The 72,089-nt window shown below is 37.5% G+C and overlaps 1 long non-coding RNA gene and 1 pseudogene across 4 annotated transcripts; one reads left to right on the top strand and one right to left on the bottom strand.

The window, feature by feature from the left end:
• The first annotated feature begins 21,549 nt into the window (after positions 1-21,549).
• LOC101677573 lies at positions 21,550-61,989 on the top strand. 4 transcript variants are annotated; one of them, XR_001176776.2, is made up of 5 exons: positions 21,550-22,251; positions 37,445-37,632; positions 38,543-38,655; positions 60,220-60,282; positions 61,946-61,989. It is a non-coding gene; the product is annotated as an uncharacterized LOC101677573 (long non-coding RNA). The 4 variants fall into 4 exon arrangements; XR_006606947.1 differs by having other exon boundaries at positions 38,543-38,644; positions 61,946-61,986; XR_006606945.1 differs by lacking the exons at positions 60,220-60,282; positions 61,946-61,989 and adding an exon at positions 43,580-45,456 and having other exon boundaries at positions 38,543-38,644.
• Positions 49,217-49,316, bottom strand: LOC123392239 (annotated as a pseudogene).
• Positions 61,990-72,089: the final 10,100 nt, after the last annotated feature.

The raw sequence follows: 72,089 nt of genomic DNA, 5'->3' as shown, positions 1-72,089 counted from the left end.
TTTTTCAAATATTTAACTTCACTTTTAATCTGGTATCAAGACTATTTGTAATAACTACTTTCTTCAAGTATGCTTCAAATTCTGCAACATAAACCTATAAGAAGCTGGCAACACAGTCCCTGGGAAACAGAATAACTATACTTGCTCAGGCCAATGGAATACTACACTCATGGTATGAAATGTTGATACTATACCTGGAGAAAATTTAAAATTAGTCATGCTGTAATATCTTCAAGAATAGGCGTAAGTTATGGGGTTTAAACACTGTGACAATTTTATTTAACATAATAATTTTTTATTACTCTATTAAGAAACTGAAAGTTTTGGGGAGCTTTGGTGGCTCAGTTGCTTAATACAGACAGATAAACAAACACCCAAAACATCAAGGTTTGTGTAATTAGGACCTATCCAGTATTTCCTATTTCTTTCCAATCAGAACCCTCTATCACTCCAGTTAAAAAGTCTCTTTTAAGAGACATGACAACCCAATACAGTATGTGGTCCTTTCTGAAATAATCAGGAATTTCAAGAGAAACTAAATATTATTACAGTAAGGGATTATTATTCATTTTATTATGTAAGTATTGGTGGCTATACATTTAGGAAAAAGATTCCTATAAGTTAGAGAAGCATAGAAAGTATTTATAAGTGGACAAAAACTGATCAGGCATGTGCTGTGGCCACCAGGTAAATAGCAAGTGGAATAAAATTCCTTATCATGCTTTTAATAAATTGTTTTCGGTTCTTTATTCTCCTAAACTATATATTCCCACCTGCTCTCTGAATCTTCACTGGAGCTGCTGCTGGAGGCTAAAATATTCACTAATCCCCTATTTATTCCTACTTTGAGGACAACTTAAGTGTATTTTCTCTAGTGCATTCTTACGTCAACCTTTCTGGCTGATACTGAATTGCCCATTTATAAGAACTTCTGAATAGAGAAAATTATTCTCAATTCTGAGTACTGTGTTGAGCAAATAACTGGCTTAATTATTTTATATCTATCATCCATTCAAACTATTCAAACTGGACTACCTATATACCTAACAATGCTTCCTGGTATGGTCCACGCCATTTTTCTACTTTTATATCAGTCCACTACAAACATTACAGTGCCTCCATTCCTTAAACTGTGCTTTCCATTTTGCTGGCTAAAAGAAAAGCCACATTCCTTAACTAGATATGGGAAGAGCCTTACTGGCTAGATGCAGAAGCAAACAAAGAGCTATTAAAAAAAAATTAGAGAACAGTACCATTTAGTTGTTGTCCTTTACCTTTATCAGTCTTAGTTCCAAGTGAGGTGGTTTATATTCTGGATTGTAGGCTTTTAATTATCTTTATTAGCTTTTGATATATATCAACTTTTCATTTTTATGCCTTCTAAGAAAAAGACAGTCATTTTGAAAGGTTAGACAATAAATATGTTTAGCTTAAAAAGTCAACTTGAAGATGGATCTGAGTACACAGAAATCTTTAAATACCTTAGTTTTCACATTTGGTAAAAATTTAATAAAAATTTAAAACACAATAAAAAAAAAAGCTACAAATTTTATATGCATTAATGGTTTTCACCCCTCATCTCCTTCTAAATGATTTGTCACTCCAATTTTGATTCCATTGACATTTTTGTTTGGGCATATTTACTTTCTATCCTAATGCTCCTGTAATTTCAGTTAATCTAGTTTACATAAGACATTACTGCACCTAACAAAAACATAAAACATTCTAGGTATCTCTCCTGGGCTCTAACATCATCCTGAGTGCAAAAGAGTTTAATACTTAATAGTAAATTCCAATTTTTATTTCCAATTTTATCTGAATCTGGGAGACCCAAGATGGAATCCTGGCTTTTGAATCGTCAGTAAGTTATTTCAATACATGGAACCTTGCGTTTTCTTTTTGTAAAATAGGTTAGTAATGCCCAATTCATAGCCCGTTAAAACTGTACAAATTTAAACTTTATGAACACATCTAGTAGTGAACAGGTATTTAATAAATGACTGCTGAATCTAACTTCATAGGTTTTGCGACATACTTTGGACAAACAGGGTTTCAGGGGACTGTGACTGAACATGAACCAACAGTGCTGATGATAAAGAGAAAGTTAGTGGAATCAGGAAGGGTGAACTAACAGATCTTATTCATAAGAGAAATACTGTATTGTGTACCTCAGACCACACAGAGAACACTCAGTTCTGTATGCAGTATTTCTGAAGGAATACTGACAAAACGTAGTGGATCCAAAAGTGGAATATGCAGGATACTAGTGATCTAGAATTCATACTATGAGAACAGGTGGAAAGACTTAGGTATGCTCAGCCTAGAGAAAAGAGAGAAAAACTATTTTTAGAAGACCTATCTAGGGCCAAAGGATGAAATTATATAATGAACTGAAATTTCTCTTATGAGAATTTTTTTTAATCAATTATTACAACTGACATAATTTATACCATTAAGGAAAAAAGCTTATCTATTATGGTTCTAATTCTAAAACTCTGAGGATTAAAATAAAATGACTATAGATCAATTAAAAAATTGACTTTTAGGAGCGCCTGGGTGGCTCAGATCATGATCTCAGGGTCATCGGGCTCTCTGCTCAGTGGGGAGCCTGCTTCCCTTCTTTTCTCTCTGCCTACTTGTGATCTCTCTCTCTGTGTCAAAAAAAAAAAAAAATTAAAAAAAATTTTAAAAATTGATTCTCAGAGGTTTCTAGGTGGCTCAGTCAGGTAAGCAGCCTGAGATCTGGTTACAACTCAGGTCATGGGGTGCCTGGGTGGCTCAGTGGGTTAAGCCTCTGCCTTCGGCTCAGGTCATGGTCATGGTCTCAGGGTCCTGGGATCAAGCCCTGCATCGGGCTCTGCTCAGTGGGGAGCCTGCTTCCCCCTCTCTCTATGCCTGCCTCTCTGCCTGCTTGTGATCTCTCTCTCTCTCTGTCAAATAAATAAATAAAATCTTAAAAACAAAACAAAACAACTCAGGTCATGATCTCAGGGTTGTGAGATCAAGCCCTGTGTGGGCCTCTGTGCTTACTGGGGAGTCTGCTTAAGATGCTCTTCCTCTCTCTTTCCTTCTGCCCCTCTACATGCTCTCTCTCTCAAGTAAATAAACAAAATTTTTAAAAACTGACTTTTAGAAAATTTCAAGCTGTCTTATTAAGGATTTGAAGGACAATCTGCATTTAAGTTCTGACAATAGGGCATTAACTATAAGGGGCATAAAGAAATAACTTGAGGAGAAAATTAAATAAAAATGAAACAAAAAAAAATTTTAAGAAATTTATTTACTGGATGTACCAGGAAGACTGAAACTAACAGTCTAGACTAAAAAGTCAGGTGTGACTACTGACAACCTGACATGTATCTGTTTCAATTCTGCATTCAACTTATTCCTGTTTCATACAGAAATCACTCTGACAACTCAATTTCAGGCAAAAAGATAGTGTCAACGGGCAAGACTGCACTGAATAGTCTAGGACTGTTACCTATATAGTATGTACGCTTAAACTTGAAATCCCTATTACAGCAGAATTCATCATATGTGTATATTTATTTCCTATTTTAATTAAGGCCTGTGCTATTAAATTTTGTCTTGTTTTCGTTTTCCCAAGAAAACATCAAAACTAACTTCATAAATAAGAAATTCCCTCTTAATATTCTTTGAATCATCCATCTTGAACTGAGAAGTTGTTCAGGAAGGATAAATAATGACTCCACCTCCTTTCTGTAATTTTGGCACTAAAACTCAAATTTTATGGCTACCACTTTGTTGACAGCAGAAACAGCCTTGCATAGACAAAAGATCAGATTTCATTAATTTAAATTACTCTGTTGAACACATATATGTCAAACATTTAAGATCTTAAAGACAGGAACAACTGACATTTAATTAAACATTATCTAATTCTCAAAAAGAGCAATTATTTGACCAATGACTGAATAACGGTTGTAGCACATTGTAAATTTTCTGTGTTCATAAACCTTAGGACATACCCTTGTAAGAGCTTCGACTTGATATATTGAACTAAATTAATATCAAATGGTATTTGCAAACCTTCTTTACTACTAAATGCTGACAGTACCTAGCACCCTTATAAATTTTTTTGATTGTAAACACTGCTTACCACTAATTGAAGTGCCAAAAGAGAAATCTGTTCTTTTTTTTAATCTCTTTTGGCACAAATCTTTCTCCCAGAAACATTCACATTATAAAATTATTCAAGATAATTAAAATTTCCTCGAGTGCCACAGGTAGACAGCAATTTGTAGAAGACTGAATTTCAATTACAAATATGTAAAAACAGACTATTCAGCTATATTTAGTAACTCATACCAAAAGCATTACATTTTCATTGAAAATACAACAGAATTTATATCAGTTGCAATATTACTTACTTACTGCCCTACTAACATTCTGATTTTATTTGCAGTACTTTTAGTCAGCCCCACATTTAAATTACTTCTTAAAAAAGATTTTACTTACTTATTTGTGAGAGAGAACATGGAGGAGGGGGGAAGGGAATTAGAGTCTTTGCTGAACAGGAAAGCTGGGCAGGACGGGGGTAGGGGTGGCGGTGGGGTTGTACTCCAGGGCCCTTGATCCCAGGACTCTGGCATCATGACTGAGCTGAGGGCAGATGCTTAACTGCCTGAGCCACCTAAGTCTTCCTACATTATTTATAATTTAAAAAATGAGGGGCGCCTGGGTGGCTCAGTGGGTTAAGCCGCTGCCTTCGGCTCAGGTCATGATCTCAGAGTCCTGGGATCAAGTCCCGCATCGGGTTCTCTGCTCAGCGGAGAGCCTGCTTCTCTCTCTCTCTCTCTGCCTGCCTCTCCATCTACTTGTGATTTCTCTCTGTCAAATAAATAAATAAAATCTTAAAAAAAAAAAAAAGACTATTTTTTTTCTAATATGGTATAATTAGCAATATGCCATTGCTATTCTTTTGTTAACTTTGATAACATTTCTAAAAACTTACCTACTCAGTCCAATGTGAGAAATAATTTTTGTCATTTATATTTATATTAGACTAGTTATCTATAGCAGGAAAATAATCAGTCTCCTGAATTACAAGGTCACTTGTTTCCATGACCTTTTTAAAAATTTTTTTATAGGACTAACAATGACAGCCCTGAATGAATTTTCTGCTTTATCTTCTGTTTCTTATTTAAAAAGTCAGTGTCTTAAAATTTCTGTTATAGATTAGAAAGAAGCAATGATCTTTACTGAGGACAGTACACCTAAAGGTGTTATTTCATTTACCACCAAATGACATACCTAGTTATTTTAAGTTTATACAACAGAAATATGTAATCTAAGCATATGTACCCAAAACTGCAACATAAAAAAACAAAATACCGCTCAAAAAAGAAAAAGTGGGAAATTAAGGGAAGAAATGATTATTTCTGAATGTTTTATGTTAAGTAATAAATATAAAAATGAACCGTAAACAATATGTAAAAATGAACCTGAAACACTGCTATTATTTAATTCTGGCAGCATTAGGTATAATGAAACACCAATATTCTATAAATTCTGGAATATCTACAGTCCGCAAGTTGGGAATAGTTTAAAAAATACCCCTTTCTTAAAGAATGGCATTAAACAAACATAAGAGAATGACAGATGAGGGGATATACCCACATAATCATATAGAATTACTGAATACTGTCACTATGTACCCATTTTTCTAGGCACTGTTTAATTGGAAAAATCACCATTTTCATAACTAAGATTAAAAAGAACTCCACACATACTACCTAGAACAACCAGAAAACATTCCAATTATAAAATAGAGCAAATGACCTATCTTTAAAAGATGCTGGACAATATGCAAGAAAGGCTATTTGTTTAGAAATTTAAAAAGGAGATGAAATAAGATTAGGAATATGACGTTATCTATGCTTATAAATCTGTTAGAAGTTAAAGAATACCTATTTCTTTTTGAAAAGTTGACTGTTCTCTAGTATATACAGTTGGGAGTTCAATACCAATCAAAAAGATTTCTTTTTCTAAGATTTAAGCTAAAGTAAAACTCAGCTGGCTTCCAAGGGACCAATTAAGGAACTTATGCCTAAGCTATATAGGATTCTTTGGGGATTTGTAAATGTTTCCATTATAGTTTTCCAGAGACAAAAATATAAAAAGGAAAAAATCGGAGAAAGAAGTGACCTGTGGTATTTGGCTACTACTCTTCCAACTGGCTCATTAATAAAGGTTTTCAATATTTAATTGATTTCTACCCTAAAAACTACTTACTGAGTTCAATGGCTGATCTTCTACGATCATAAGGTCACTCCTCAACACATATACATTACTTACCAAGTCACTAATATAATGGTATTAGATGAGATAAGAGAAGACTGTGATGCACTGGTTTTCACCTCAATGGGCGATCCCTCAACACCAAGGTCAGAAAATAGTCGCACGTGAGTTCTTTCCTTTAGAGATATAGAATTAGCTCAAGGAAGAGACAGAAATGAATCTTTTTTGGTAACTGATTACCAGGAAAATAGTTATCTTGTACAGTTACAATGACCTTGATTTTAGAGTTTTTTTTAGGGGTATGACATTAATTTCAGCTAACCTGTTAGAATTTTTAAGTTTCTTGGGGCACCTGCATAGCTCAGTTGGTGGTTAAGCGTCTGCCTCTGCTCAGGTCATGATCTCAGGTTCCAGGATCAAGCCCCAACAGGGCTCCCTGCTCAGTAGGGAGTCTGCTTCTCTCTCCTTCTGCTCCTTCCTCTGCTCATGCTCACTCTTTCTCACTCTCTAATAAATGAAAGCCTAAAAAAAAAAAAAGAATCTGTTTCTCAAAACTTAAATCAATCAGGGTAAAAACATTTCTTATTCTCATCTCAGAAAGGTGTGCACGTGCATATATAAAAGGAAGGAAAAGTGACTGCCTTCCTATTTTTCCTACCTTCTGAAGTTTAAAAGTTTAATTTTTTTTTTTTTTTTTAAATGAGAATGCCATCTTTTTTTTTTTTTTTTTAAGATTTTATTTATTTATTTGACAGACAGAGATCACAAGTAGGCAGAGAGGCAGGCAGAGAGAGAGGAGGAAGCAGGCTCCCTGCTGAGCAGAGAGCCCGATGTGGGACTCGATCCCAGGACCCTGAGATCATGACCTGAGCCGAAGGCAGCGGCTTAACCCACTGAGCCACCCAGGCGCCCTAAAAGTTTAATTTTAAGTATCTCACAGAAAAGTCTGCAGTGCAATCTTGTGAAATGCAAAAATAAATGAAAAAACTATTTCTCAAGTGAAGAGAATATTTCTAATTTATAAAACCATTAAATAATTGTTAGTAAACCTGATTCATGATGATAATAAAAAAGATAATTAGTCATATATAAAGTCCTTTGAAGAAAAAGTGTTTAAGATTGTGATTCTCGGGGTGCCTGGGTGGCTCAGTGGGTTAAAGCCTCTGCCTTCGGCTCGGGTCATGATCCAGGGTCCTGGGATTGAGCCCCGCATCAGGCTCTCTGCTCAGCAGGGAGCCTGCTTCCTCCTCTCACTCGGCCTGCCTCTCTGCTCTCTGCCTACTTGTGATCTCTGTCTGTCAAATAAATGAATGAAATCTTAAAAAAAAAAAAGATTGTGATTCTCAAATTCAGAGATGATAAGGCCTGGCTGTAAAATACTTCTCAAAATCGAAACTTACCCAAAGCAATGACATTATTCTTGCTCTAAACTGGGTTAAATCAATACCAAACTTCAGTGTGTAGGGGGTAAGGGGAGATCAGAAAATTGTCAATAGGGGTGCCTGGGTGGCACAGTTGATTAAGTGTCCTGCTCTTGATTTCAGCTCAGGTAATGATCTAAGGGTCATGAGGTTGAGTCTTGCATCAGACTGAGCACATGGGGCCTGTTTAAGATTCTCTCTCTCCCTCTGCACTTGCCCCCCGCACCACAGTTGCTCTAAAAAAAAAAAGTTGTCAATCTAGGCTAGTAGGAAAAAAATTCAGAAATAAAGCAAAACCTGTAACCAAACACTAGCTTTTTATAAAAATGGTTGAGGTTAATACTAAATATTAATTGAGAGTTAATACTTACAAGATAAGAACTGCTGGGCTAAGTAGGGGACTGTTTTATTATGGTCTTCATTTTATCAATATCAAACCTAGGAAAAAAAAAGAGTGAAGACTTTAAAAATTTGATTACATTATAAAAGTTAGAAAATTTTCAACTGGGGTTGATAATCATGATTTTCTGATCCTTATACAGCACAACCACAGATTATAGACACCCAGCAGCATTTGTATATTTTAGTCTAAAGTAGCTTAATTGCTTAATTTCTCTTCTCTATTACTATTTCCTTCTCAAAGTATAAAAGTCAAATATGTAAATGCAACTAAAACTAATACTTCAATGTCTAATTTGGAGCACATTGAGCTTCTAGAGGACATCATACAATTGCAGATATTTCAAGATAAATTCAAGATCATACCTCAAGACTGACCAGTCTTTCTCTTAGGCATATACATACACACATGTATACAATCGCAAAATTTAAAAATCCATATATTGTCCAAGAATTCTACTGTGATACAGTATAAATACAGAGCTTAAACTGGGGTTTCAAATGTTTACAGATATGTTGGAAAATAATGTTATATCTTATAGCCATAGCAATAGAAAATATTATTATGAAATAACATGAAAAATGCAGGAGTAGTGATAAGAAAATTGATTCCAAGGTTGTTCTTTATTTACAAGAGCAGGAAGAATTAAAAGCCAGTATGCAAAGAAAGGAAACATTACTGCTTATCTTTAAAACTGAAAAAATTTAAAAATATACTAATTTAAACTGGTTAGAACGTTTACTTTCTGTGGGCCATGACTGTAACTTGTAGTTCTTGATACCAATTAATGCTTAAGCACTTACTATAAGATATAGAATAGAATAAGTAAGATAAACTCATCTATGCTTTTAATGGAGCACTCTTTTTTTTAATTTTTTTATTTTATTTATTTATTTGACAGACAGAGATCACAAGTAGGCAGAGAGGCAGGCAGAGAGAGAGGAAGGGAAACAGGCTCCCTGCTGAGCAAGAGCCAGACCTGGGGCTTGATCCTAGGACCCTGAGATCATGACCTGAGCTGAAGGCAGGGGCTTTAATCCACTGAGCCACCCAGGGGCCCCGTGACTAAATTCTAATATACTACCATGCTTATTTTGTTTTATGTGTCCTTTTTTTTTTTTTTTTAAGAAAAAAAGACCATACATACAGTTGAGTCCTTTCTGTACCGTACCCTGATCCCATTATCCTTCCTAACATAAAATCACAATCTTGAATTTGGAAATTTATTTCCTATGCACGCTTTTACACTACTACTATTGTAAATTCAAGTACTTAAAACATGTATCATTGTTTTCAAGGTTTATTAAAATGTATATTATATACACACATTCTATAAATGTTATTATACATACACATCCTTTTGTAGTTTGTTTTTGCTGAAGACATTCATTCATGATAATACACAGAGCTCACTTTAATAGCAGTATAATAAACAGTTCATCATATGACTATGCCACAATTCACCATTCTCCTGTTGCTTAATGTTTACAGTGCTTTTGATTTTTTTCTATTAAAAATAAAAGTAATAAGACTTTGCCATACATGTCTCAGTTTATCTAGAACATCTACGAAATGGAATTGTTGGGTTCAAGCCTATGTATACTCAATTTTACTAAGATATTGTCAGATGCTCTCACAAGGAGCATATGGAAAGTTCATTTCCTCCAAGATCTTGAAGTACATTTAAGAAAAAGCGCCACTATCTAGAGGAGTATTTTCAAAATTCTTAAGTGATCAAATCCTTCTGTTTTTATCAAGTGTAGGTCTAACATAGGTATACTAAATGTTTTAAACAAAAGAGACTAAAATTTGTTCTAGGGTACCTGCACAAAAATAAAGCTTTCATGATAGAGATTTTCCTCATATGACTGAGGAAATAGCAAGACTTCATCTAGAACTATTGTGGTAGAAATGGTAAGATTCAGCATTAGTTACTAAGCTTAGATTCACAATGACCAAAGAGGGTAGGGGGAGCAGAAAATATAAATGGTTAATTATTGTGAAGAATCCTCCATTTCATTTTGGGCAGTGCTCCTCACATGTGGTACTTCTAAAAAAACCCACTTGGAGCTTGTAAAAAATACAAATTCCTGAGTCCTAGGGCTCCAGAGAATCTGATTCAGCAGGTCTGATAAAATGCTTTGTTCTTCTAAGTTATTCTGGTCCATAGATACTTCAGTAATTCATAGTAAAAACAAGGTGTTTTAAATATAAAGGATTTTGTAACTCATTTTTTAATTAGGAGAGGTAGCTAATTAAAATGTTATCTGTTAAATTACATCAACACGAATTACATCAAACATCCTGGTAATAGCAAAAAAAAAAAAAAAAGTTATGGTTGAATGTTTGACACTTCATGTTAGACCAGGTTTTAGGCTCATTTATTATTTCGGGTAAGCACATACTACAACAAAGCTTGTTTTGATAGTATTAGGAGAAAATTCATATTCTGAATTTACTGTTATTGGAAATGGAAAACATTAAGAGTGGGTGTGATTAGTTGTGATTTTAATGAAGGTAACCAAGGAAAAACAATGATTACCTTTTTAAAAGAATGCTACTGCAAATGTCAAGACTTTAAACTGGGACATTAGGTTTATACACTAAAAATGTCATTTGTAGTTTTCCACCTAGAATGCTACAAATAAAATTGGAACTTTAATAGCAATTTAATATTCACTTCCCTGTAATTACGACCTATTGTAATTTTATTCAGGTACAAGATGAGAAAAATGCAGATATTTAGGTTATGCAAATATGTGCAAATTCAAATTGTAAAAATAAAAAAACCCTATTTATATTACAAAGCCCTATTTCCAAAAGATTTAGAATAATCTTTATTTCTAGATATAAAGTTCAGATATACAACATTTTAATAGAAAATGTGAAGACTTGCTGAGTTTCCAGCTGTAGCCTGCTTTGTGATTAAATTAAACACTAAGCAGTATGGGGTATTCTTTTTTAGTTATAGTGAAATCAACAAGAATTTGGCCTTCTTTAGACTAGGCTACAAAACAGAGATAATATGGGCCCAGAATATGGCTCCGAAGTGATAGAAACACTCCTGTGTGGCCATAGTCAACTTTTCTTTCCTTAATATAACACCTAGCTTGTGCTATCCAGTAACAATTTTTTTCAATCTACCAGCTTGAAAGTGAAAAACACGAAACACACCAAACATAATTCCAGAAAAAAGATGATTTTCCATTCAAACAGATGGAATTAACTGATAAAAATTAAATGAACTAAACCCACATAGTACATAATAGAAAATAATGTAAGTCTACCAGCTATAAGCAGAAAACTAAGTTTCCTTTATGCAGCTTGGAAGAAAGTAACATTTTGTCAAAGAATATATTCATTATACTATATATGGGTTATAATGATAGTTGGGCCCTTCCTACCTGGTCTGTAAAAGCTCCTGCAGCTCCTTTGGCCATCATTATTACATATTGATGCTATTCTATACAACAGCTGACAAAGAGTATCAATCTCCCAGCCCCTGTTCCCAGCTGTAAGGGACAAGAACAAGGGCTGTGGTGATACTTGTTTATTCATTGTTGTTGCTGCTGCTACTGAAGCAGCAAGCTAAGAAAAGCATATGCAACTGACACAGAAGACAAAAATGATTCTAGTCCAACCTACCTAACAGGTCAGCTTTCATCATTCTATGATAAAATTGCTTAAAGAGAAAATTTTTTTTTTTTAAAATTAGGACGGGAAGAGAAGAAGAAAGGACAAAATGAATGTTCTGATCAGAAAGGGAACCCATAATGTATCTAAGGAAAAAAATTAATGACACTTGTAATAATCTTCAGCTCCTAGTTTAGATTTAACTCAATTATCAACATTCTCAGAAGAGTTTTAACAAGGTTTGGCATGAATTCATAAATCTGTATTATCTTTCCTATCCACTCTACTGGAAAATAAGTACCTAAACTTTAATCAAGAAATGAAATTATATTTTGCTTATAGAAAGTTCCAGGCTCCCAAGTTCCACATATCTAATCATCACCATATGTTTGACATCAGATCCTATTAACAAAGAAGTAAGATTTTAGTCCATAAATATTTTTTAACAAAAACTCCAACCATTAAAAAAATTCCTACTTGTAATTTATTTACTTTAAATGTGTACTACAAAGCTAAAAACTGAGTATAAGTACATAAGATCAATGATGAGTAACAGAGAATATTTATTCTGTCAAATTATCTTTAAACGTGATGTTAATTATGGGTTTATAACTTCAATTTTAAATGCAATCTTTATCCTTTAATACCTTAGGCAATTTTTGATTTTGAAAAATATTTAGGAAGTCAGAAAAATTAGGAATCTATAAATTATTTTTAAAAGGCTAGAATTGGCTGATAAGTCTAAATAAGATCTAGTCAAGAAGGCTAGATTTGGGATTTTTTAAAATAAAAGTATCAAATACAGTCATATTGAAAATTCAGATCAAAATATTTTGGGAAAAAGGGGAAAAATATTTTATTTTTATAAAAATTACAAAAACAAATGTTCTGCTTAGTAGCAGTCCAAAAACAAATAATACTAATAAAAATAAAAGAAATAATTCTGAGGATCACAGGATAACAAAAGTACTAAATATTTTTATTATGAAAGCCAGAGAACGGAAAAAACTGACAGCAAATATCAAAAAAGGATTTTTAAAAATTAAGACATTTACAAAACAGTAATAAATTAATAAACTATTAACTAGCTGATTAATCGGTCTCAGGAACTACATTTGAAACACACTGCAAGCTTCTCTTTCAAGTGACTCTCATCATGAAACAAGAAAGTAAAACTAAGTCAAATCATATATGTTAATGAAATACCAAGTGTGATTTGGGGTGCTAAGGACTGAAATTCTACTTCAAAATACTTAATGAAAAATTTAAATCATCTCATTAATTAAATAACACAGTTTGAAGGTGCTTAGAAAATAAAATTCTGAAAAGAAATAATAGATTAAATATATATTTTATTTGTTGGTCAGAAAATAACCCAAAATATACACAAAATTGCTTCAAACATTTAAAAAAATTTTAGAAAGTTAATTGTCTATTCTTTAGTGATTCTCAGCAACATTAGAAAATCTCAATAAAGGAAGCTGTTATAGCTGAGAAATTGCAAATGTTATAGCTGAGAAATTGCAAATGTTGTCCTTATAAACTAGAATTATACATCAATGACAAATAAAGAATAATTTCAAGTCCCTTCAACATGTAGACATGTTAAATTACTTCTGTTCTAGTTTATCCAAAATATTCTTTCCCCCAAGAGTAACTATTTCAACAAAACAGGAACATTGACAGTATAGCTATATTTTAGGAACAATTAAGAATTTTTTCTTGAGAAAATGAATGTCATTTAAACCAGAAAGTGCATTTAACCAAAAATATAATTGCTGCACAAAAAAGAAGTCTATCAGTGAAAAAAAAAAAAAGTAAATCCTTTCCTCCAAATCGTGACATAATAAACTACTTATCAAGGTTTAGCTAGATATAATCAGGTTTGCAAATTTAAAACACTCAAAATCCTTAGAAAATGTCCTTTAAGGGGTAAAGGCTAGCCAATCACGCATAGCAGTAAAAACCTTTATTAACCTGTCTCCTAAAATAACATATACTACTAATTAGGTTAAAGTTTCTTACTCTGTAAGAGCTGACCAAATACAAGAAAACTATTAATATTTGCATCAAGTCTCTTAGATGTTAAATTATTTAGGAAGCTAAAAATCTGGAAGTTTATAAGCCAATATATAGCTATAGAGGGATGATTTTATGATGCTAAATATTTGTGTTCAAACACTAAGTTTTGACAATTTTAAAGATCTCAAATCATAAACACTCTAAATCAGAAAGAACTCTGGATTTATGTCTTTATTTAAAATATGAATTCAAAAACTATGTTTATTCCTCCCTTTAATAGTAGGCTGTGTGTAAAAGATATCTGGATTAAAAATGATAAACTGAATCTAGTTGTTTTTTTTTTTCCCCACTCAGAAACCGTATTTTTCACTTTTCATCTTAATGTTTTCTAATCTGAAAATCACTGGTTAAATCGGAGGGGGGGAGGAGTTGTATTCGATTTGATCTTATTCAAACTAAGCTGCTTTTTCATAACATTCTCAAGTCTAAGTTATAAAGACATTCTATACCTTGTATTTATCTTGAACAATATAGTGACACTTTACAGTATAATGACATCAATACCTGAATGTTACCCTTACATTAAACTGATTTGTATTAAATTTTAACATTTCATGTAACATTAACTGGTAGTGGATTCATATTCCTGGATTATCTAATATCTAATAATAAATATCAGATATTAGTTTTTAATATTTTGGTATATATCTCAATGTTCAAAAACACATTGGAGAATTTGTTTGGAAAAAACTAAACGTTGTTTAAAGATACAAACAGTTCTATGACCACAATTACACTTTGTTCTTAAGACTAAATTATATTTTTCTATGAAAATAAATCTTTATCTCCCATATCCAATATATATAAAGTAAATATTTTTAGGTGAAAAAAAATTTAAAGAAAAAATTGTAGTATGCTCTATTTTAGAAGACCTCACTTTAGCAAATAGTTTTTAAAAAAAAATTTGGTTAGTACTTTATCATGAGACTAATATTTTTAACATGGAAAAATTAATCAATACTTAGTAATATTGTTCAATAAATTCATTTATATTATACTAGATCACTATTTAGCAATCAAAATTTTTATTAGGTATCTGAAACTTTCAACTAAAACTATAAAAATGAAAATAAATATACTAGAAAAGTGGCTCTTCTGATAAAGAATTTTGGAGTTAAAAATAAGTTACTGGAAGTTTTGGCAGTTTACATTTTTAGAGTTGCAATTTTTCATATTAATAATTTAAATATTTTACTCAGAGTATTTATGAGTAAGATAGTAGTTTCTGCTTAAGAAAGTGGGTTTTTCAGTTTCAACCAAAATGCCACTTTTGGTTAGGATGGTATTTGGAATACTCTAAATTCTCTTAAAATAGTCTAATCTTATCTAATTTTATAGGCTTTACCTATCACTATCCCTGCCAAAGAGTTGAGCACCAAATTCTATTTGATTTAAACCTCCCAGTTTGAGATGGAAAGTCCTATTTAATTCATATATATATATAACCTTAAGAAAAAAGAAAAATCACTCTATGTACTTATTTTTAGAATAACTTCAATTGGAATTGGACCTAATAAAACATAATGAGAATATCAATTATATTTAAAAATGTGGAGTTTCAATAATCAAGAGAAGTCTACTTGGGCCACTTCACAGATTTCTATTAATAAATCTTCATTGATTTTAGATCACTTAAAAAAGTTCTAGCTTTACTGTCTAGTCCAATTATATTGCAAAGATATAAAATATTACCCTTTTAAAATTCATTAGTATACCTTAATCTCCTATCATGTTCCAATGCATTATGTGAGTGTTCAATCAAAGAAGTTAGGTTGTTCTCCAGAATTGGCTCTCTCCTAAAGGTCAAAACCTGCAATAAAAATGTCATGTATTATAGCATGAAGACACTCAACAGATTTCCGCCTCCTGAAGTTCCACAATTGATTCCTGAACACTGAGGTAAAATCTTCAAAATGACCCCAATCTTGCCTGTGTTCAAAGAAAACCTAACTTGAAAATAATGTTTTTTAAGTAGAAATAACTTGATTAGAAACACCTGTGATATGCTTTATCATCTGAAGCCTCTTCAAGCAAATCAGATTAATATGTTTCTGCTTTCATTTCTCTTTAGGGCACTCATTTTTAAAGTTGTGCGTGTGTGTGTGTGTGTATGTGTAGGTAAGTACTGGAGGACTGTTAAAGGGGACTTCATAAAGAATATATCAGAAATATAGTTTGTGCTTCCAAAACTCATAAAATCCATAGTTAACAAAAACTATTCAAAGGATAGATTTTTAACTACCTTTCTCCCCAAATCATTGAATATTTTAATGATGACAGAAATTACCATTATTATAGTTTAGTCTTTTGCCTTGCCTGTGTGAACAAATTATACTGATATTTCTGAATATTTTAAGACATTACGGTTCTAACAGAACAAAATTTACAATTAAATTTTTAAGCAAAATATTTATTAGTAAAGGTGGATGGCTATTGGGCCAATGGCTTTTTAATATTTCCAAATAAATGTGGTATAATCAAATGTATACAAGAAGCTTCTTCATTTTTTCCACCTGAATCTTAATGATTTAGCGGCAATCAACCATCTAAAAATATAAAGTTTAGTTAAATTACCAAAGGCTTGTAACATATCATATGTTAACCATAATGCTTTTATTTAAGGATAGCTTAGGAAAAGAAATGAAAACCAAAAAAAACTATTCCTCTGCTGCCAAATAGTTGACTGTTTAATGACAAAACCCACACAAATGTAACTGACAAATACCAATCCAAATACCATGACACTTTTAAAAATTAAAATCACTTCCACACAGTCTTCCTCAAAAGACACAGTTTTCTGTATTTAAGCACTCTGAAAATTCAGGTATCGTAACTTTAAAAATCACAGAAAAATAGAAGAAACCAGTATGTACTCCATGCCAAATGTTAAGTTTTTAAATAGTAGGGAAACAGCAAATACTAGATAATAAAGAACAAAAGACATTTGAAAGTAAGACAAATATTAAACCAAATGTGTGTAAGAAAAAAAGATGTAAAAAAACCCTCTGAAATAGTATAACTCAATGCCAAATCTATTACAAAATACAGTTTATTATTTATATTAAGAACCCAGGGCAAAGTCTTTTCAGTGCAAAGATTTTTTAGTGAAATAAGACTGGAATAATCCAAAGTATATTAAACTTCTCATAATTTGATAAAAAATGTTAAGAATAAAACTCATATATACATAATTTCAAATCCAGTATTTGAAATTTATCTCTCTAAAACGAGATCCTAAAAGGAGACAGAGAAGAGGAGAAAAAAAGGCAAAAGAAAATCATTTCCCTATAAGAAAGCAATATTTATAGGAAGGCTTTACAATTATTTATATATGCAAACAGACAAATATACAAACATGTATTAGTAATGTGATATTCTAAAATTGATGCTACTTTTATTTAATCACAACTTTAAAATTCTAATACTGTCACTTGTAAAAATTTAAAGCAAAAATGGCTTAATCTAATTTTTGACACTTGTTTGAAGAAAGTGTTTGTTATTACTGATTTCCTTTGGTCTTAAAGAGATTTGGGGCTACCAAATTTCAGCAAGTCATAGTCTGAGCCTAATTACATGCCAGAATTAGTTGCCTGGCCACAGTGTTTCTAACTTTGCTGAATAAAAATTAATAATAAGAAATAAAACTACATGTAAATGAATAGTATGACAATTCTAAGAAGTGTTTTCTAGTTGTAAGACCAAATAACCTGTTTCTTCCAAAAAAGGGTTAAAAAAAAAAATCACTGTGGGAATTACTAAGCTTCACTAAACAAAAGGGAAAAAAGGCAAGAGCAAATTTAAGGCCATTAATTTTTTGAAATGAGATAAATTTTTATAGAATAAAATTTCAAAATTGTGTGTCTGATTCTTTTTAATTGGAGAAAACTTACGTAACATGTAGAAGAGATATCTAATACAGTGTCTGGGCACTTATTTTTTCTTTTAGTAAACCAAATTAACTGACCAATATCAGTATTTCTGGATGAAGTACACTGTGACATTTTGAATAGTAACTGCATACCAATAAACAGAAATGTATATTTATACACGTTTTCACAAAACAAAAACCAGACAAAAATGTAGTACACAAAGCATGATGAAACAGGGAATCCAGAATACGAAAGCTATTTTGAAATTTTCATCCTTAGTTCCAGTTCTTGATAACGTTAAAAGTGATATTAATTTGATCAGAAAAAAATGTGGTGTTACACGTAAACACCTTAGGCTGCATTTTGTAAATGTACAACTAAGACAAATTGACAGCATTAAAACAAAGCCTAAAATTGCCCTTTTATTTGGATTTTTAAAAATACTATGAAAGGCAAACAAATGAAAATCAGTGCTACCCGGAAGACAAACACCTTACCTTCTCTAGCTCCCTCTCCCTCACGTTATATAAACTTAGCTTTTAGAAAGAGAAGAGCTACTGTAGCAACACCTTTCCCCATCATTATTTTCCAGTGATAATATATGACTTTTCTAGTCCTCACAATAGAAAATAAATTAGAATTATCAATTTCCATAGAGTAATATGTATAATACACATAACAATAAAAAAACACATCTGTTGGCTATCATACCTACATGCCCACAAATCTAAAAACCCAATCTTCCTCTTATCTAGCATCACAAGGGAAAATATCTTGAACGCTGTGGATTTTATTTAGGTGCTAGTGCATTCTCAAGCTTTAAGTGTAGTATTTTAAATAAAGGAATCCTTCACTTCTTTTAAAAATGGCTTATTAAATAAAACAATTCTTCACCATCACCCCTCAAAACAAAAAAATCCCATAAACCAAAGCACTAAAAAAGTAGGGTTAAATTTAACCAGGCTGGTGGAATTTAAAGACTTCCCCCACCCCACCCTCAGAACTCTGCAAGTCACATAATAATTTGAATGAAAATTAAAACACAAAACCCCATACAAATATAAAAAAGCAAAACCTGCTAGATCTGTTATCATAGATAAAATTACATTTACAATAGAAATGGGGTCTCCTACAACTTCATTAAGTCAAATTTTATAGAAAGGATAATTAGCACCTTTCATGAAATTTTCATGAGATGATTCAAAATAAACAGCTTTGAAAAAAGGTAATGAACAAAGATTCTGTAATTGCAATTCCTGTTACAAAGGCAAAACACAATAGTATGATTTACAAACTCAGCTATTCCACTCAATATAAATTATATTTATAGCTCTACAGAGATTTATAAAAGTTGTGGGATCTTTTCATTTGAGTATTTTCTAATAATGCATATTTGACCTAATGTGAAACCATAAACTGTTAAGTTTCAAAATTTCAACCGCTATTCATAAAAGAACACTGATTTCTATTAAATTCAAAAAAATCTTTAAAAAAGCATCTGCAGCTATTTTGTTTATCACTGAGTTTACCGATTTTCTTAGAAAACCATACCCGCCTTTTATCAAGATGCAATTAAACGGAATGACAAGCTTGGTAATAAATAGAAATATATTGACGGCTGTCTCAAGCAACATTAAACAAAAATCAACTGAAAACCAACCAAGTAAGACACAACACACCCACACTGTTGTATGCAATGTATTTCTTCACAGTGAATTTATCAAAGGAATGAAATCATACATAGGCACCTGTGCATACTTACCTGTAGTACTGTTTAAATTATGCAAGATAAATTTCTTATAAAGTTTTAAGTCCACAGCAATGGCTGAATTAGCAAAATCCATGTATTTTAAGTTAGATGTGAAAAAATTTAAATACATCCAATTTTTATGTAGAATGTGGAGAAGCTCATTCCTAAGAAAATTAAAGTTTCTTTTCATCAAAATAAAAGAAACTATTCTCCTGTAATCTCCATCGAATATGTAGCTTAAGTTGGAAAATTTCTGTCAAAGAAATAAAAAACCTAGATCGTACAGTCAGTTTTTAACCAAAAAAGAACGGAAGCAAATACGTTAAAGTCTTTGCAATTTCAACCAGCAGAATTAAAATTTTTAAGAAAACTGACTCCTCAGTTTTACTTTTAATATACATTTCAGAACCATTCGAAAGTCCTTTATGGAAGAAAAAAATATTAAACTCCAGCTCACTCCCCCCCCAACTCCTCGTCTTAACGTTTCCTATTTCCGTGTTCTCTAAAAGTATAATTTTTCGGAAAGCCGAGAATTGTAATCTAGTGTTCAACATTCAAACCCCCCAGTCCCGCTCTCTTCCAGCCAATCAGGGGGGTGACAAGTCCGGTGTTTTGGGAACTCCGTTAGATACATTTTGAAAAACATCACTTTGCGCTCTCCTATTCTCCTCGGGGATAGATTCTAAATGAGGGCGGGTCCTCTGGTCTTAATAGAAATAAGAAATCGATCAATCGTTACATCAATTCCAGGAGGAAAAACACTTTAGGCAGGTGGTCCTAAAGAATGTAAGATTGCGGGTTCCCAGAAAGCGTTATTCCTCTTTGCGAACAATTGAACTGCTGCTGCAAAACCCATCTCCGGCATATTCGCAACCCAGAGCCGCGCGCCCCACACGCAAAACACCACACTAGCAAAGGGTTAATCAGAGGTGCCTTCAGCGCGGAAAAAGACTCAAAACCTAATATATCTTTAATGAAGAATTTTTACAAAGGCCATTATTTATAAAGTACTACTTAAAGCCGTCACTGGCCCAAATCATTCAAGAGTTGTCGACTAAGAATTGGTAGAAACTACGAGGATAAAAAAAACCACTAAAGGGAAAGACAAATAACAGCCCTCTTCCCTCCGCCTCAGAGTCAAGAGAGTTCCCGAGAAAAGGTGGGGATTGCAAAATTACCGTTAAGTTGTCCGGGCTAAGACTTTTCGGGAGGAAAACATCAATAGTTTCACAGATTGCTTTTATCCTTGCGACATGTTTCAAAGACTGGAGAAGGAAAAAAGTCTTCTAAGAAAAGTGCATCTGGGTGAAAGAAATTGCAAGCTCGAAGCCCTGTCTCCCCCCGCCCCCGAAAAAACCAACACGGTGAGAGCAAATGACAAAAATCCCGAGCAAAAAGCGAAAGCCCAGCATCTTTCCTAGGAGCCCGCTAAAACCTCAAAAGTCTCCCTCCGCCCTATCTTACCCAAATTGGAAAAGCCAGACACCGTCAGGGTTACCCCTGTCCGGACCCAGGAGCGCAGAGCCGGGTTGTGAAACTCACATTCCTAGGGCACCCCATGCTTTAGCGTCAAGCACAATATACAGTGCTGGGTCCCGCAGAAGGTAGGTCCGCACGACGGACTGGAGGCACCCGCCACTCCGGGTTCTTAATTTTCTGCCGACCTTAAGTTTCATGTCACGAGAACGCGGCAGTCAGCGCGGGCCGGGAAAACTGCGATAAAAGACCGCTCGGTTCGGCAAATGGGGGAGGGGACGCTGGTCCCCCTTCTCCTGTCAAGGGGCCGCGGCCTGCGGAGCCCCGCAGCGCCCCGCGCCCGGCCCCGGGCGGGGGGTCCGGCTGACAGATCCGCTGGGCGGCGGCTGCTCCGCCGCAGCCCGTCCGCGTCCCGCTCAAACTGCAACTCCCCTCCCCCCACGCCCCCGTCTCTCCGCGCTCCCGCCACATTCCGCCCGCCGCCGCCCACTCCCAGACACCCAATTACCCCCAAACCATCTCCTCGCATTTTTAGCAATTAAAATGAGGGCGGACCCAGTGCCCATTCCCTGCACCCCCCCAACGCCTGACGGTCCCACCACTGCCACCTCCCAGGTCCCGCTATTACTTCTTCAGGTTCTTACCGTCTGCCGCAACCCTGGCGAAGCCCCACGGACTGCCCTTTGGTCGAAGTAATTTTTGGCGATTTTTTTAGTGATTTTTCGGCGGAGTCCTAGTAGCGCTATAATCTCGGACAGGTTATCCCGTCTCTCCCGCTAGATTGATGAGATCAGGCATCACTCGAAAATGGCGCCGAAAGCGCTGAGGCTCCTCATTCAAATTCGTTAGAGCCAACCCCGCCGCCCCAGGGCATGCCGGGAACGCGGGCTGCCTCCACAGCTGTCAATACCGCCTCCAAACCCTTCTCCGGCTTTCCCTACACTTCTGCTCATGCGCAAACTCCTACCCCAATATCCGCGCCTTGAACATGCGCAGAATCGTCGCTGTTCGCCGCTCTCACTTCTTTTCCTCAGTCTCACTCCTCCGGCCTCCTTTCTTGCGCGTGCGTGCAACTCCTTTGCTCAGCCGCGGACGTGGAGGAACCGTGCGGCTGTGGGCCAGAGGTCCATAGACGACTTGTCAGTCGATAGGTATTTATTCTACTGTTCGAGGAAAACAAATAAGGGTGCAGCTTAGACGAAAAGAAACGTTTTATTGCCAGTGTCTAAACTCCTAAACAACGGAATTGTGTATGGATACACGTGTACTTAAAACAGCCTGGTGTGTGTGTAGAGCACTTGCTGTATGTCAACGCTTTACGGGAGTTATTGCACCTAAGCCTCAGAACAACTTTATGAGGTAGGTACAGTTATTATTATCGGTTTGCAGACCAGGAAAGCAAGGCTCAGAGACTTCTAAGAAATGTGCCTTAGGAGACACAGGTAGCAAGCACGTGGATGAGTCCCCATCTGTCAGATTCTGGAACTTGGGCCACTTTGTATCCCGCTGTGCCATGCAACCTGAACTCACACAGGCGTGGTTTCCCCCCCTCAACAACTCTGTGTGTGTGTGTGTGACAGAGAGAGAGAGAGAGAGAGAGAGATGTGTGCGGTGTGTGCGTGCGCGCGCCTCCGGCGTTCGGGATTATTTAAGTGTGTTGGAGCTCTACCTCCCGGTTCTAGGCTGCCTGTTGAGTCGGTGCTTTCATCCAGTCCAGTTTCTCTTACAGCCTCACTTGTTCTTAAACGTTTTGCTCTGTTTGGGGTAAATGGGCCAAATTGGTCATCACTTTGTGTGTGTGAGTGTGTGAGTGTGTTTGTGTGTATATTAAGGATGGTAAAAGGAACTGAAACTATCAAAGACGGGGTTCCACTGTGCAACACATTAATAAAATAATAGTAGATAGAGATCACGTACTGACTGTACTCTGGCCGGGCACGGTAGTAAATAAATGCTTTACGGACTGATCCTGTTTGCTGCTCAAAACAACCCCATTAAGAAGGTATTATCGTCATTTTACACATGAGGACACCCGAGACTCAGATTAAGAAATTTGGCCCTAAATCTTATAACTAGTAAGTAGAAGCAAAAGACCTAGACAAATCCGTGCTTACCTTCAAAAACTGGACGCTAAGACAGGACAATAAATGATAATAAAATAGTATCTTAACACCTTCCTTAAAAACCTCTTTGAATCCTTCATATGCTTGGGAGCGTTATCCTACCCGCCACCAGGCTAGTTAAGATGAAAATGAAAACAATACCACTGCCATTGATTCTAAATTATGACATTTTAAGTTTATTTTTGGTTACTTTTTTCCTGATTCCAAGTTAAAATACATTTTCTAAAGAATCCAACAATTTGAAATCTGGGGTCTTGCTACATTTTTTCCCAGTTTTTGTTGCAAAACTTGTGATGAACCTTAACTGTAGGAGTATATTAAAACACAGGAGGGTTAAAGAAGACTATGGATATTCAAAATGTCTGACGTACTAAGAGAGTAATTTGCATTACTTAAGTAGAATTAGGAAAGAACTGGGTTTTAGTAATTTGAGATTATCAAGAAGTAACATTGCAGAATAGTATTTTGTCTTACATCTATCTATCTGTATAGTACTTTTGTGCATTGGTTAGGTGTGTGGACTCTGGAACCAAACTGCCTGGTTTTGGAACTCAGTTCTGTTACTAACTAGCTTTGTGATCCTATGTGAGTTACTTTTTCTCACTTTGATCTTTTGAAAAGGAGTAACCATCTCATGAGGTTGTTGTAAGGAAGTTAATGAGCTAACATGTAGTAAAGGCATCTGAAAAGTGTTTGGTGTATTGGTAAATGTTATTGTGTGCCATTAACACTGATCATTTAAAATAGCTTCTTGTGTCTTAAAAAGTTTTAAGTTAGCGCCATTAGGAGTTAGGCTATTGTATTCAGAAGTCCCTTAAAGGGGCGCCTGGGTGGCTCAGTCCTTAAGCATCTGCCTTTGCCTCAGGGTCCTGGGATCAAGCCCCACATCAGACTCCCTGCTCAGCAGGAAGCCTGCTTCTCCCTCTCCCACCCCCTACCTGTGTTCCCTCTCTTGCTGGGCCTCTCTCTGTTAAATAAATAAATAAAATCTTTCTTTAAAAAAAACAACAACACAGAACAAAAGTCCCTTAAAATGACAAATCAGCCTGACAAATTATTTTTGCCAAATATGAGTAATGATTTCTGCCAGATGAGTAAGAATGTTAATTTGTCTTATCATTTCATAAGAGTATCATACGGAAATGGAATAGTTTTGCTTTTTCTAATTTTTAAAATTAAGGGGGGAGGGGAAAATCAGGCCAATCTAAAATATAAAGTAAAATATAAAGTAAAAACTGTCCAAATTTCTATCATCCAGACATAAATACATATTCTTTGCTCCTTAAAAATGTATCTGTGGTGAGAATTGGCTAGAGGTAGTCTGGAATAAGTGGTATATTTGAGGAACTTACTTGCATGATTGTGCTTGAATTAAATGAACTGGTAAATTTTTTTTTAAGATTTTTTAATTTATTTCTTTGACAGAGATAGATCACAAGTAGGCAGAGAGGCAGGCAGAGAGAGAGGGGGAAGCAGGCTTCAAGACCCTGAGATCGTGACCTGAGCCGAAGGCAGAGGCTTTAACCCACTGAGCCACCCAGGTGCCCCCAACTGGTAAATTTTTGATCTAGCCCCCTTTTAGATATAGTCTGTCAGGAGAATTCTAAAGTGATGATGTTGTTGGTAAGTAACATTTACTGAGTTCCTACTATGTGTCAGCTAAGCATGTATATGCATTTCCCCTTGAATTCAATCTCATAATAACACCTGAGGCTGGTGTAATCATCTCCATTTTGCAGACTGAAGTTTATATGGTGGTTACTTTTAGAAGATTTAAGCCCTGTTTTGTTTAAAATACTATTCAATAAACCAAAAACCCTTCATAAATCTTCTCAATTCACCAAAATGGGAGAAAACAAAATCAAGTAACATGGTTGCCATGCCTGAACAAAAAGCCCAGTTGGAAAAAATGTTTTGAAAATCCAGTTATATTTGACCACAAGGGGGTGCAAATAATTGAGCTGAATTTTAAAGGGAAAAAAAGTGCTTTTTACTTCAAATTATCAAATTCACAGGTAAAAAACTAGTAAGAATACCTCCTCCAAACTTTAATACTCCACATAGTTATGTACTTAATGAATAAGTCAGTTATTTAGGTACTCAATTAGGACAGAAGTTTTCCGCTCTTTCATCTTCAACATGGTGAAGAGTTCATCAGCCCTACCCCGACTCCTTACCCCATTTGTGTCTCTGCACACTCTACTTGTCATAACAATAGAACTGAAATTATAATTTAAAATCTGAGGTTTTACCTGGAGACTGGAATGCAATCACCAGCTCATGAATGGTAAATACGGGTAGAGTGGAGAACAGAGGTTTTGTAATTTCAATGCTTTCTTTCCTTCCTGCTGTTTCTAATGAGTAAGCTACAACTGATGAAATGTTGGCTTCAACATAGTAACTTATTTAGATAAAACTGTGAAAGCTATAGGTCTGTTCATCTTTTACAAAAGAATGAAGACTCTTGAAGAAAACATTTTGAACAGTAACTTGAAAACTTAGTATACATGGGAGAATGTTTTAAAGACAGTTTGTTTGGGCGCCGGGGTGGCTCAGTGGGTTAAACCTCTGCCTTTGGCTTGGGTCACGATCCCAGAGTCCTGGGATCAACCCCCACATAGGTCAGGCTCCCTGCTAGGTGGGGAGCCTGCTCCCCAGGCCCCTCCTCCCCCGCCCACCGCCTGCCTCTCTGCCTACTTGTGCTCTCTCTGTCAAACAAATAAATAAAATCTTAAAAAAAAAAAAAAAAAGACAGTTTGCTTTGATGGGTTTTAAAGTAACTTTTATTTTCTTACTGGTCTTGTTTCTCCAAGGTGGACTTAATTCTTAAAAAACCTTTTGACTTAGAAGTACTTAAAATTGGCTTGGTTGGTTAAGAGTCCCATTCATGATTTTGGCTAGGGTCATGATCTCAGGGATCCTGGGATCCAATGGGGAATCTACTTGAGATTCTCTCCTTTTGCCCCTCCCTCCACACTTGCACATGCTCGCTCTCTCTCTCTCTCTCAAATAAATAAATCTTTTAAAAAGGAAATAACTTAAAATTTATCAAAAAATACAAAAATTAAGATAGTTCAAAGAACTTCCTTATCATTTACTTGCTCTTGTGTAAGGTCCCTCTCTTACCACATACATGTATGCTTCCGTACATTTTTTTCTGAACCATTTGAGGTTAAGTTACATACATTTTGGCCTGTCACCCATGAATACTTAAGAGTATTTCCTACCAATTAGGGTTAGGGTTAAATTTACATTGAAATAATACTTCAGTCTACCACCATATTGTAGCTTGATCCTTACTAGCATTTCCCCCTCCAGTACAGGAGTCAGTCGGGTCAGGGAATACATTTAGATGTCATTACTCTTTAGCTACCTTTATTTTGGCACATTTCCAGCCTTTATCTTTTATGACCTTGACCTTTTTAAAGAATATAGCTTTTTACTCCATTGGACTTTTTCTTCTTTTTTTTTTTTAAGAGTTATTTATTTGGGAGAGCGGGGGGAGTGCCTGAGTGGGAGGAGGGGCAGAGGGAGAGGGAGAGAAGCAGACTCCCACTGAGCATGGAGCCCAAGGCTGATGATCTTACAACTCTGAGACCATGACCTGAGCTGGATTAACTGTGGGAGCCACCTGGGCATGCCTCCACCACTCTTTTTAACAAAACGTTCCTTATTTTGTTTTTGTCTGATGTTTCCTCATGATTAAAGTGGGGTTATATATACTCTCAACTGGAGTATTGCACAGGTGGTATTGTGTCCTGTGTAGTGTATCACTTCCAGAAGCACATGATCCATCTGTCCCTCCTTGGTGATACTACTTTGATCACCTGGTCCATATGTGGCCTGAATTTTCCATTGTATAGTTACTGTTTTGTTTTTTTTTTTCTTCCTGGTATTAAAAAAACAAATTGTGGGGAAAGATTTGAAGATACATCCTGCTCATCATCAAAATCCCCGTTTAAATTTAGCATTGATTATTGCTGATATAATTTTGCCATAATGATTGCAAAATGATTCAACAAATCTAATACTCTCTCCACATCTACCAAGTAGTCCACAGCATTCCACTGTGAACAAAGAGCCCTTTCTTGGGGCGCCTGGGTGGCTCAGTGGGTTAAAGCCTCTGCCTTCGGCTCAGGTCATGATCCCAGGGTCCTGGGATCTAGCCCCACATCAGGCCCTCTGTTCAGCACGGAGCCTGCTTCCCCCCTCTCTGTTTCTGCCTGCCTCTCTGCCTGCTTGTGATCTCTGTCAAGTAAATAAATAAAATCTTAAAAAAAAAAAAAAAAGAGCCCTTTCTTCTGTTTATTGTCTGCATTAACTTATGAATTCCTATTTTTCCATTGTGTATTTATTTTTGTTTTCTTGAGTTCTAGCTTTAATTTTGTACACTTATTTATTTATTTATTTTAAAGATTTTATTTGTTTGACAGAGAGAGACAGCAATAGATGGAGTGGAGAGAGGGTGGAGTGGGAGAGGGAGAAGCAGGTTCCTGCAGAGCAGGGAGCCTGATGTGGGGCTCAATCCCAGGACCCTGGGATCATGACCTGAGCTGAAGGCAGATGCCCAATGACTGAGCCACCCTGGCGCCCCTGTACACTTTTTTAAAATCAGTCATTTGAAGCTAAGTTGTTATGTCATGACCTTTCACCTCTAAATATTTAAGTCTGTATTTAATTATTTTGGTATTTAAATAGTCCCAGATTAAGCTAGTGGGAGCACTTTTAGTTTGGGTACTGTGTCTTTGTGATATGCCTACATCATTTCTTTTTTTTTTTTTTGGCACTTCCTTATTTTCTGGTATAATAAGATGTTCCATGTTCATCTTGTGCTTACTCTGCGCTAGCCCTGGAATTAGCCTTTTCTCTAAGGAGTCCTGTTTCCTGTTAGTACAGAATGGTATTAGAGACCAAGGATAGGTATGCTCATGCTAATGAAGTGTTTCTGCTTCTTGGATCTTTCATATGACTGCACTAAGAAATATATACATACGTACAGAATATTTATATATACAAACAAAAACGTACATATACACTTACATACATATATTAATGATATGGGCTTCATTATAATTATAACTGAGAAGACGCCATAGCAACATTTACAAAGTTCTTAATAAAGGCAACAAAATCACAATCCACACACAAGCCACTCATACAATTTTCATGTTCTCTTTTAGTCAGTGTCTATACATATAAATTTTAAAGGGTCATAGTGTGAAATCAGTTTTATCTTTTTCCACTCAACATGTTGTTAGCATCTGTGAGTTACTATATCATTTTATAATCTTCATTCTAAATTGCTCTGCTACATGTCATTCAGCAGATTCTACCACTCTTCTATTGCTGGACATTTAGGTTGTTTCCAGTATTTTGCTATTAAAAATAATTCTGAAGTGAACATTTTTATGCATATACCTTTTCTAACTGACTTTCTTATTTATTTGCTTATTTATTAGAAGATTTCCCAGAGGTGGGAATACCAGTTCCTGTAGGTAGGTATGTTTTGATGGGTTTGATATGTTTTGGCAAACACATTTAATCAAACAATTACCAAAGCCCAAACCAGGGTTGGATATATAGAGATGAAAAATAGGTAGTCCCTGCTGGGAAGAAACTGAAAGTCTAATGAAAGATAGAGAAATTCTCTAAAAATGACAATTAGAGAAATAATAGACAAAGAGTGTTTAAACCAGATTAGGAATAAGTGGCTCAGAAAAGCTTTTTAGGAGTAGAGCTATATCTTTTTTTATTGTTTTTTAAGATTTTATTTATTTATTTGACACAGAAAGAGGGATCACACGTAGGCAGAAAGGGAGAATTAGGCTCCCCACCAAGCAGAGAGCTTGATGTAGGGCTCGATCCCAGGACCCTGAGATCATGAACTGAGCTGAAGGCAGAAGCTTAACCCCCTGAACCACCCAGGTACCCCAGTAGAGCTGTATCTTGAGAGGTATCTTGATGGAACCTAAAGGGACTAAGGTTATTCGAGTGTGAAAGAGAGTAGACATAGGCCATAGAAAGCATTTTAAATATAATCATTTCATTGTAAGAAAACAGAAGTCAGGAAGAACCTGCATGTTCAAGAAAATTCAGGTAGTTTATATGATTTGTTGCTACATGACTTTGGAGGAGTTGAGGAGGTTTAGCCTAATCAAATGGATAGAGGTAACCGTGAAGGGTCTTGGATGTCACCTTTATAAAATGCACTTGAAAAATCTCAAACCAGTGAGTAAGATATTGGATGCTGGAGGAATGCTGGGGTGGCTCAGTTGGTTAAACGTATGCCTTCGGCTCCACTCATGTTCCCAGGGTCCTGGGATCAAGTCCTGCATTCGGCTCCTTGCTCAGCAGGGAGCCTGCTTCTCCCTCTGCCTGTCACTCACCTTAGTTGTGCTCTCTCTCTCTCTGTGACAAATAAATAAGTAAAATCTTAACAACAAAAACAGCAACAACAAAAAAACCCCCCAAAATCCAAGGATACTGAAGAATAGATGAAAAAATGTGAGAGTAATGGTTGAGTCCTTCAGAGGCTATTGTAGTTATCCAGTCTAGCAATAAAGAGTGCTTGAACTAAAGAAGTAGAAATGGGAGTGAAATCAAGTACAAAGGGATTGAATTTACTTAGTATTAATATGTAGGTATTTCCAGGTAACTAGCACAAAGTGTCAGGTATTGTTCAAGGTACGAGCATATTAGTCATGGCTCCTCCTGTTGTGGTATAGTCTCATGAGAGAAACAATGTTTAAGTTAATAGTTTTACAGATTACAACTGTGGTAAGTACTGTACCAGAAGAACACAGATGCATTGAAAGCATACACTATGGAGACCTAACACTGGAGGTTTAACTAAGGCCTTCCTAAGGTGGAACGGTTTAAGCTGAGACTTAGGAATTAGCTAGGCCAAAAAGAAAGGAAGAACATTCTAAGCAAAGAGAGAGTATATGTTAACATCCTGAGCAGGAAGGACTGGTAAATTCAATGCCCATGTGGCTAGAGCAGAGTAAGTAAAGATGGAAAAAGTTGGAAGGTAAGACTACAGAGAAGGTTTAGGAGGCTCTGTTTATGGAGAAGAGAGGAGGAGATATGTCATGGGACTCCTAGGTTTCTGGTGTGGGCACCTGAGTGGCAATGGATGCCATTTCCTGAGATACAGAAACTAGAACAGGTTTGATATATTGGTTTTGAGATGCCTGGTGGGTTAAGTACATCCTCCCATCTTTACTTACAGATAACTAGATAGCAGGATTGGATTTTGATTTACAAGTCTGGAATTTAGGAGAAAGGTCTGGTTTGCATGTTGTCTATAGATTTACTAGTTGACCAATTATAGATGGTCATTTAAACTATGGGCTTGGATGAGGTCACCAATGTATGTGGAGTTATAAAGAGGTTCAACACAGAATCCCAGAGAACATTGTCTGGTAGCTACACAAAAAATAAATACACAGGAAAAAATTCACTATTAATACAAAAGATACATGACAAACTGAAAAATATTTTTCAACTTATAAAGCAAATAATGGGTTAATATACTCAATGAACAAAGAGATAAGTCTGTAAGAAAAATAGAACAATTAACAAATACACAGTTAACAAAAGAAGGAAAACAAATACATTAAAAATTTAATGAATATTTGAAAAAGCAAAACCTGAAAGTGAAAGTAATTTTAAGTTTTCACCATCTATCCCATTTTTATCGATTTACTTTTTTAAAATCAGTAATTGAGGACCTTGTTAAGAGACTGGAGGATGTTAAAAAAAAAAAAGAGAGACTGGAGGGTGTTGATGGACTGATGGATCACGTAATTCTTATAAATCTATTTTTTAAAGTATTTGTTTCTCTCGTTCATAAAAAATTAGATCCCAGTTGTTAGCATGACTTTAGTTGTAGAACTTGAGAGATGGAAAATCCAACTGGATGATCTTAAGGTATCCAGAAATATGGAAAATGAACTAAGTAGTGATGAAAATTAGCTATAATCTTAGTGGTACATGGAAGAATTAAGTTATGTGTAATTTGATTCTGGGTTATATGTCTGTAAGATCACCTCTTTTTGGGGCTCTGATAATTAATTTCAGTGCCTGGCATGGTAACTCTAACTTGCTTGAGTTGGCATTTTTTACCAGGAAGTCAGAGTTTTAGTCCCAAGAAGATACAAATTAAATGTAGAATGATTTAGCAAATCAGACATATCCTATTATAGCTTAGGTAGGAATGATCTATATACTTAAAGTTCTTGTAATGTTTAAGAAAATTAGGCTAATATAAATTTATTTCAATTAAAAATAGTATTATGAGTGAGTATTATGGAAGCAGTCAGAACAGATTCATACATTGCATTTTCAATTCTGATTTACGGTTAGAGAAGTATAAGGGGTTTTCTCCCCATATGAAGAACAGTTTTACTTATATAGTCTTGAGCACATATTATAAGGCTGATCTAAAATTCAATTACAGTTAATAATGGTTAATATTTATTGAAGAAGTATGAGTTCCCCTCACTCTCTTTACCAATAAGGATACCAGGAAAAGGATAAACCCACTGATTGCAGTTATCTACTTTCTAAAGAATTCGTGTGAACATGCTATGCTGTCTTTAGATGAAATATTGAATACAATGTTTTGGAATGTTGTTTTTAAAAATAATAGGTTTGGAGTCATAGAATCTTATAGTTAAAACATGTCCTTTACAACTGCTACCCATTTTCAAAGTACCCCATGCAGCTACTGAGAATAAATTTATTCCCATCTATGTGTGATAACCTTTTAAATATGACCACTATTGGGGCACTTGGCTGGCTCAGTTGGAGGAGTACAAGACCCTTGATCTCAGGGTTGTGAGTTCTACATGTTGGATGTAGAGATTACTAAAAAAATACAGAAGCTTAAAAACATAAATATAGGGGCACCGGGGTGGCTCAGTCATTAAGCCTCTGCCTTCTGCTCAGGTCTTGATCCCAGAGTCCTGGGATTGATCCCTCGTTGGGCTCCCTGCTCAGCGGGAGGCCTGCTTCTCCCTTGCCCATTCCCCTTGCTTGTGTTCCCTCTCTTGCTGTATTTCTCTCTGTCAAATAAATAAATAAAATATTTTAATAAATAAATAAATAAGATCACTATTATCTTCAACCATGAAGGCAACTGAATCCCTGCCCCCCAAACATCCTTATGATTTTAAACCCTTCACCATCTTGGCTTTCTTCCGGTTATGCACCATTTTATTAGGGCCCCTCTCAAAAAGTGACACACCCAGAACAGTAAATCATATACCATATATGGTCTGAAATACACCCAGTGTTAGTTAACTTTTTGTCCTAGCCATTAAAATGTTTGTATTTGGGAAACAGTTTAATCTCAGATAATAAAAAGGACTGGTAAATAATAGAAATGGATCTATTGATCCTTTATCAAAAGAAAATTGAAGGGTTTTAATATAATAAACTTCACATTGAGTAAAAACTTTTAAAAGTTGTAACTCATGACCTTCTCAGAGACTTTGTTGACTTGGGGCAAGCCTTGTCCTGAAAGTTGAGGACAATGAACCAGGAATCTATTATCATTCATTTCTTATTTATTTTTAGTAAACAGAAGTAAAATTGAGACCCTCTGGTCTCTAGGAGATACGATTATGTGTGATGAGTTCTCAATGTGTGATGAGTTCTCTATGACAGTTGAACTTCATGCTATATTTCAATTCTTCATGTGTAAAAAATTATTTCTTCCATGTAGCACAAATCTATAGGGAAATGAGAATAAAATGTAACACATTCTTTTCTGGCATAGAAATGCTTATGTGTTTAAAACAAATTAACTTTTTAAGGCAGCTCTGAAGAAGTAATTTATTTTAAATAGGTGAACAGTTTACACCTCTTGTGGGAACACTTTTTCCTCACTTTTCATCACAGGATTAGGCCCTGTGTTTTGAATTTAAGTCCTTTAATTTTTGCTGTTAACATGTAATTTACTTGATGACCCTATTCTATTAACTTTTGATCCACTGAGCCCAGGATGGTATATACAATACATATACATAATTTTAAGGAAACTATTAAAGAAAAATAAGTGGTTTGAAGTATCATACATACTAATTTTTTCCCCTTTTGGGAGAATGTATTTTATAAGCATAGGGTTTTCTATTTTTTTTTAGATTATTTATTTATTTATTTGACAGAGAGAAATCACAAGTAGTCGGAGAGGCAGGCAGAGAGAGAGAGAGGGAAGCAGGCTCCCTGCTGAGCAGAGAGCCTGATGCGGGACTCGATCCCAGGACCCTGATTCATGACCTGAGCCGAAGGCAGCGGCTCAACCCACTGAGCCACCCAAGCGCCCCAGGGTTTTCTTTAACAATAAGATATTTATGCCATTAGCGAAACAACCAAAAGCTCATGTGACTTAACTGCAATATTTTTAATAAACTGGAAAACTACTAATATATTATGATGGATACAAAACTTTTCCTGACAAATTCTTTTTTTTTTTTTTTAAAGATTCTATTTATTTATTTGACAGAGATCACAAGTAGGCACACAGGCAGGCAGAGAGAAAGGAGGGGAAGCAGGCTCTCCACTGAGCAGAGAGCCCAGTGTGGGGCTCGATTCCAGGACTCTGGGATCATGACCTGAGCTGAAGGCAGAGGCTTTAACCCACTGAGCCACCCAGATGCCCCCTGACAAGAAATTCTTTTAGCATATGACCAAACCTAATAATCCTCCCCATTGACCTTTATTTATACACATACTTCCTTTAAAAGGAAAGGAATGTAAAATTGAAAGTTCCTAAAATTTAACCCTTTAGATATAAAAAATGTTAGTTAATACAGTTGTTAATTATGATAGAGTTCAAAGCTTCTTATAAATAACTTGATGTAAAAATACTTCTATTTGCCCTTGACACTAGACCTGTGGACTCACTTTTGAACATCCCCCCAGTTATAAAATACATGGGCATTAAACAATATTGAAAAAAATCAGGAATGATTTGCGAGGCATTGTTTCTGAAGGTCCCTTAACAATATCCTACTTTACTCTCTTTTCCCAACTGACAAAGGAAGACTCTGTCTTTTGTTTCTCGGTATTATTGAATTTTATTCATTTAGCATTATTATATATTATACTTGGTTTTTCTTCTTCAGGAAAATTGCAGTTTGTATCTTGTGGAATAGATGGTTCCATCTTCCAGGCATCAGAAAGCAAAGTGGAAAAGATTTGGGGAGGCAGTGGGACCCCTCTGTTCTACCTGTGCCACACTAACTTTACTACAAGGGTGGCTATGGGGGTGCGTTCACTTTCATAATTTTGGAAGCATGGATAGGTTGAGTGCTGTTTAAAACAGTAGAATAGGATATGAAAGGAAGCTCAGTTTATAGGGAAAACTTTGTTAGTTTATTTAATTCCTAATGTGATATATGTTTATAGGTATGTGTGTAGTATATGTTTTAAAGAAATTCTGGTGAACTAACAAGGTATAAAGTTATATCTTGTTATATAAACTTAATATGAATCCTACTATTTATTTAACTTTTAATATGCAGCTTAATGATTATTATGATTACCTTTAAGTGTGCCATGTTTACCTTATTCAAAAGTGAACAGATAGTAAAGCAGTAACTGCTGTGTGCTAAAAACTTTGGCATGGGGGAATGAACAAGGTTTCTGATCTCTGGGAATAGTGGAAGCTATTTATGCTTCTGTGTAAGCCTTTATGGTTTGCTAATATGGTAACATGTTTGTAATTTCTTAATTTAAATACTAGGGGAAATGTAAAATGTGCTCTATTATTATCACATGTTATTATATATAATAATAATTACTTCTTAAGTAAATGGAAGTAGTTTCACATGGTTTCACAGTCATGGGGGCAAATAATAAGATTCTGGACTAGGGTAGTAATGGATGGGCTAGAGATAAGGAAGAATCTAGAATGACTTTCTAGTTCCTGTCTTGGCTGTAGAGTACAATAGGGGTAAAATTAACCAGGACAGAGGCAAATGGAGAAGAACAGGGATTTTGGCTTATGAGTATGTGTGTATAAGGATGTGGAATAGAAAACTGGGTAAGAGGAAGGTGATGAGAAACTCAATGAAGACATATTGAATATGGAAAATTGTCACTGGGATATCCATATAGGGAAGTTCAGTAGGGAGCTCAGCATGTGCATCTGAGGCTTGGGAGAAAGGTTGGAGCTTGAAGCAAATATCACTAAAAAGGTAGTAGTTGAAATTTTTAGGGAATTGGATACTGTTACTCATAGAAACTGAATATAGTGAGAGGAAATGAAAACCAACATTAGTAAATGGGCAAAGTAACAGAAGGCAGAAAAAAAAATTAAGTGTAAATCACAGAAGGGTGGAAGGGAGCACCAACAGAGCTCAGTGTTCTAGAAGCCAATGGGAGGACTCAGGAAAAAAGGAGTCAGGAGGATCAGAAGATACAGACAGGTCAAGTAAATTGAAAAAGATAATAGAATTTGGCAATTTTGTCATTGTAATGTTTGCCAGAATATTTTCATTGTGTTGATGATGGCAGAATTGTGTGCTGGGTTGAAAAGTATTTTATTTATTTTTAAAAAGATCTTATTTATTTATTTATTTATTTGCCTGCAAGAGAGTGTACAAGCAGGAGAAGCAGCAGGCAAGAAGGGAGAAGCCAGGGAGCCCGATGACTGACTCGATCCCAGGACCCTGGGATCCTGTGAGCCAAAGGCAGATGCTTAACCAACCGAGCCACCCAGGCATCCTGAAAATTACTTTAAATTGAGAAAAGTTACAATAGATTTATATTATTTCAAGGCTTTTTATTTCTTCTTCAAAACAGGAATAACAGCTCACTATAGAGAATAGTTTGTAGAATTGAGGAGGAGATTCTCCAGTGAGGAGAGTTTACTGTTTATAAAATGTGGGTAGAGACAGCAGAAGAGAAAGAAAAGAGATTAAAGACAAGAGGGATAAAGGTAAAGAAAGATCTGTAGGAGATGAGGGAATGTGGGATCAAGGGAGCAGTAAAGAAATTGACCTGGAGAAAGAGATAGGATACTCCTCCCTGAGATTAGAAGAAAGTAAGTAAAAGATAGTTACATGTATAACTTGTAAATGTGGAACAAGAAGGTTAGAGGTTCAACAAGAGGTTCATAGCTTATAGTTTTGACGTTTTTTTTCTAATAAAGAAGATGTTAAAGAAAAGGGTGTAGGTGAAGTAGCACATTTGAACTGTAGTAAAGTGGCATAAAAATATATGCTCTAAGGAATGGGAGATGGAATTAACCAGGGGGCAAAGTTATTATCAAGAGAGACTAATGTACCTGGGAAACTAAGCTAGACAGGAAAAGATATGAAGCCATGCTGAAGATTGTGGTTTGAAAAAAAAAAAAAGTGAATACTTTAGGAATAGAGGCTAAAATAAGAAAGCAGGTGTTATGGGAGTAAGGGAGTGAAAAAATGGGGAACAATAAGTGATTGTTGTCTGAGAACAATAGTATTGAAGTCTAAGGCTGTGGAACAATTTCCTAGTGATCAAAGATTGAGAGTATGGGTCTGGGTATGGATCACTGAATGAAGTGATAGTAAGCTGCTGGAGTCAGAGTTCAAGGTTGTTGGATGGGTTGTCCATGGGGACACTGAAGTGGCACATGATGGCAGGAAATGCAGATACTGGAAGTCGGGTGCCAAAGTCCTCTATAAATAAGGGAGGGAATGACTGGGCAATTAAGTAATGAGAATGAAAAAGAGGAATAATAAATTTCCAAGATTGCTGAATATGTCCTTTTTGCCCTCAGAAATCAATAGTCATGAGGACAAGGACTTGCCTTATTTAATAGTGCAAATAATTGTTGATTAATGGATAGACAAATGATGACCTCTTCATTTTGAATAAGTATTCATATTGTATTAGAATTTTTGGAAACGTTGGGTGTTTGTTGTTATATGCAGTTGCTACTAAAGAATATACAACAAGATGAACAAGATGTAGAAAAAAATTAATAACCCAAACCCAGAATTAACCACTGTTAACCCCCTTTTATTACATTTTCATACCTGTTAGTTGTTCATCCCAGTAATAAATATTCAGCTCTAATATCCTTTAATGGCTGAGTAGGTATTCCATATAGAATAAGTATATACCATAATTTAAGCAGTTTCTTTTTTTTTTTTTTTTTTAAGATTTTATTTATCTATTTGACAGACAGAGATCACAAGTGGGCAGAGAGGCAGGCAGAGAGACAGGAGGAAGCAGGCTCCCCGCTGAGCAGAGAGCCCGATGCGGGGCTCGATCCCACGACCCTGGGATCATGACCTGAGCCGAAGGCAGAGGCCCCAACCCACTGAGCCACCCAGGCGCCCCTAAGCAGTTTCTTATTGGGGGTACATTATATATATGATTTTCTGTTTGTAAATGGACAATCTAATAACTACATTTTTGCTTTTTTTCCTTAGGATGCAGACTTACAAGTGGATTTTCCAGTAGGATCTTATAGCCAGCCTATTTTTCTTGTTTTTGGCTGATTTCTAACAGGCATATTAATGTGTATTAGCTATTCTATCCTGCATGGGAATCAGGAAATTGGACAGTGTTGTAGGTACTTAATGATATAGGCATGCTGATAGCCACAAAGTGAGAATTGGTAAGTAAAAGCCCTTTACAAGAATAATGATGGGTATTTTAAAAACTTGGAATTAAGTGTAGTTTTCATGAGCACAATAAGAAATGATTCATAACCTGAATAATAGGATATAGTGGTCAATTCATAAATGCATATTATAATTAAATCTTAAAAACTCTATGAATAACCTACATTTGTTGACAGTATCCAATTTTAGGGGAGGTTTTAGTAAATCATGAATAATCATCAAGTTCACAGCTTCTCGAACTTTTTCACAAAAGTGTAGTTCATACTGCAGAAAAGTGAAAAAAGTGCCCTAGAAGCTTGATCCCAAACTAGGGTTTTCTTTTTCTTTCTTTTTTTAAGATTTTATTTATTTATTTATTTGTCAGAGAGAATGAGCACAGGCAGAGGCAGAGGGAGAAGCAGGCTCCCCGCCGAGCAAGGAGCTGGATGTGGGACTTGATCCCAGGACGCTGGGATCGTGACCTGCGCTGAAGGCAGCTGCCCAACCAACCGAGCTACCCAGGCATCCCCCAAACTAGGATTTTCTTAAGTTTCTTGTTTTGTCTGAAATTTAATATAAATGTTGCATTATATATAATAGTTCTATGTTTAGTATAAATACAATACTTATAAATTTTTTCAAAATCCCTGAGTAAAATTAATATCTAAGAAGATGCCTCATGTTTTATTCAGTAGCTTTTAGCACCCTGGCATACTATAAGTTTCCTTTGTCTCAAACTGGACTTTTAGAGCAATGTTCTAGGCTATTTGATGGTTGTACAATATGCTCCTTTTTGGTTTTCTCTTTAGCCCAGGCTATTTATAGTAGTGTATGGTAGGGAGTAGATTAATTGATGATTACTTACTTTGAACCTGAGAGTGTTTCAAAGACTCTGAAATGATAATTTAATATCATTGCCAATAGACTGCACTACAAAAGATGTTAAAGAAAGTAATCCAGATGGAAGGGAAATAATATTAGATGGAAATCCAGATCTACATAAAGGAATGATGAACACTGGAAAAGGTAACTGCAGGGTAAATGTTTAAGCTCTTTTTACATTTAATTCTCTTTTAAGCTAATCAACTGTTTAAACAAAAGTAATAGCAATGTATTATGGGGTTTACAACATGCATTAGTAAATATATGCCAACAATAGCATGAAAACCAGGAGGAGAAAAATAGAAATAAGATATTATAAGGTTCTTTTATTATATCTTAAGTGGTATAAATTCACTTGAAAGCAGACTGTGATAACTATGTAGACCATAAACCCTGAAGCAACCAGTAGAATAATAAAACAACTGTTATAGGTAATAAGCCAACAAAGAAAAGAATGGAATAATAAAGTAATCCAAAAGAAGGCAGATAAAGAAAAAAAGGAACAACAGAGGGAACAAAGAACAAATGAACAAATAGAAAATAGCAAGATGAGACACCTAAATCTAATTATATCAATAATCACATTAAATGTAAATGACCTAAAAAACCCTAATCAAAGGGTAGAGATTGTCAGATTGGCTAGAAAGCAAGACTCAACACACTTTAAGAATGGTAAGAATGAAAGGATGGAAAAAGATATACCATGCTGATGCTGACATTAGTCAAAAAAAAAAACTAGTGGGGCTGTATTAACATAACAGAAACAAAGTAAGATTTCAGAGCAAAGAATATTACCAGGGTAAAAGAAGGTCATTTTATAAATAAAGGGATCAGTTAATCAGGAGGATGTAACAATCCTAAATGTTTATGCCCCAAATAAAAAGGTCCAAAATATGTAGAGCAAGATCTGATAGAACTGTAAGGAGAAACAGACACATCTACAATTATAGTCAGAGATTTTAATATTCCCCTTCAGTAGTTGCTAGGATAAGAACATAGCGAGGATATAGTAAAATCAACACTATCCACCAATATTACCCAACTTTAATAACATTCCACTAACAGTAGAATATACTTTCTCTTTAAATAGAGTACATGAAACTTTTACCCAGAGGGACCATATTCTTGGCTGGGGTTAGCAAACTATTGATTGTGAAGCCAAATCTAGCCTGGTTTTGTACGGCCTATAAACTAAAGATGGTTTTTGCATTTTGAGAGGTTTCTTATGAAAAGGAAAAAAATATGTGACAGGAGAAACTGTATGTGACCCACAAAGTTTAAAATATTTACTGTCTGACCCTTTAAAGAATTTTGCCAGTCTCTGTTTTAGACTATAAAATATGTCTCAATACATTTTAGAGGATTTAAGTCATGAGAAATATGTCCTCCGACCACAGTGGAATTAAATTAGAAATCAATAACAGAAACCTAATTGGAAAATCCCTGATTATCTGGAAACAAAATCACATGCTTCTACATAACCCACTGATTAAAGAAGAAATCCAAAGTGAAATTACAAAGTATTTTGACCTGAGGGAAAATAAAAATACAATATATCAGAATACATAAATGAAATGCCTATGTTAAAAAATTAAAGTCTCAAAGCAATGACCTCAACTTCCACCTTAAGAAATTAGAACAGAGGGGCGCCTGGGTGGCTCAGTGGGTTAGGCCTCTCTCTGCCTTTGGCTCAGGTCATGGTCTCGGGGTCCTGGGATCGAGCCCCGCATCAGGCTCTCTGCTCAGCAGGGAGCCTGCTTCCCTTCTCTCTCTCTCTCCGCCTGCCTCTCTACCTACTTGTGATCTCTGTCTGTCAAATAAATAAATAACATATTTAAAATAAAAAAAAAGAAATTAGAACAGAAAAGCAAATTAAACACAACCAAAGGAAATGAAATAAAGGTCAAAGTGGAAATCAATGAAATACAAAGCAAAGATCAATTAAGAATATGTTATCAAAACCTGGTTGTTTGGGATGAGCAGAATTGATAAACCTTTAGCCAGACTGGTTAGGAAAAAAAAAAAGAGAGAGAGAGAGAGAGAAGATACTTATCAGGAATGAGAGAGGTGCCATCATTACAAATTCTACAGATACTTCAAGGATAATAAGGGAATATTATGAACAACTTCAGGCAAAAATTTTTAACAACTCAGATGAAATGACCAAGTTCCTTGGAAGACAGAAATTACCAAAGCTAACTCAAGAAGAAAGAGATAAACTGAATGGTCACATATCCATTTCCAAAAAACTGAATTTTTGTTTATTTTTTATTTTTAAGATTTTATTTATCCATTTGTAAGACAGAGAGAGAAAGAGAGTGAGAGCAAGCAGGGGGAGTGGGAGAGGGAGAAGCAGGCTCCCTGCTGAGCAAGGACCCTGATGCAGGGCTTGATCCCAGGACCCTGAGATATGACTTGAGCCGAAGGCAGACGCTTATATCAACGGAGCCATTCGGTGCCCCAGCAAAAAATTGAATTTTTAGTTTAAAACATTCCCATAAAGAAAAGTTCTGGTCCACAGGACTTAACTGGTGAATCCTTCCAACATTTAGAGAAAAAAATACCAATCGCACAAACTCTTCCAGAAAAGCGAAGAGAGGAATACTTTCAGGTTTGTTCTTTGAGGCCAGCACTGCCCTGATACCCAAGAAAAGAAAACTCAGGCCACTTTCCCTTATGAACACAGATGTAAAAAATTCTAGACAAAATTTTATCAGATCAAATCCAACTATACATAAAAGATAATATTATTTATTGGGTGCTATTTATCCCAAGAATACAGGACTGGTTTAACATTCAAAAATTAATCATTGCAACTCACCAAATTAATCTAAAAAAGAAAAACCGATCATCTCAATAGATGCAGAAAAAACATCTGACAAAACCCGATATTCATTCTCTAAAAACTCAGCAAACTAGTAATGGAAGGGTACTTCAACCAGATAAAGTACATCTACAGAAAGCCTACAGATAATCTCTGGTAAAAGACTTCATGCTTGTCCCCCAAGATCAGGAACAACACTATGATGTCTGCTCTTACCACTTTGTTTTTTAAGATTTCTTTCATCCATCCATCCATCCATCCATCCATCCATCCATCTAGAGTGTAAGTGGGATGAGGGGCACAGGGAGAGGGAGAATCCCAAGTAGACTTCATGCTGAGCACAGAGCTCAACACTAGGCTGGATCCTGTAACTCTGAAATCATGACCTGAGTTGAAATCAAGACTTGGACAGAAAAATTGAGTCACCCAGGTGCCCATGTTCTTATTGCTTTTATTCAACATTGGAGGTCCTGCCAGTGTAGTCAGGCAAGAAAAGAAAAAAATACATTCAGATTGGAAAGGAAGAAATAAAACTGACATAATTATCCATCTGTTCCACTTGGTGGAATCTACAAAAAGCTACTAGAACTAACAGGTGAATTTAGCAAAACTGCAGGATACAAGATCAATGTACAATAATCATCTATATTTCTATGTTCTAGCAACAAACAACCGAAAATGCAGCACTTACAATAGCATAAAAAATATGAAATATTTAGGAATAAATCTGATAAAAGGCATGAAAGATCCATACATTAAAAACAGCATAGTGTTGAGAGGAAGTAAAGACAACTTAAATAACCGAGAGATTTACCTGGCTCAATGCATTCATATTAACATGCCAGCTCCTTAAATTGATTTATAGGTTCAACACAAACCAAAATCCCAGTAAGTTTAAAAAAAAATAAAAAAGATAAGCTGATTCTAAAATTCATATAGAAATGTGAAGACCTATAATAGCCAGAATAATTAACTTTGACAAGAAGAACAGTTGGAGGGCTGATACTACCTGATTTCAAGACTTATTAAATATCTACAGTAATCAAAACAGAGTGGTATTAATTAAGAATAGATTAATAGGGGCACCTGGGTGTCTCAGTCTGTTAAGCGTCTGCCTTCTGCTCAGGTCATGATCATGATCCCGGAGTCCCGGGATCGAGCCACACGACGGGCTCCTTGTTCAGTGGGTAGTCTGCTTCTCCTGCCCCTCACCCTGCTCTTGTATTCTTTCTCTCACACTCTCTCAAATAAATAAATAAAATCTTTAAAAATGTATATATAAAAAAGAATAGACAAATAGATTGATGCAACAGAATATAGAGTCTGGACATAGAACCACATATATAATGATAACAGATTTTTGGCAAAGTACAAAGATAATTCAGTGAAGAAAGAATAATTAAAAAAAAATACATTGTACTTGGAAGAACTGGATATCCACCTATAAAAATAGGAATTTGATTCATAAATCAATGTACAAAAATGTACTCAAAATTGATCACAGACCTAAACGTAAAACCTAACATTACTATTAAACTTCTAGAGAAAATGTAAGAAAATTTTTGTGACTCTGAATTAAGACAAAGATTTCTTAAATGTGACATCAAAAGTATAATCCATAAATGAACCAATTGAAAAACTGGACTTAATCAAATTTTTACAGACTTCTGTTTTTTAAAATACACTGCTAAAGAAGACAAGCTCCAGCCTGACAGAAACATGTAATAAAGGATTTCTATCAAGAATGTAACATACTTTCATGGTGCCTGGTTGTCTGAGTTGCAAGAGCATGTGACACTTGATCTTGGGGGTCATGAGTTCAAGCCTCACATTGGGTATAGAGATCATGAAAAAATAAAGATTAAAAAGTAAAAGAATGTAACAAACTCTCAAAACTCAACAATGAGAAAACAAAAGTCTCAAAAAATAGGCAAAAGACTTGAATAGTAATTTCAATAGGAAGATAACCCATATAGCAAATAAGCATATGAAAAGATGTTCAACTTTATTAACCTCATTAGTCTTTAGGGAAACATACTGTAAAACCATGATGGAACAAGTGGATATCCATATACCAAAAAAAAAAAAATTATACACATCTATTAGAACATCTAAAATGAAAAGTGTTGTTAAGGATTTGGAGAAATTAGAACTTTATACACTCCTTATAGGAATCTAAAATAATACAATCCGTTTGGAAACAGTTTTGCAGTTTCTTGAAAAGTTAAACTTACACCAATACCATTTCATTGTAGGTAATTCCACAAGAAAAGACAGCATGTTTCTACAGAGATCTGTACATGAATATTCATAGTAGCTTTATATTTAACAGTCTCCAATTTGAAAAAACTCAAATGTCACCAACAGATAAATGGATAAATTGTGATATATTCATATAATGGAATACTACTCAGCAATAAAAAGGTAATGAACTATTGTTCTGTGCACCAGCATGATTAATTTCAAAACAATATTGTGAGCGAAGGAGGAAAATATAAAATTCTAGAAAATGCAAACAGATCTATTGGGACAAAGGGCTGAGAGATCATTGGTTGCCTGGAGAGAGAAGTGCTGGGAGAGGATTATAAAATGGCAGGGGAAATTCTTAGGGTTGATAGATATATTCACTTCTTATTCTGGTGATGGTTTGACAGAGATATACATGTTAACATTTATCAATTGTATTCTCAATCAATTCTATACATGTTTAAAGTTATCAATTATACACCTTATATATATGCAGTTTATTGAATATCAGTTATACCTTAGCTTAATACACTGAAAAATGTATCTAGAAAATAAAGGAGGGGTGCCTGGCTGGCTCAATCAGTAGAGCACATGACTCTTGGTTTTGGGGTTGTAAATTTGAGCCCCACATTGGGTATAGAGATTACTGAAAAATAAAATCTTAGAAAAGAAAAGAAAAGAATTTCAGTTGAAATATAAAAAAGAATTAACATTTATTAGAAATATACCAAGGGGCAAGAACTAGGTAGGTACTTTAAGAATTACAGTATATGTAAATATATCATTTCCTATGTGCCAAGCTCTATTACATGTACTTTAAGTATTTTAAGGTGTTAAATCCTTGCAACTCTTTGAGGTATGGGGACTTTTATTACCCTCATTTTACAGATGAGGAAAAGGAGGTATTAAGTCACAATTTCTGCACAACGGAGCTGAGATTTGAACCTGGGAAGTCTCTTCTTTTGCAGAGTTTTAGTTCCAGGTTACAAAATGAAAGAATTATGACCCACAAAGGCAGTAACTTTTTCTGGATCACAGAATTTATAAGTAATGTAAAGATTTAAACTCAGATTTGTTCTACTCCAAAATATACACTCTTCTATACTAGATTGCTTCCATTCAGTGGTTCAATAGCAGGACTGATGGTATAATACTAGAGATAACTAAGATCTCAAACTATGTGATCCACTTCTTCCATACCCCTTTTACCACTTAATAGAGCTGTCTGGCATGTTTGTTGACTATAGATTAGAAAATGTTTTACGCTGATAAGCAAGTAAGAACTCAAGAAGTATTTGTTGCTTTGTCTTGACAATTCTCTTTTCAGTATTCATAGTATAGCTGTGTCTGTTGAAACTAAGAAACTGAATCTGTGACTTTGGATGATTTTTTCAGGCTAATATTAAAGCCAGTAATTTATCTATGCACTTCTATAAGTAGAATTAAATAGATGTGTATATATCCCTATATCCCTAAAATTGAACAGGAGGATTTTTTTTAACTTTTCCATGAAATCTTCATTTCCTGTGTGTGTGTGTTAGATAATGGTTACTAATCTGGGAGATATGGTTTGATATGTGGTCCAAGTGGCACCCAAGAAGATTTTCTTGGTTAAAGTCATGAGAGTAAACAAGAAAAAAAAAGTATTCCATTATACTGAATGAATTCAACAGACATAAAACTTTTATAATAAAAATGTTTTTAGGTGAATTTTGGAGGCAAAGGGTATTATGAAAAGTGACATTGGAATCAAGACACATCTGAACTCAAATCCTAGCTCTGCCCACTTACCAACTAGGTTACATTGCAGATATAACTTAACTTGGGCTTCAGTTTTGCCTATCTGTGAAATGGGTTAGTAATATTTATTTATTTATTTATTTTTTCAAGATTTTTTATTTGTTGATTTGACAGACAGAGATCACAAGCAGACAGAGAGGCAGGCAGAGAGAGAGAGAGGGAAGCAGGATCCCTGCTGAGCAGAGAGCCCGATGCGGGACTCGATCCCAGGACCCTGAGATCATGACCTGAGCCGAAGGCAGCGGCTTAATCCACTGAGCCACCCAGGCGCCCCTGGGTTAGTAATATTTAATTGAGTTGTGAATGTTAATTAAATGAGATAGTAAATATTGGAGCACTTAACGTAGTGTAAAACATACAGAAAGTACTCTACTAAATGTTCCACTGCTAGCTACTATGAAGGTACTTCTACATAAATATAGAAATCTAAAGCCAGTTTAGATAATGATGAAATGCTGAAATTATTTTCATGTGATCTGTGTACAGAAAATATCAAATAGATTCTAAAAACTGTTAGTTCAGGGAGTATCAAGTTTGATCCTTTTCTATTTAAAGAAATATGTAGCCTAGTGCATTTTATAATTGAGTCTTCTTTAAAGGTGAATTTCTATTTATGTGGTTCCATAACAGATTTGCTTTGGGAATGGAAATTCATGTTCACTCTGACAGTTTTATATAAAACAAACTCCATATTTAACAGCTAACTAGTTTGAATGACTTAAATGCTGATGTAAATTTTATTATTTTTATAATTTATAAAATATTAATAATTATAATAAATTAATATATAATAATATAGTAATTATAATAAAATTATATAATTTATAATAATATTAATTTTATAAATTAACTTCTAGAAAAAATTCTATATTTTTAAAGCCATAGCCTTCATAGGAAAGTATACAGTCAAAGAAAAGTTGCAGACATTTGTTTTGCTTGTTGTATCTTAAGGCACATAATTCATATGAATTGGCTAGGAAGATATTCAGTTAAAAATCAAAACTTCCAGGGTTGCTTGGGTGGATCAATTGGTTAAGTGTCGACTCTTGATTTTGTCTTAGGTTGTGATTTTGGAGTCCTGAGATGGAGCCCAGCATCAGGCTCCCCACTCAGCTGGAAGTCTGCTTTAAATTCTCTTTCTCCCTCTCCCTCTGCCTCCCCACCCCTACCACTCCCACCCTCCCTCTCTTGTGTGTGTGCACTCTCTCTCAGATAATAAATCTTTTTTTTTTTTTAGATTTTATTTATTTATTTGATAGAGATCACAAGTAGGCACAGAGGCAGAAAGAGATAGAGGAGGAAGCAGGCTCCCCGCTGAGCAGAGAGCCCAATGCGGGGTTCGATCCCAGGCCCCTAAGATCATGATCTGAGCCAAAGGCAAAGGCTTTAACCCACTGAGCCACCAAGGTGCCCCAGTAATAAATGTTTAACAAAAAAATCCAGATTTTCCAGTGAGATAATCCAAAAAAAAATTAGTCTTTCAATTTTATTCATTTGTTTTGTTATTCTCACTTACTAAGGGTCAGTCAAAATGAAGAGATGATGTTTAATAAAAGACAGCTTTGTCTGCCCTGAAGGAAAGAGTTCCAAAACTAGATTACCTTCTTTGAAATTGATACCTCACCTTACAAAGTTCATACATAACCATTTGATCTTCTTCATTGTATTTCCTCATTAGTCCATAGAGTTTCAATCAGTTTCTATATGGTGCCTACTTACACGTGTACATCAATAGGTCCAGTGGCTTATCAAGAAAGTCTAAGTCCTCTATATTCTGGTGACATCTCATTTAGATCTGACATTAAGTTCATTTTTTTCCTTCAAGCTATTTCTTTCAAATTTCTTGGCTATTCTTATTGACAACACAAATTTTCAGACCTTCAAACTTAAAATCTTACATTCATTTCCTTCTTTTCTTATCCTCCCATAGGTAAACAGGGGTTAAACTTGTTACTTGTTATAGTTGTTCTTTATTGTGTGCTTCAGATATGTCTCTTTTCATTTTTAAAACTGCCCATTTAACCCACACTCTTAATTGTCAAGTTCGTATTCTAGGCTCTTATATTGCATTGCATTACAGCCTCTTGGTATTTTCCCCAGCCCTCATCTTGTCTTATCCTTTTCCCACTACCCTACACAAAACACAAAATACTTCTCTTCACACACTATTAGAGAAGTATTGCTAGGTGAATAAGGAACTCCTGATTGACTAGAAAAAGGGAATTTAAATAGAATCTCTTTTCCTTTCAGTGATTCTACCTTGAAGGAAAGAAGAAGAGCAGAACCTTCAGGGACTGAAATCACAAGACTTGCTAGAAAGAGACTGATAATATATAATAGCCATTGGAAAGATAAAAGGAGACATAAAATTCAACTTTTGCCTCCCATTCTTTCCCTTTTTGCCTTCCACATACTTCAGTTGGGAATCTTTATATGTGCAGTATATATTTTGTGTTATCCTTGTTATTACAAAGTTTTCTAAAAGGCTAGGTGAGCTGACTGACAGTCGGTGGAAAAAAAGGCAGTCTATTCTGACTGTAGTGACCAAAGGAGTTCAATTCAGACCAAACATCTTACTCCCATTTAGAAGGTCTTCTACTACAAACGCATTACCAGTTCTTTTCCTTTCTCTTTCATTTCTCTCTACTGTCATATTTGTGTTTTCTGTTCCTATCAAATTATCAAAGCCTCCTGGGCAATGAAATATCCATTCCTGCTCTGCAATAGTTTTTGTGTATTGCCTTATCTCTAGGGCCTTGAATAGCATCTAGCACATGGCACATAGTGAACACTCAATAAATTTTTGACGAATGAATGGTTCTTTTCTCTCTGGCAAAATCCATCACTACTTTAAAAAATCGTCAGAAAATATGCCTATTCCAGTAAACTTCTATCCACTATCAATCTAGTTTTAAATCACTTCATTTTCTACTTCTCCTTAACAATTACTTAATAGTTTGTATTTGATTAAGATACTCTTATTATGTTACTTTTTAAACACTCCCAAATCCTTTTTACATATGCTGTATTTTCAAAAAATACCTCAAATTCTTGGGGCACATGAGTGGTTCAGTCAGTTGAGCATTCAACTCTTGATTTTGGCTCAGGTCATGATTTCAGGGTCCTGAGATTGATCTCAACATCATGCTCTGTGCTCAGCAGAGAGTCTGCTTGAGATTCTCTCCCTCTCCCTTTGCCTCCCCCACCCTACTGCTTGCACTCAAATGCAGCCTCTCTCTCTAAAATAAATCAATCTTAAAAAAAAAAAAAAAACACCTCAAATTTTGTATATTATATATGCTGCTCAACAGTGCCTCAGGTGCTGTAGAAAGCTAGATACTCAATAGATGGGCAGGCTACCTCCTTTTTTTTTTTTTTTTAAGATTTTTACTTATTCATTTGACAGAGATCACAAGTAGGCAGAGAGGCAGGCAGAGAGGAAGGGAAGCAGGCTCCCTGCTGAGCAGAGAGCCCAATGTGGGGCTCGATCCCAGGACCCTGAGATCATGACCTGAGCCGAAGGCAGAGGCTTTAACCCACTGAGCCACCCAGGTGCCCCAGGCTACCTCCTTTTAAGACATTCTTGGATCACTGTGATCTGCTTTGAAAGGGAGTTTAGATACTGGATAGGTTATATTTTTTGGTATTTCACTCCTCTATTATGTGACTTTCAGTAAAATTCCTTCAGTGCTCAATTTAAGGAGAAATTAAGGAACCATTTCCTAAAGAAAAAACATTTTAAAGTTATAGAAGTATCTATATGCTGGTACATTTCTCTAGAAATATTTAATGTAATATAAAATTCTGGACTGGTCAGTTTGAATCTCTTCTGCTTTTTTTTTGTTGTTGTTACGGAATGCTTCATCCTGTCATCCTTGCACAGGGGCCATGCTAATGTTCTCTGTATTGTTACACCTTTAGTACCTATGCTGCTGAAGCGAGCACTGCATCTCTTCTTGTCATTTCCACAGAGATGTCCATGCAGCAAAGGAACTAAAATAGTATTATGTAGAAAATATCACCAATCCTAAAAAGACCCCTAATTTCTTCAGAGAGGAAACAGAGATATCCTGAGTTTTGCAGTACTTAATCTATTCCTTAATTGTCTCATGAAAGAGTTAATGTAGTAGAAGGCATTCAAGGAACTACTGAGATGTCAGAATAAAAATACACAAAGTCTAAGACTATTTTCTATAATGCATTTTTGAATAGATTAAGAGTCATGCACTCTCTGCTTCTTTCTCCATCTACACTGTCTTCTGGCTATAAAGTTGGGCAACCTATATAACAAAGCAGTTTCTGAGGATGCCAAACTAATAGTTTCTGAGTCACTCCCATTTTTCTTTGTGAAAGTCTACAACACATGGGTTACTCTCTATATTTCCTCCAAACCCCAAAGTGTTAGGTTGCCAAAGAAAACTTATCAAGTAATATTCCTATTTGCCTTCATGTAATCATTTTAAGTACATACAAATCCACATTAACATAAAATATCAAGCCACAGAATTGAGTTTTAGTTTTACTGACATTTATATATCATACTTCCTGTTTATGATTTCAGAAGTGCAGCCATGCAGTGCTTCTATTAAAAATTGAGTGACTGAGAACAGTTTGAGGATTACAATGACAACTTATCCAAGGGGCGGGGCGGGGGGACACTAAACTTACTACTGCTTTTTTTGGTGGAATTGCTATCTTTGTTGAATATTTTTCAAACATCATTTACTAATAGTGTAGTTAGGAAGGGGAACTTGGTAGTCCTGTGTCCTTGAAACACACACACACACACACACACGCATACACATATAATGTATGTAAGGGTAATACTTGAAAAAATTTGCTTTTTTTCCCTCCTTTTCAGATGTCAATTACCAGTTGGTTATTGTTACGCATTAATTAACAGTCCCACCTGAAGGAGGGAAAAGGTGGAGGTGAATGCAATTCTTAAATAAAAGCCTCTTTATTTATTTGTTCTATCTGAAGCATAATAATGTAGTTTATTTTTTGGTGTCCACTTCAGATTTTGTGTGGGTGTGTGTGTGTGTAGAGAGAAAGCGAGCAATAACTCCTAGTCAGACATCCAAATCCATGTTCTCCTTTCTTTTTGGCCACATAGATAAACTCATTCCCAACCTCCTTTGCAGACAGTTGTGAGCATGTGACCAAGTTAGAGCCAGTGGAATAAGAATGGCAGTTATATGCACTGCTTTTGAGTCTCCTAAAAAACTCCTCTTCTAATGGACTGGAATAGACAAGACCCCACAGGAGACCTTAGAAGTCTGGTACTGAAAGCCTAGGTAATAGAATACCTTGGAAACTAAGTACTGAACTTCTTGTTTATTTTAGCAAGAAACTTGATTATAGCAAATATAATTTGAGCAATTATACATTCTGGGATTGATCTGTATGGCAATTAGCTTACCCTAATTAATTTAATATACAAAACTAGTATTTGCAGTGTCCCTATGATGCACAACACCATTGGGCATTATTTACATTGTAATGTATATAAATGGCATTTCCTGAAGTAGGATTAAGAAGCTACAGGTATGTATACATATGGATATACATAAATCTTTATCCCAGGACTTATGCAACAATGTAGTTCTGCCAAACTAACTCCAGCTACCCTCCTACTTTTTATTGTACACAAGCATCAGTTTGTATAATACTGTATCTGTGCTAACAAACTGAGGTAGAATGCATCATCCAACAAAAATCTTAAGGGGAAAATGCATATTTAGGATACAAATCAGAATTTTTTTTTTAGATTTGTTCAACTGTTAGCTACCTACTATACTTGTATAACCTAATACCCTCTGGTATGTGTTAGGCTGAAAGAGTGTTAGGATCCCTCATCTGCCTTCACCCACTCCAAGCTTACTGCTGTAATAAAAATTTTCTGGGTTTTGCTTTCCTCATCTGTAAGATGAGAGCTGGATTATATGAACTCAAAGATCCCATCACTAAAATTCTGCTATAATGTCATTGATATAATATCAGTTGACATAACTGACAGTCAATAGCTATGGAGCTATTGGTAGAAATAATTGTTAATGTGAGTGTTCCTTTGGATTCCAAATTGATCCTATAGAGGTCTTATTAGTATCTTGGAAGTTTTTAAAATTTTTTAAGATTTTACTTATTTATTTGACACAGAGAAATCACAAGTAGGCAGAGAGGCAGGCAGGGGTGGGGGGGAAGCAGGCTCCCCACTGAGCAGAGAGCCTGATGCAGGGCTCAATCCCAGGACCCTGAGATTATGACCTGAGCTGAAGGCAGAGGCTTAACCCACTGAACCACCCAGGTGCCCCTCCTGGAAGTTTTTTAAAAAGGTATCTAACTTGCACCAATTCATAATGAAAGAGGCACAGAGAGGTTCCATTCTTTTCCTAAATAAAAAAACTACTAAGTTGAAAAGGTATCTAATTTTAAAGTGGGTGTCACACCTCTCCGATTTCTGTGCTCATGGGTGGAAAAGTACCAATGCTAATGCAGAATGTGCTATCTATTGAAATAATATATCATATCATATTGAAAAAAAGGAAAAAATTAAATAGTAGAGTATATAGTTATTCACTGAATTTAGTAGTTAAAGCCTTAAATTTTATTTCTCCTAATCGTATATTTATGCTCCAGTGTTTCAATGTAGCAATAGCCAATATAGCAAGTTCAGGATTCTGGCAAAATCATCGAAGTCATAATTACCTTTGTCATAATTAACACACTAAATCACATTTTTGGTATGGCTAACAGAAGTGAATCTTTGCTAATTAATTTGTCTGCAGTTGGGGTTTTAATATCATGGATTTCAACTTTGGTTAAAGCTAAACTATACATTATCCAGACTTGATGCAGGCATGGACTTGGCTTTTCTTCACATTCTTTTACTGCAGGAAGCTGCGGAAATACGGACCTTACTCTGGATGCTGTTTTAGAAAGGAGAAAGAACAGGCTCTTGTAACATTGTCCAAAGTAGAGTTCTTATATTAATAAAAAGCATGTAGAGGCTGGAGTAGCTAAGAGGGAATCACAGTGATTTTTTTTTTCCCAAACAAAAGGAATAAAACAAAAGAGAAAGCCTATAGTAGTATTTTGAGTAGATAAGTATGGATTTTTTTTTTTAAAGATTTTATTTATTTATTTGACAGAGAGAGAGATCACAAATAGGCAGAGAGACAGACAGAGAGAGAGATGAGGAGAAGCAGGCTCCCTGCTGAGCAGAGAGCCCTATGCGGGACTCGATCCCAGGCCCCTGGGATCATGACCTGAGCCAAAGGTAGAGGCTTAACCCACTGAGCCACCCAGGCGCCCCAATAAGTATGGATTCTAAGATATCCTTTACAATACTGCAGAAATTGGGGGAAAAAAAAGATCTTTAGAATAAGGGCATGGATAAGTACATTTTGGTATATCCATACATTCCAATATATGGATGTGAGAAGCATCTTGTAAAAATATTCAATAACATGAAAAAATGGTCATTAAAAACTATAAATCCTTTATCCCTATTAAACAGGATTCAATCTTATTCCTTTTCATCCTCCATATAAATAGGAGCATAATGAAAGAGATGTTTAACAGAAAGATGCATAGACAGTGAATTTCAAAACCTAAAGTGATTTTTAGAGTTCATTTAGACAAAATCCATCATCTTGCAAAGGAAACTGATACTCTGGAGAATGAAATGTCTCACCTAAGGTTTCAATCCCTTTAGCACTGCCAGTTGCTGTAACTGAGGTTTTCTTAAGTCCCCATATTTGGAATGTTTCACTTTCTACTACTACATGCTACATCAGAGATTGGGTCAGACACAGAAGAAAGAGTAATGAAGGGAAGGCCAAAGTCTAGATATCCCAGTCTATCCTTTCTTTTTTATTATTTTTTAAAGATTTTATTTATTTATTTAACAGACAGAGATCACAAGTAGGCAGAGAGGCAGGCAGAGAGAGGAGGAAGCAGGCTCCCTGCTCAGCAGAGAGCCCGATGTGGGGCTCGATCCCAGGACCCTGAGATCATGACCTGAGCTGAAGGTAGAAGCTTACCCACTGAGCCACCCAGGTGCCCGGTTATCCTTTCTTTTGGAGGGGGGAGTACAGAGCAGAAGGGGATGATAATGACCTTTCATAAAAAATTATAGAGGTATCTATGTAGAGAGATATCTGTATATCCTAATATAGGAAATTAGGATTCTAATTAGGAAATTAGAAATTTAGGATTCTAAATCTTTAACTTTTTTTTTTTTTTAAAGATTTTTATTAATTTATTTGACAGAGAGCGAGACACAGCAAGAGAGGGCACACAAGCAGGGGGAGTGGGAGAGGGAGAAGCAGGCTTCCTGCTGAGCAGAGAGCCAGGTTCAGGGCTTGATCCCAGGACCCTGGGATCATGACCTGAGCTGAAGGCCTACGCTTAATACAACTTGTGTAGAACCCAAATCATTTCTTTGTCTCATGTAATACTGGTAGTGGAAGTGCTTAGATTACAATTTAGGACTATTCATTTTTTCATCTGCTTTTGTCTGCCTCTTCCACTAGAATATATCTTCCAAAAGGACAGGCCTATATCTTTTTTCTGTTGATTCCAGTGCCCAGCAAGTGTTTGACACACAAATCACTAAGTATTTGGTGAGTGAATGAATCATAGCTACTAAGAAGCAGTAATCCTGTATTAACTTAGACTAGATTTCTTCTGGATAGTTTCTCAAGCTTTGCAGTTCCATCACCAGTCTAAGTTAATTTTAGAATTAGATGAACCTGCTTTGTTCATATGCTTTGTATTTCAGCCTAGAACTGTTTAAACTGTTAACTGTTTAAAGTTAACTGTTAAAACAGAACTGTTTTATAGTATTAGTTTAGGCATTCTTAAAACTCTTGTGCTAAATCTGCGGTTTGGAAATAACCTTGGCCTGCAATTTTATTTAGATTTCCATCCACAGATGAATGTGTACATCTGTACCATGAATTAGTGGTGTACATGTGAGATTAAACTGATGATGAGTTGGGAGACAACACTGTTAGGTGAGCATGTCTGAAAATAGGAAAAGCGAGATAATGATACCTTAGGCTGAAATAAGTATATATTTAAACTTATATCCTCAAAGTAAGTGTAAGTTTTGAACCTGACAAAAACAAGTAAATATTTTGAAGAGTGGGTTTTTCCTTAAAGGTAAGATACTAAAATCAAAACCAAAACACTGAACCCAAACTTAAATATTAGTCTCAGTTTTAAAAGGTACATTTTTCTCTTTAGACTTATTTTCAGTATAAAAGTTGTAGAAAATTAAAAGTTTTTTTATAGCAAAATTTTTACCAGATGAAGAATCCTAGAAAATATTGGCCTTTTAAGCTCATTTCTAGGAATTTGTCCTAACTTAGGAAATAACGTGAAATGCTAAAACAGACTTAAGCATAAAAGTTCATAGCAGCATTACTTATAAGAAACAAAGGAAAACAGCTTAAATGAGCTAGAAATACTACTCAAATATATAATGTTATACAGCCATTGAAAATTTTTTTGAGGACTTTTAAATAACTTGAGGAAACATTTCTGGTATATTGTTATGAAAAAAGGCAGTGTACTCAAGTAGTTTAAATCTCTTAAGCTTAAAAAACTATGTGGAAATATGTCAACCTCAATAGTCAGTTGCCTGTAAATAAGAGAGCTACTGGTTATGGAGTATCCAAAACAAATACTGATATATCTCCTATAAATTATAAAAGTATAAGGGTTTAATATAGTTTAGTAATGATTTTAACATAGTAGCTTCTCAATATGTTCATGGATGATGAAGATGGTTAGAGTAAGGGCACCTCAATTAATTTATCAAGTTCCTTGAATCTGTCTGTTAGGTAGTACCTCTTCCACCAAGGGTTTAATGATATATTACAGTGTCAAAAAGCTGTCCCTAAAATTCCTCTTAGTTTGTGTGGTGCACTTTTGCAAACTATTATTTTGTACTTCAAAAAGAAGGGTCTCTTATGTGCTAATTTATTAAAAACACAAAAGAGAGAAAAATTTGTTCTTACCTTGTTTATTTTGGTCAGCTGTGAGCTTCAGGTAAGATTCTGTGATCTGATGTCACTAGCAAAAAGGTTTCTTGTGGAAATAACTAGCAATAGTACTTACCTTGTAGGCTTGTGGTAAGTGTTAGAGGTAATGTATGTCAAGTTCCTAGCATGCACTGCACACAGGTATTCTGTAAATGGTGGCTCTTATAATACTGTATACTACTGTGACATCTTATTGTTCTATTCCTATATATAGAGTGAGCTGAAAAAATATGAAGTGCAATCTATTTAAAAACATTCTAGACCTCCAGATAAAGATGGGAAGTAAAGGCAGACCACAAAGTCTTCCTCTTCAAATCTCTTACAATACAGGAAAAGCAAACAACAGTAAAAAATTCCTTTAAAAACAAAAAATGTCTGTAACCTAAGCCAGTGAAGACCAAAATAATACTATTATTTCAAGACCAATACATTTGAATACCAAGAAATGAAATATGCCTGGAAATCAAATTCTCAGCAAATGGGAAGACTGACAATCCCAACACATTCCCCTATTCAATTCATTTTTCTATTCTAAGTGATTACACCTCATCTCTTCTGCTAAATCTCTCATATTTCCCCCTTTCCCCCAAACTCTTGTGTTACTGTAAAATAGAAGCAGTCACAAGAAAAACTCATCTTTCTTACACCCTGTTTACCAACCTCTCTTCTTCTGTACTTAATACTGTTTTCCTTTATGAAGGATCAACTATTTTTTCTCTTAAATAAGGCATACTCCCTAGCTGTGTCCCCATTCTGTTATCTTGTAAACTCAAGGATTGTGTTCCTGTGATTATTTCCTCCATTTCCTGCATCCTCATTGTCTCTCTCTTTACTGGATTATTCTAATCAGTAAACATACTATAATGTTTCCCATTCTAAATATACTATCACCACCTTTCCCCCTCTACTTACTGAGTGAGCCCATTTTTCTACTCCCCTTTATATAAAACTTTTTAAAGACTGTGCTTGCAGTTTCCACTTCCTCGCTTTACATCATCCCTTCAGTCCATTTCAATTAGGATTACTGTTTCTACAGTCCCACCTAAACTAGGCTTATTGAAATCACCAATGAACTTCTTGCCACATCATTTTCCTCTTCTCAAATGTTTGGGATGGCAGGCATATTCCTCACTCCTTTTTTCCTTCTCTATCAACATTTATTTTCCCTTGGGTCATCTCATCAAGTTCTTTTTTTCCTTTTTTAATGTTGCAGATGTTCTAAAATTTGTATTCTATTCTTCATATCTCTGTCGAACTCTGAACTTATGCCCAATTGCCAGCGTAGGAGATGTCCAGCAAGGACTTCAAAGTTAACACATTCAAAACCAATCTCTTTATTTTCTTCTCACCCTCAATTTACTTCTCTCCAGGTCTTCCCCTGGGTCAATAAATGACATTATTTTCATCCCTTTGCTCAAGACAAAAATCTAGAAGTCATCCTTAATTCCTTTCTGTGCCGGTTACTAAGCTGTTATCTCTTAATTATAAACCCTTCCACACTTATAATCTTTTGTCCTGACAGGATGGGACTCTGTAAACTACATTTCTATTCTGGCAACTGAATCCTTGCCGCATTCTGTTAATAAGGCGTATTAGAGAAAGACTGAAAGTCAAGAAGAGAGGGGAAAAGAACTCTCTCCTTGTTATCTTTCTGCACATGTCAGGGTTGTCCCAGTTATGGACCTTCACCCTCACAGTGGCAGTCAGCTCCAAATTTCAAATATTTCCCTCTCCTAGAACCAGTTCCAGCATACCCAACATACCCTGTCAGAGGTACCAGCAGCAAATGGGCAGCAACCTGTCTTCTGAGGCCAGGGTTCCAGCTCTGCTTAGTCTCCCCTTCTAGCTTCTGGGTTCTAAAAACTCTAGGCCTTCCTTGTGTTTATCGAGTTTTAGGTGTAGTGGCTGCTTCTTGAAGTTAATCTTATTTCAGTGTTCCCTTTTTGCATTTTCAGTTCTACAGCACCTATCTGACCATTCTTTATACCTGGTTATTGCTATTGAAATACTTAGGGGCAACCTGAATTACTGCTCTGAAGCATACATCATCTCCCCCCTTCTCATTACACTTAGAACAAAATTCATTCGCCTCACAACCCTTTTTGTGATCTGATCTATCCATTCTCTAGTCTCATCTCTCACCACTTTTTGGTTACTCATTTGGCTCTAATGATTCTGTCTTGAACACACCACTTTCCCACTACAAGACCTTTGTATTTACTCTTTTCTGTGTCTGGAGTGCCCAGGTCTTTCCCTGGCTTCACTCAGATCTCTTCTCAGGTGTCATTTTACACGGAGAGAGGCCTGCTCTCATGTTCTATATAAAATGCACAATTCCTTCCCCTATCCTTCCACTTTCTTACTTGGGGTTCTTCATATTACTACTTGACATTGTTACAAGTTTATTTATTTCTCTCTCCCCTATCCTTAACTAAAAGCTTCATCAAGGCAGAATATCTTATTTACCACTGTTGCTAGTACTCAATAAATTCCAGGTGACAAATGAATTTAATAAATTGCAGTGAACGTAGGAGAAAAGTAGACCAAAGTAATTGCAAAGAAAATCATGTAAGTGAGACAAAGATAACACAATAAATCTGATTCATCTTCCTGAGCACATAATACAACAAATGAATCAGAAAAAGCACATAAAGATGTAACGGAAGAGAATTTCCACAAAATAATGAAAGAACTGAACCTGCAGAAAAATAATGAACACATAATATTCAGTAACTGAGGCATATCCTGGTTAAGCTACTAACCATAAAGAATGAAGGAAAAACTTCTCAGATCTCCAGGCAGAAAACTAAATAACTTATCTAGAGGGAGGAAATCATGCTGGCCTTAGACTTCCTCTAAGCAATATTCAAAGCCAGAAAACAAAGGAAAAATGTCTGTACAGTTTTGAGGCAAAGCCAGCATGACCCCAAACTATTACATTTAAGTAAGTGTCATTTGAGAACTGATGAAAAAAGCAAACACAGCATCCATGGATCCATGTAGAAAAAAGCAAAAAACAAGAAACTAGTGAAGAGCAGATAACTGATCAATCAAAATTAATAACTAGGATATTGAGAATCAAGCCATGTTGTGAGCACTGCATTAAGATCAAGACCAAGTGTTCAAAGAAATTAGAATTATAAATCAGAAATAAACATTAAAACCTTAACTTTGTAAAAATGATGATGTAAAAATACATTTTTCACGGCAGAGTCTGTTAGCATTTCTAAATTTGAAACATAGATTTAAAACAAAGTCTCCAAACTCCTATTTAAATTTCAGGTATTTTAGAAAATAAGATCTCTTGTGGTAAAGAAACATTTCCCTAAAAGTTCAGCAATTCCTTCAGTTATCTTACCACTACCAAATTAAAATAATTTTAAATTTAATACTTTTTAACTTAAGTGTAATGTACACATTCTGATCTTAAATAAGATTATCTTATTTGTATAAATGCATAGAAATGCCTACCATGACGTTCACTTAAAACTGACGTTAAGATCTAGGATCTGATATTTTAAAACATTCCTATAACTTTCTATATTGTTTAAAATATTTGTAAGTGAACATGTATTACGAACATTTGTTATTTTTATAAAAACACTATTATACACAACAATGTAAATATACTTAGTACTACTGAACTGTACTTTTAAAAAAATGGCTAAGATGGTAAATTTTGCGCTATGTGTTTTTTACTACAATTTAAAATAAAAAATAAAAAATTTTAAACATACTGTTATAAAATAGATCCAGCCATTATAGCTTTACAGATAGATTTTGACTATGCTAAATTTTTCTTAAATCAATTTTACCACCAAAGGTTACCTCTCAGGTTATGCCATTCACAGAATATTCTCCACTTGCCTATACTTTATCTAATTTAATTTTAGAGAGCAGAGATTATTCACTGGTAGGCATTATTACAAGTATACAAAATGAAAAAAGTACTTACGAAGAATAACTTTAATAATGTGTTACTTTATGAAATATCCTAGTGTAAAAATGTAAATATATGTCATTTGACTTACATATTTAGTGGGTTTTTTGAGTTTTAGTGGTTTTTTTTTGTGATTGTTAAGATAATTTTTGCTCATTTTTTAAAAAGGTTTTATTTATTTAGATAGCTAGCACAAGCAGGGGGAGCAGCAAGGCAGAGGGAGAGAGAGAAACAGGCTCCCTGCTCTGCAGGGAGCCTGATGCAGGGTACAGTGTGGGGCATGATCCCATGACTGAGTCACCCAAGCACCCAATTTGGCTCATTTTAAAAAAGAAAAAGCAAAAATTATCATAACCACACGTAACACACTTTGATATGTTTTTCCCCATCCTTTGTCTATGCATATAAATAGCTGCATTTTCAAATAAATGAGAAATAGTTTTATAACCTAAAAAATTTAACTGTGCATTAAATTACTATTAATATTTTTCTGTGGCATTAAGTACTTTTAGATATCACATAATATTCCATTTGATTGATATACCATTTAACCACTGCGCTACTGTTGAATATTCAGGTTGTTTCCTCTGTATAGATACTGTAGTGAGTATATATATAAATCTTGCCTTTGGGCGCCTGGGTGGCTCAGTGGGTTAAAGCCTCTGCCTTCCACTCAGGTCATGGTCTCAGGATCCTGGGATCAAGCCCCATATGGGGCCCTCTGCTCAGCTGGGAGCCTGCTTCCCCCTCTCATCTCTGCCTGACTCTCTGCCTGTTTGTGATCTCTGTCTGTCAGATAAATACATGAAATCTTTAAATTAAAAAAAAAATCTTGATTTCATATTTATTTCTTTAGGATTGGTTTCTGGAAGTGGAACTACTGTATCAAAGATTTGGACATTTTTAAGACCCCAGAAAGGTAATACAGTATTAAATGTGATTATAAATGTGAACACATTCTTAGCAACACTAGCTATTAACACTTATTACTTATTTTCAATCTTTGTCAATCTGATGGGGAGACTCCTGTGTAATTTAATTTGATAAAATTGCATTTTTGCACATATACTCATATTAATAACTTTACTACCTCAAGGACTTAATATTCTTTGTCTTCTCTATGATGCTTACTCAGCTGGTTAAGAAATGTATTTTTTATTGACTTTGGCAGTCTTTCTTTTAAAATAAATTATATTTTGAACACATACAAAGGTGAAGAAAAATAGCATAAGGAAGGATCCAAATTATTTTACTTAGTAAAAAAAAGGTAAGATTGTGTATCATTCTTTTTTTTTTTAAGATTTCTTTTATTTATTTATTTGACAGAGAGAGAGAGATCACAAGTAGGCAGAGAGGCAGGCAGAGAGAGGGGGAAGCAGGCTCCCTACTGAGCAGAGAGCCTGATGAGGGGCTCGATCCCAGGACCCTGAGATCATGACCTGAGCCTAAGGCAGAGGCTTAACCCACTGAGCGACCCAGATGCCCCAAGACTGTGTATCATTCGTAATGTGGTAAATAGAGCATTATTACAATAAGCTAGTAATATTGTATTTTATTTATTGAATTTCTTTTCTGAAATCATATTGAATTTATTGCTTAATGTGCCATTTTCATTATAGCACTATCCAAAATGTTTCCTAAATGCTTATTAGTTTTTATAAGGTTAAGAAAAACATTCACTAGGTAACTACTTTGAAATAATTGCCTCAACTCTGCTTTCATTCCTAGTGCCTAGAAACAGACTTGCCTACTTTAATTTTCTTTCATGTTATCATTACTATGAAGTCATTCTATAGATAGGGTAATAAGCATTCTGGCATGTAGAAAAATAGCATCTGTGAAACTATATGGCACAGTTTGGTTGGGGCTGTTCCTCCCTCAGAACTTCATTATGTAATTTAAAAGTGTTTACTTAAGCTCCTTTGGGCTGCCTCCATGGTAGCTATGAAGTCACAGAATTAGGAACAGTTTAGGGCCTGATAACAAAGTCTATCTGTTTAATGTGAATGCTCTGTCAAGTTGTTTTTTTTTTTTTTTTTTATCATTGCTGTATAAGAACCTTTAAAAACAAAAATATACGTAATTCATTTTTTTTAAAAACACATATGCTTCTTCAAAAATCATTAAGAAATACTCAAAGGGTTCATAAATGTGTTTTTGCTCATCTTTTAGATGTGCTTATTTTTTAAACTTGTATTCCATACTATGGATTCACAGTATGATTTTGACTCAATATAATTATAAATGGTTATGCAAAATGACCAAATTGTGTAGAGGTATTAGCCTTTAGGAAAGTACAAATTATTAAAATTCTATTTCTAAGCCAAGAAAGCACTATTTCTAAGTCATAAATGAAATCTTTCTAAGAGAACATCGAAGATGTGTAAATTATAATAATACCAGTTTTAGGAGAATTTAAAAAGATATTAGATTATAAGAAAAGATTGTTTGTGATTACTCAAAGAAGGGTAGTATTTTCAGTTCCTAAGAGAACTCTTGAGCCTTTTTACCAACCAAATAATTATGTGTACTGGTTTTATTATTTATTTTTAAGATTATTTATTTATTTACTTGTTTGACAGAGATCACAAGTAGTAGGCAGAGAGGCCGACAGAGAGAGAGGAGGAAGCAGGATCCCCGTGGAGCAGAGATCCCGATGTGGGGCTCGATTCCAGGACCCTGGGATCATGACCTGAGCTGAAGGCAGAGGGTTTAACCCACTGAGCCACCCAGGCACCCCTGTGTACTGGTTTTAAAGAAAAATAATGCAATGTGCATTGTAAACATGGAAGAAGAGTCATTTTAAATTTTGTATTTTAATAATCAAGTGGTATATCATCTAAAAGGCAACACACAAATTCTTATAAAATACCAAAAATTTCAACCATTCCTTTTAGAATCATTGAGTTTTATGAATAAACAAGCCTAAGTCAAGATCTTGACTTATACAGCTCTTTTAAAGAAGTGTCATTTTAATTATGTAACATGAAATTTGTTATAAAATTGTTTACTGGAATAGTCCCCTTATAGCATTTTGCTTTTTAACTCAGAAGTAAAGACATGTCATTGATGGCCTTCCCAATGATTTGGTGAGGTATAAAGTCAGGGATTATTCAGGGAAGGAACAGAAAAAACTTTTAGGACCTGATTATCTTTAAGGTATAGCCACTGTGGGGATCCTACTTGGTTTGGGAGAGAGGGGGTATCTGTGTATAGGACACCTGACCTGCAGTGGGGAGAATGGTCAGGAGAGAGAAGGAGGAAAGATGAGACAAACTGCCTACTTGGATTGGTTTAGAATTAGCTTTGCTGTAACAATGGAATGTTTGGGTTTTTGTATCTCATTCTGCTATCAAAAGAGGATGTTTGGTTTCTTATGTTTAAACATTTTTAATATACAGTATTTTGTTTATAAATCTATTTATCTGAAGTTAATAGGTATGGTGATTTTAAACACATTGCAAATTCTTTGGCACTCCTTCCATTAAAAGAGGAGTGTAATTCCCCTCTCTAGAATATGTATGGCATTAGTAATTTTTCTCTGTAACAAACAGAATGTGATGGATATGATGCTGCATGATTTCTAAGGAGGATTATGTCATAGAAGGTGATACAGCTTTACCTGGCTCTGAGTCTCTGGACACTTGGAACCCAGCAAGCCTGTTGTAAGAAAGCCCAAACCTTAAGAAGAGGTTTTTGTGAAGGTGTTCTGACCTGAGAGTCCCAGCTAAGGTCCCAGTCATCAGTAAGTACTGATCACTAGATATGTTAAGTGAACAAGCCTTTGGATGATACCAGCTTCCAGCCTATGGGCTGCTCCAGAGGAGGCCAAGTGGATTAGAAACAAGCTATCCCTGCAGAGCCCCACCCAGACTGCATATTCAAGTAAAGTAATGAATAGGTTCTGGGGTGGTTGGTTATGTACTTGAGTGCCTGTTTGCAGGGACTAGCTCTAGCTCAGGTTAGGTGTAACAAGTAGGAAGGAGATGGAGGAGGCAAAAGAAAATGCTTTCCCTCCACTTTTCCTCTTTTTCTTAGCCATACTGGGACCTTAGCACCTACTAACATTAACTATTGGTGATTAAGTATGGTTTTGAAGTGCCATCAGGAGCCAAAAAAATACCATAATGGGGACCTATCTAAACTTCTTTTCCTCGGAGGCTTCGCCTCTGAGCAGGGAAAAGAGAAAGCTTGAGTATATTTCCCCTTCTCTTCTCCCCTAGGTATCCCTAGTTTCAAAAATGAGGGGAAAGCAAGATTTAATCATCTCCTGCCCTCATCTCTTCTGAATTCAAATCTTTGGAAAGGTGCTTCCCCTACTCCCCTAAAAGAATACAGACTTTTCAATTTCATGAAGGGACCAAACCTGCAACATATTTTCATTCCTGATCAAGGAAGCAGGATTTACTGACCAAAGTTACACAATAAGGACACCATTCTGGCTTTAGTTACTCATCAGTGTCCTTGAAAGGTTCCTATGGCTCCCCTTCCCCTAAATGTGGGCACTCCCCAGGGTTCTCTTCTCAGACCTCACATTTTGTACTTTGTGGTTCATCTTATACATTCCCATGACTTCAGTTGCCATCTACATTTTATTGACCCTAGAGAGCCAGACTTTACTTCCAATGCTCCTGGGCCAGTTCTCTAATAGCTCAAATCCCACAGAACAGAAGAGAGTTGGTTCTTCCTCCTGGATCTAAGGCCCACTCATCCCAATCCATGCACTGGACCAGAAACCTGGGGATCTCCTGCCCTTGCTCATAAAACCATTCCACCAATTCATTTTAATTACTTTTCTTGATTCCCTCTTCTCTCTATGCCCACTGTCATTAGGTACACAGCAGCGGTCCCAATCCATTCTTACTTGGAATTCAGGTTGTTTTACATTCCATCTTGGGAGTCTCCAGGACCCCAGGCAATGTCATCTTTTTAAAGACCTGTAATCTTTTCACACCTGACCATGCATTTTTATTAAAAAATCCTTTCTTGGGGCGCCTGGGTGGCTCAGTGGGTTAAGCTGCTGACTTCGGCTCAGGTCATGATCTCAGGGTCCTGGGATCAAGTCCCGCATCGGGCTCTCTGCTCTCTCTCTCTGCCTGCCTCTCTGCCTACTTGTGATCTCTCTCTGTCAAATAAATAAAATCTTAAAAAAAAAAAAAAAATCCTTTCTTGGTTTTCCCTTTCCTTTAGGTTTAATCCTGAAGCCCATTAGTCCTTTACTCACAACCCCCCTGAAAATGTATGTAAAACTGTAGTATAGATCTGTAGGCACATTTTTCTGGAGAGAGGCCACATTGCTTCCTATAGGCTCTCAAAAGGGTACCTGTCTACAAAAAGGTTAAAAACGTGTACCTCTCAGGATAAAGTTCAGACTCCTCTGGCCTTTTGTCCGGTTCCTTTCTCACAGGTCTTTACTCCCTTCTTGTGCTGTACTTCTCTCTCTGTGGTTCCAGGCCTTTATACATTCTGCTTTGCCTTCTCAGCTTAGGAATCCCCTTCATTTCCTAGCTAGCCTAACTGACCATCCAGAAGACCACATTCTTTCTTTCAAGAAACACCTCAGATCACGCTACCTAGAGAAAACTGTGTAGCCTAGCAATTGCTCTTTTTTAGCATTTACCCTCTGGATTTCAGAACTTGGGTGAGGCAGTTGTGGGGGGGGGGGGAAGGAAAAAAAAACATAAAGCCTGTAAAACAAGCAAGGACTGATAATCGTTTCTGCAGCACTTGTACACTGTAAAACTCTAGGCTGCAATATACATTTTTACAGTACTCTCTAGGAAGAAATTGGATGGTAAATGTGTAATTTATATTTGTTAGCAGTTTTTTGTTGTTTTTTTTTATTTTTAATTTTTTATAAACATATATTTTTATCCCCAGGGGTACAGGTATGTGAATCGCCAGGTTTACACACTTCACAGCACTCACCGTAGCACATACCCTGTTAGCAGTTTTGATGATAAATACCACACACAACTTCCTGTTACAGAATATTGTATAGAATTTTCAGCATCATCCAATTTTCCTTTACTTTATGCCTAGCCACTGCAGTGTTAGGTATTATTTAAGAAATCCTGTAAAAATGCAGTTCTAATATTTTGTAACCTGCTACAAGGGCTCCTGGTTCACGCAGCACCAAAAGAGCCTACCATCACGACGTGTTCCTAAACTTGTCCATCTACCCTGGAAGATGTTCCAACTTTTTGAGAGAAAACGTGTTCTGACTAGCATACTTGTGAGACCTTACAGCATAGGCTCTAACAGTCAAACCTTTTTTTCTTAAAAAAAAAAAAAAAAAAAAAAAAAAAAAAAGTTGTTTTTAAAAATTGTTTCTAACAGAGCTCTTTGCCCTCCTCCCGCGGACGGATCTGAGTGAAGTGTATTGCCCTGCTAGTAACGCATCAACTTATAAATAGCGCTTACCGCGCTGAGTCACCAAAACCCCAGCTTCCCCAAATAGCTTGTAACGACTGCTGGAATCGCGTCCCCTGGAACCGTGACCGACTCCTACCACACACCCGCAGGACTGTAGGCCCGCGCCACTGATTGGGTCCCCAACCACTGGGCGCCCCGTGAACGCGGGCAAGGCTGCCAAATTCCCAACCCGGAGTCGAAAGTGTGGGACCTCGGACGCTCGGAAGGCGCTCTCGGGACGCAGCGAGACTTGGCCTTGACTGCTCCGGGGCCGCCCCGCCCCCTCCGGAGCTGGGAGCCGCGGGGGGCCGGCACCAGCCTCCGCCCAGCGCCGGCGGCTCACACAATGGGACGCGTAGGGAGGGGGTGGCCACGGCTCCTACTCTGGTCCAGGCCCGGGACTCTGGATTGCGGGGGAAGCAGCCAGGGGCTAGAGCAGTGAGGAAAACCCCTGTCCACCCTCCGCCCACTCCCACGCTTCGAAATGGCTGCAGCCGCAGTTAACTGGAGGCTGGAGAAGAGATGGGGGAGGGAGCGGAAGTGCCACCCCCTGCAGTCAGGGGATGGTGACGTCACCCCCTACAGTTAACCTGTAGCGGGGGCGTCTGTCCATCACGTGACCCAACCCCCCCCCGCCAAATCCCGCGCGCGCCTCCCTCCCCCAGCTCCGACTCCCACCTCTCCCCCGCCCCTTCTCCCCAACTTTCGCCCTCCCTGCTCCAGCACTGCTGTCAACAGCGCCAGCTCCGCCCCCTCCCCCGCGCCCTGAGTAACCGCCACGGCGGCGCGGCGGGCGCTAGCGCACAGGTCCCGGGCTCCCGAGTGAGAGCTTGCTCCCTGACCCCACCTTGCCCCCCCAGTTCCTGGCACTCTGGGTGCGTGGGCACCGGAGCCAGGGTGCGCAGCGGCGTGTGGCGACAGCTCCTTTGCTCAACCCTCCCACAGCAGCCGCAGGACGAGGCGGAGACGCCAGGTCCGAGCTCGGAGGAGGCGAGGCGCGCTCGGCGGCCTCCTGGACCTGGCATATCTCCGCCGGGGGGTCGGCCCCCGGGCGGGAGCGGCAACCGGGAGCCAGCCTTCGACCCGCGCCTCCGCAGCGCTCCCGCCTCCGCTCTCCTTGCTGCCTGGGCGGTTCACGATAGTCCTGCCTGTCTTCGTCTCCCGCCGCGACACGGGTACCGGCCGTAAAACGAGGGGCCAGGCGCTGACCGCCTTCTTGAGCCCCCTCGGCCACCCCGCCGTGGACTGCTGGGTTTGCAGATTTGGTGGCTGTCACTGCTTCGCCTTGTTCTATTTTTTCCCCTCAATTCCCTTCTAAAAGTAGAGGCTTGGGGGAGGGAAAAGAAAACCCAGTGTAGAAAGGGGCGGTACGAACTGACCTGTCAACGGCGGAGAAGGAAGACCCCGGTTCGGGGCGAACTCTCGAGCCCGCGCAGGGACCGGAGCCCTGGGTTCGCGCTGAGCGGTGCGGCGGCAGCTGTGCCTCAGCCAGGTGTCCCCCCTCGGCGGGGCCCGCGCTACCGCGCCCGCCCCCTCCCCTGGCGCCGCGCTCCCCGCCCCGTCGCCAGGGACCAGGGAACCCCCCAGCTCGATTTTTTGTGCAGTTTCAGCAAAGCTCCGAGGAAGTTGGTCCTTTTGTTCCACTATTTATAGATTGCGTCAACATTGCGAAAAGGAGAAGGCGGAGCGGTGGCCCCTCCCCCTCCCTCCGCCGGCTCCTGGGAGAGAAAAGCCCCAGCACACGACCTAAGTACACAGCGAGCCAGCCGCCCGCCCGCCCCCGGCCTCCTGCTCGCCTCTTCCCCCTCCTCTTAGCCCGGGCCAGAGCGCTGCCAACCCCGTCACGTGCCCGCCCGGGAAAACCAGCTCCCCGGGGCTCCGCGCCGCCCGCCAGGCTCTGTGGCGGCCGCGGCTGCTCCGCTCAGCTGTGCGCCCAGCTCGTGGGGTCCGGCTGAAGCCCGAGCGTCGCGCGCAGCGTGGGCACCCGTGTCTTAGCCACCCAGCGGGGACCCCTGGTCCGCGGCTCCAGGGTGTGCTCACAAACGTCCGGCGTTTCCGCCCTTCATAAGCGCCCTTCCCTCACCCCCCCCTTCCCTCCCCCCCCCCCACCCCGCTTTGGGAGCGCCACCGCCCTGGTCGCGAAGTGTGCGCGCGTTCGGGCCTCGCCTCGGAGTCAGGGGCCTGACTTGTCCCTCGCCCAGCCGCGTCCCCAGGCGTTGGGATGCCCGCCCCCATCTTCCCCCGCACGATAGGTTGAGGGCGGGGGATTGAGACTTGCGGAGCTGGCTCGCGGCGGCTCTCAAGCTGGTCCGCAGAGCGCGGGAAGCGCGGTGCGGCCGTTTCAGGACGCGCGGAGACGCACTCTCTACTCCGCAGGTGCAGCGAGGCATTGAGCGAGTTCAGTTACCGCTTCCCGGACAACTAGGGACCGACCAGTTTGCAGACCTAAGTTGCAGTCGGTGGGGGAATATGGTTTTAAAGTAGGTACTGGAAGTTAGATATGTGACACAAACATTGGAACTTTCCTTCAAAACCTGATGAAATGATAGGCCCCGCCATATCCCCGAAATGAAACTGAACTCCCTGCCGGCCTAAAGCCTCTGTTTCTGAGCTCGATGTAAACAAGGAGGGCAGTAAATACGAGAAGAAGGCCTTAGAACAATACCAAGTGCAAGTAGCTAGTTTGAGTGTAATTTACCTTCTCACATTATGGCCTTTTCCCTAACTTATTTATTTAGATCGCTATTTAACTTTCCCGAGTCGGTGTAAAATATTTTAGCCCATCAGATCACGGATGGAGGAAAGCCCAGGCTGAGCTGGGACGAGTGCAGGAAATGCGTTGGACCTTTCCGGGCAGCTGGACAGTGTGGTAAACAGTCTGGAAGAGTTACATTATTTTCTGAGGAGTTTGGAGAGACTGTACACGTGCGTTCAGCCTCGTTCTGGCTCAAGTGCGGACCAGGGGAGTAGAGGCGAGACCTCTGTACCGGCCCGCACCCGCGCCCTACGTTTCCTGGCGGTGCACTATTGCTTGTCCAAACCTAGAAGTGCTTTCGCGCGGGCCACACGGGACAACAATAAATATGTCTCTATTTGACTAACCGTTCCTGGTTTGGGCCTTGTTTGTTTTAAGGGGGAGAACTTGATATGGGTTCATCAATTTAGCAACGTGTGCTTGGCTCGCCATAAAGAGAGGTGTGAAGAAATAAAGCAAACCTGTACAGTAGCTGCTGGATTTGCAAAGCGCAGAGCTCAGCAGACCCGCTGCAAATTGAACGACGTGTAGGTCCCTTGACACCTGACGGGTCTTCGAGTCTGGTGGGGGAACTCACTCTTAATGTTATGGCTTTCGTGCCTCCTCTCTCTTCCGAGTTCGTGAAAGGTCCAGGCCACCCCTCTTCCTGCCTTTCTACTCTGCCTTGTCTTCTGTATTTGAAAAAGACAGCCTGCCTATGAAGGCGAATTCGTTTCCGCGCCAATTTTGTTGCATCCATACCTACAAACCACGTTTCTTTGCAGGAAGAAAATAAGCCAGGGCCTCCTGGTCCTTCCCGCCCCTGTAAATGACAGGGGTGTCCAGGCCGGAGCCTTAGCCTTCCTTCCCCCTTCGCGTTTCAGGCCAAACCGCGGTGTCCCCGCCACTTTGTCGGGACACGTGTCTTTCACCCCCACTTTGTTCTTCCGCAGTCTTTTCAGCTGCGGAGAGGAGGGAGCGAAAGTAAAACGAAAGCACCCAGGCGCATCAGTCGCAGCGGCTTCCCTGGGTTTCCCTGAGAGCGGCCGCGGGAGGCCAAGTTCTGGGGTGGGGAAGGCGAGGGTGGGCGCCAGAGTTGTGCGGAAACTCGGTCGGGGGTGGTCTCCGGAGGGCGTCCGGGGGCTGCCACGAGCCCTAGGGCTCTTTCTTCCCCTGGGAGAAGCGCATGCCAGTCCAGAAGGGAAAGTTTGGCCTGAGTCTGGAGTTGAAATTCGAGACTGATTAGGGCTGTGCGGAGGGGACGCGAAGGCCAAGGAGTGTGGCGCGGAGGCGAGCGTTGGCCCCTGGAGGCGGATCCCGGGGAGAGGCCTGGGCGAGCCAGTGCGCACAGAGGCCGCAGAGGCCCACAGAATTGTTGATTCACTGACGTTGGATAAACACCCAGACTCCCCGCAAATACCAGAGTTCTGCGTGGTGAAAAGATTTCAGGAAACTTTGGTGACATCCTCTGCTCCCGCCCTCCTCCCTGGCGGTAGTCACTGCGGGGACAAAGGCGGCCTGCGCAGATTTGGATGAGGCGCGGCCCGTTTGGGCGGCCTTACCCGCCACAGATTTTTTCAGTTAAGAGGAGGCTTGAGAATATCTTCACAAGGTGAAGGTACTCCCCCACAACCCTCTCAGGGTTGGCAGCCGGTCCCAAATTAAGTCCTCGCTTCTACATCCATCCCCGCAGTGAACCAACACTGGAAGACTGGTCTGCTAGAGACTTGCTCTGTCACTCCGGTACATACGTGTAATGCCAAACGGCAGAAAAGCACCACCTTACCCTAATAAACCACTAACTTTATTCTATTTAATGGTGCATTTGTTGTAGCAATATCTGTGAGTTCTGGCAAGTGTTAAAAAAATCATTTGATCCTAAATGAGTCGAATGTGGAAACACAGTTTTCTGTGTGAGGATTTGGGTCTGTGCTTTCTCTCACGGGGCACCTAGTGCACGGTACAGCCCACCACTGTTACATCTCTAGCTGTTCAGAGGCGCTTTGGCATCCCGCTTTTTCGCTCTTTAAATAGAGACTTGGAATTGTGTATTTGTTTGCGTCTTTTAGATCCCGCATTGCTGGTTATTCATTTCACCAAAGTGACTTTAAAACAGCTGTAATTTTTAAAGATGCAAAACTGAGTTCGCTTGGGCGAGCCTCGGGAAGGCAGTTTTGGTTTCCTGCTAGTGTTTTGCTGGTAACAGGCAGTACTCAATCCCAGAGCAGCAGTTCGTTTTTTTGTTCCTTCATTTCTCACCACAAGTGCAAATACCAGAAAGTTCTAACTGTTAAAAAAAAAAAAAAGACGGCCTACTCCACCCAAATTTCTTTATACAATGTTGAGAAGCGAGCTACAGGTGAAATAGACCCTTAGGTTTATCGGCCCTTAGGCTACCCTTTTGTAAAGAGCCATCTATTTCTTTAAAAAAATATTCATCAGAAGCTGTTTTTGACTCAGCAGACTGATAAAAATGTCTTTCACCATGTTCGCTTTGGCTTCATACCTGGCCACTGTTCTCACTTTCTTGCAAGTTTTTTCCTCTTGTAACTTACTGTTGTGTAACAGAGGTTCCATCAAGTTATCTTGCTTACCTGGGCATCTGTAATTATGAAGTTGGTCTATTCTACACCCCTACTTAAATAAAAAGTACATGCACAGCTTTGAAAGCCCTAGTTACCTTTATTCCGCCACCCTCCTTTTTTTTTTTTTTTTTTTTTTTTTTTTTTTTTTTTTTTTTAAATCTCCTCACACCCAAATAATACATTTCCTGCTCTAGGTTGAAACTGCAGCACTTAAAACGTTATCAGCCCGGGCAGTCCCCTGAGCCATCGAAAGCCCAACCTTGCCTACTCCACTGGAACCCGCACCAGAAACCTCGATTTGGAGTCTAGTTTGGAAACAAATCTGTGCTTTTCGCGGTGAAATGGGAACTTGCCCAAGCGATGCATCTGGCTTTAGATTTTATGGGGAATATGATCTGGAAAAGGGAACGCCTGCTTCAGGCGTGGCAACATGCCCCGTGCGGATCCCTGGGGGCTCCCTCCAGCAAACAGTGCGCGGGGCCTCGACCCGCAGAGCCTCAGCCAACCTCTGGGCGCCCTGGTTTGGGTTAACCCCCCACTAGGGCTCTCCCTTCCCGGCTTCGCCTGGGGTCGCTCTCGGCGGCTGACGAAGCTTTTAGACTACAGGAGAAAGCTTGAGGGTAAGATCAGATGTCCTTAAAGGGGCTGGGAAAAGGAAGAGGCTCTTCGCAGCTAGTGCCAAAGAACTCGGACACCCCGCGCTGCATGCGAAGCGAAGGAGACCGTCCTGGGGGAGCACAAGTGTTCCCCGGACTTTGCCAAAGTTTCGAGAATCCAGAAGTGGCATGTCCCCCACCTCCGCCCCCCACTGGTTCATTTCATAATCCCCTCCCTTCAGGTTGCGTTAGGCGGGGACCCAGGCGAAGTGGGGGTAGGGTAGGAGGTGGGGTTGGGGTGAGGTGTGGAGGTTGAGCATTCTCTTTTTAGCGCTCCCTCGACTGCGGAAACCTGTAAGGGGTTAAATGGCGCGGCGGGGTGGGCGTGGGGAGTGGT

Source organism: Mustela putorius, unplaced genomic scaffold, assembly GCF_011764305.1.
Source record: "Mustela putorius furo isolate JIRA1106 unplaced genomic scaffold, ASM1176430v1.1 tig00000461_pilon_pilon_pilon, whole genome shotgun sequence".
Taxonomy (NCBI): Eukaryota; Metazoa; Chordata; class Mammalia; order Carnivora; family Mustelidae; genus Mustela; species Mustela putorius.
The sequence above is the reverse complement of the archived record's forward strand: the minus strand, read 5'-3'. Positions and strand labels throughout refer to the sequence as shown.